At 42.7% G+C, this 71,938-nt stretch overlaps 3 protein-coding genes across 6 annotated transcripts; 1 reads left to right on the top strand and 2 right to left on the bottom strand.

The window, feature by feature from the left end:
* Window positions 1-1,070: 1,070 nt before the first annotated feature.
* On the bottom strand, window positions 1,071-28,758 carry LOC311126942 (OTU domain-containing protein 7B-like). 3 transcript variants are annotated; one of them, XM_084158659.1, is made up of 12 exons: window positions 28,557-28,758; window positions 12,550-12,771; window positions 11,937-12,119; window positions 11,452-11,679; window positions 11,159-11,260; window positions 10,612-10,739; window positions 10,395-10,501; window positions 9,747-9,874; window positions 9,466-9,615; window positions 8,495-8,609; window positions 7,547-7,625; window positions 1,071-6,273 (listed from the first exon to the last, which is right to left on the bottom strand). In XM_084158659.1, the coding sequence occupies exons 2-12, from the start codon at window positions 12,632-12,634 to the stop codon at window positions 4,786-4,788; spliced, it is 2,793 nt and encodes a 930-aa protein (XP_084014785.1). In that variant the 5' UTR covers window positions 12,635-12,771; window positions 28,557-28,758; the 3' UTR covers window positions 1,071-4,785. The 3 variants fall into 3 exon arrangements, with proteins under 3 accessions (XP_084014785.1, XP_084014787.1, XP_084014786.1); XM_084158661.1 differs by having other exon boundaries at window positions 11,949-12,119; window positions 28,557-28,752; XM_084158660.1 differs by having other exon boundaries at window positions 1,071-6,270; window positions 28,557-28,752.
* A 16,765-nt stretch (window positions 28,759-45,523) lies between these two features.
* Window positions 45,524-49,237, bottom strand: LOC311115858 (RNA-binding protein 8A). Of its 2 annotated transcripts, none has more exons than XM_084157349.1 (6): window positions 49,123-49,237; window positions 48,228-48,287; window positions 48,027-48,104; window positions 47,706-47,842; window positions 46,272-46,408; window positions 45,524-46,023 (listed from the first exon to the last, which is right to left on the bottom strand). In XM_084157349.1, exons 1-6 carry the CDS (start codon window positions 49,181-49,183, stop codon window positions 45,975-45,977), a joined length of 522 nt encoding a protein of 173 aa, XP_084013475.1. In that variant the 5' UTR covers window positions 49,184-49,237; the 3' UTR covers window positions 45,524-45,974. The 2 variants fall into 2 exon arrangements, with proteins under 2 accessions (XP_084013475.1, XP_084013474.1); XM_084157348.1 differs by having other exon boundaries at window positions 49,117-49,223.
* Window positions 49,238-51,799: 2,562 nt separating this feature from the next.
* Window positions 51,800-53,662, top strand: LOC311116825 (type-4 ice-structuring protein-like). Its single transcript, XM_084157454.1, has 4 exons — window positions 51,800-51,834; window positions 52,402-52,470; window positions 52,754-52,871; window positions 53,216-53,662. Exons 2-4 carry the CDS (start codon window positions 52,425-52,427, stop codon window positions 53,487-53,489), a joined length of 438 nt encoding a protein of 145 aa, XP_084013580.1. The 5' UTR covers window positions 51,800-51,834; window positions 52,402-52,424; the 3' UTR covers window positions 53,490-53,662.
* The last annotated feature ends 18,276 nt before the right edge of the window (window positions 53,663-71,938 follow it).

The following is a 71,938-nucleotide window of genomic DNA, read 5'->3' on the forward strand; positions in this document are numbered from 1 at the left end:
GAATGGAAGCAACGATGTAAACATAAGAAAATGCAATGAGGATGACTAGGCTTAAAGAGCACAGATGCGATAAAAAAAAAATACTATTTCGAAATCTACATAAATTACCAGTAGTTTCAACCAGCATACAACTACCTACAAAATAAAAGGCCTAAACAGCATACATTTGTAGGCGTTAGTCTTATTACAGTCTTAATACAGGCAAGTGATGGATATGAGTGATATACAGTACCTGCAGTTGATCCTTTGATAAATGATGAGCGTCTGAGGTACGGCTGCTCTGTCATCTGAACTGACAATGTAGAAAGGTAGTACTGCAGTAATGCAGACAGATGCTATTGGAAGAATATTCCAGTTGGAATGCACTGCAGAAATTCTAAATGGATGAAGTACAGTCTGTCCGTCCTAACAGCCAGGTGGGGATACCGTGTCCTTGTGAACGAGCTATAAATCCAAACCTCTTTCTACCACATGGGACCCTATTCAATATTACATAAGGGTCTCCAATTTCTCTAATACATAGAACAGCCTCAGACACTGTCAGCTGCATCTGGGTGAAAGTTACTTCTAATGTGTAATGCTGTAATAAATTGTTTCAAATGTGTAAAAACAGCTTTTGCTGTTAAGTCTCTCTATCGCTTGGTTGATTAGAGTGTTTCAACACAATTGATTATTGGACAATATAATACAATATTTTTGAACATTTATATCCACTGGCTGGCATCAGATGTAGATGAATAGATGTACACATTGTTAGAATGAACGTAATCTCAGTTAACCCAGAACTAAAATCTTGTGTAATTTGGTCAGATGCTCGATAAAGGTACTGGACTACGGTACCATTTATGTTTACGTAGTCTAGCCACGAGAGATTAGAATCAATGGTATCACAATTATATCCTTACCTCAAGATAATACCAATTCTCACCTTTCATCCAACATTATTGTACATCCAACGAGTACATTTAAAAACAGACATAATCCCTTTTCTCTACATCTCCGGAATACCTTGTAACCCCCCAGAAACAGTCAGAAACAGAGTAAAACATTTGATCGCTACCATGTTGTTGAAATACAATGAGAATTTATTCAAACAGTGCAAAAAAATAATCAGATGTTCCTTCCATCCAGATTGCACTGTCACAGCCTCTCCTCTCCAAACATGAAAATATAATAAAATTAAAATAAAACAGGTCAGAAAACCAGGACAGTCCAAATCAGCTCAAAATGATGCACACATTTGGTTAAACGGATAGTCATTTTAACATGCAACAGTTCCAGTCCCATGCAACTACAGTATCCCATGTTCATGTTGCTGATGACTATTCTGTCCCATAGAAATTAGAGAAAATATACAATATAAAAATAATGGGTCAGTTACTTTGTAAAACAAATTCAAAGCCATCTCATTCCAATAGAGGGAACAGATTGCAGCAAGAGCATAGGTTGAAAACACCAACAATCAAGTATTGAATCATTACCATAATGTGTTAGCATTGCATGGATTGGTGGTGATAAAAACTAAACAAATTAACACACTTAAATTCAAATAAAACAAACAAATAAAAGCCAGTCTGCTTGACAATTAGCCATGTAAGTAAGAACATCCTAAAAGTCTCTCAACTAAACATTCCAAAAGGAAACTTCTGAAAAAAATCTTACTATAAATATATATTCTCAAATCATATTTTGTCAGGTCAGCAATGAGGAAACTAGTTTGCTAATGAGAAACCTTTGAGTTAGGAGGCTCTTTTGTGATCAACCTTGACAGCCAAAATGTCCATTCTGGTGAATACTGACTCTTATCTTCCACTCATTTTAGCATCCGTCAATATAGATTATCTTTAAAAACACTGTAAAACTTTGGGTTTACAAAAATAACATGAACATATACAACCTCACTGTCATTTTTTTATACAAAAATGTTTGTAAGTCAAATGTTCAAGATGTTTTCTGTAAGCCATCCATTCCTTTAAAAAAAATGGAGTTGTTGATGTAAGCTAATATTATTACTACATTGGAAAAGGAGAAAGCACACATACACCCAATTCTTAGTTAGCCATCATCTTTCCATTAAAGATTACCTCTTGTTTGTGCCTTACGAGCTGCAATTTTTTTGTTGCAAAATGGTTTCATACAGCGTAAGCGCACAATCAACACACGCGCGCACCACACGTCACACAGAAATATTGTTTGGGATATAGCATAATGGTATTGTGGGGAATGGTTGGTTCCAATTCAAGATGCACATGCCACCTCGAAGTCATGGAGCATCCCTTGAAGGGTGACTATATTTTGAGCCGCTTGTTTGAACTACCTCTCAAAAGACCAAAAAATAAAATTTAAATACATTTTAAAAAAGAGTCCCTCATACCCTTGGCAAAAGAAAATATACAAAATAAACTCTAATCTTTGTACCCTTGAACATTTTTTCTTCTGTAATTTTGGTTAAATAGGGCATAGAAACTTCCTGGAACATTGAATACAAATACAAGAGTGCCATCCATTGGGCAAGGCAGTGAATTGCATACTGATTCTATCGCCATTGTGCTTCAAGTGGAAAAAAATGAATGGCTGTTTATAAAGTCAGGAAGATTGGTCTCTCATCATTCTGCATGGCTCATTGGTAATAACACGGCTTGGATGAGAAAGTGTTTATACATTGGTGATGAGAAAAACAATCAATTCCTAACTGCAAATCATTGAGAGTAACACAAGACCAATACAGTATCTAAAAAATGTGATATGTTCCAATCTCCAGAATCTTTTTTTTATTTTTTACATTGGATCTCTAAATCGCTTTGTTATGATCTTCGAACAATGACTCCATGTCTGGGTGCAAAATGAAAATAATTAAAAACAGGGGCTTTACACTGAGTAGGGTACAAAAATACCAGAAGAGAAACTGCAGCAAAAACAAGTATTGTACACCTGATGCACATTTTGTAAAACATACAAACAAGATTGTAATGCCACAAGAACAAGAGACTGAAAAAGGCAACTAGGAAATAGAGTTAAACCGCAACAATGGCACCAAAAAGCTATACCCACGGTAACTGTATCCTTAGAGAAGGGGTTCTAGCCCATGCATCTGCCCTCCCGCAAGTAGAGGTGGCAGTGTCTACAGTTCTGACATGACCTAAGGACAACATAACAGTCAGATACCTTCAAAACGGTAATAAAATGTGTATGGACATTAGGAAAGTGCTTGAATTTGTGCAGAAAGAGGTTAAGCAACGGGGGTCAGTCACTTGTTTGGAATCAACACAATGCCCTAAATAGGACTTAAGGGGGGGTTGGGTTAAACAATCCAACTTCTTTTGAATCATATCAATGGGGTGTCCATGTCAGGAATTTGGGATTTGCCATAAGTAGGTATTCACGAAAAGTAACATGAATATTTAGACCAAAGTAACACAGCCCTATGGACGAGATTCCATAAAATACCTGTTACCTTTCTCAGCCACAAGAGAAGCAGAGACTAATTGACAGTTACAATGTCAGTGGACAATGTTCCAATGGACAGTGTCTTTTTCAAACAAAATGTGAACGTTCATCAGTTTAGCACGTACTGATTACCTTGAGGTCTTGAGCTGAAAATGCGAGGGGAGTTTGTGTTCTGAATGCCGGTTTAGTAATGTTGGATGACCCTAAATGTACCAGCATATTATTGAAATGCCACATTTTCATGATGAATATAGAAAGACGAAGACAAGTCAGGAACAGTAAGATTCTAGCAACCTTATTAAATACTGTATATTAGCCATTTGGAATATCTACCACAGTACTCCGCCATGTTTGTTCTATAATTGATACTGGGAGACGTCTAAAAAATGGTAGAAGTTTTAAAATGTACTTGACTGACATCTGGACACAATATGGTTTGGACACAATGGTGAATTTAGATTGGATGGCTACTTTGCCATAAAAGGCATCTTAACGGTGGATAGGGCTATCTGTTTTGCCTGTTTATATTTGAGATGAACTTGTATATAGGGGGTCTGTTGCATTCTGGAACGTTAGCAGCACCATAGCAGCCCACAGAACAGCAACTACTGTAACATAATACTGTAGTTTCAATTTGCATTACAAGAGCGAGGACCAACGCAAAATAAACCCAAGTACTCATCAGGAAAGAGCTCTGTTCATTCCCAAGTCAAACATGAGCAGCCGGTAACAGTAATGCCCTAGGCTAGTCCGTCTGCATACGTCTTTAACCCTCTGGTTGAATAGACTAACAAGACATTGAAGGGCTGACTCATATTTTAAAATACCACCAATTTAAGGGCCAAATATAGCTCATCTCCACATATGGAGTGGAGTGATAATCAAGAAGTTTCTGGTTGTGCTTGTGTAGTGTTAGTTTGTGTGTAATGTGAATGTAAGTGTGCGTGTATCGCCTGCCGTATACATTCTCTCCACCAGGAGGAGACAGATGCGAGGCGACGAGGGGACAAAGCGGAGGAGAGCCTGCAGTTCACACACACACACACACAAACACAGCGCCTGCATAAGAGCCACAGCAAATGTAACAGAAGTGCACAGTCCTATTGTCTAACGCTCGCCGCAGCGGCCTCCAGCCACAACCCCCTTCACTCCAGTCTCTGAAGTCACTGTACTGATCCTGTCCAGGACTCTCCACAAACAGTGTTGCCTTTAGAGAAAGAAGTGTTGCGATGAGAAGGAGGGAGAGGGCCAGGCTCTATCGTCCTATAGCAGGAAACCTCATCCATCAGTTTCCTTGTGGTTGGTGGCCACAAAGCCAGTTCTGGTCAGTCCGTCCGTTCAGAACCTGTGGATGGCCGGCTCCGTCTCCCTCCTCTTCAGCTCCTCACGGTAGCAGCAAGAGCAGTAGTTGCCCGTCTCGGGGTGTCCGTAGTAGTTGCAGCTGGGTGTCCGGCAGCGGCTGGACTGGAGGCTGGACAGGCCTCCGGCGCTGCCCAAGGAGTAGTGCCTGACCGGGAGAGGCCCGCTGCGAGGAACATCAAGGCCGGAGCGCACATCCCGGAATCCGTTAGTGTAGCACCCACCTACAGGCACCGAGGTGGGGTAGTCTGGAGGGTCGTGCTCGGGGAGGTACGAGGGGGAGAAAGAGGGGATGACGCGAGAGGGGCTGAGGGGTGCCGGTGCCTGCGGGGGGTGGAACTGGGGGTGAGGGGGGCCCTGCGCCATGGGGCAGTGGCGGGGGAGGGTGGCGTAGGAGGGCAGGCCGGGATAGGACAATGCTGGGGAGCCGCCTGCCAGCTGGCGCCGCGTCTCCATGTAGCCGTGCATGTGCGGGTGCTGAGTGACCGGGGCCGGGGCCGGGGAGGACGCCTGGTCCATGAAGGTTGGCCGGGAGATGGGCATCACGCCGGAGTAGAGCGAGGGGCTGAATGAGGACGACTTGAGGTGGCTGAAGGTGGGCGGTGAGCTCTCAGCCGGCTCCTCTTTCGGTTCATAGGTGCGGTAGCTCACCTCTGTGCCCGTCGATGCCTCCTTCTTGGGCTGCTGGATGCCGTTGGTGCTTCCTTTCCGCTCTGCCTCTCTCCGCTGCTGCTCCTGCTCGACCCGGAAGCGCTCCTCAGCATCAGACAGGTAGCGCTGGATCATCTCCTCCTGGAAGGGCTGGCGGTTGCTGGTGGTGAGCAGGCCAGCGAAGATGAACTTCCTCTCGCCCTGCATGGCCGCCCGCATGATGCCCAGGCTCGCCTTCACGTCAGCGCTGTACTTATACGGGTCACTCTCGCTGCTTCCGCCGCTGCTGCCGCCGCCCGTGCCATTCTGACGCTCGCTGCCCGATGACGGAGAGCCCTTCCCAGAGTCCTCGGAGGCGTGGGCCGAAGGCGAGCTGTCCTTGCTGCCCTTCCGCCCCCTCAGCGAACTTTTCTTCTTCTCTGTGCCCTCTTGCTTAGCCCCGCCTCCTCCTGCATTCTTCCCGGTCATCAGCCCGCCCACGTTCTTTTTCAGCTTGCTGCCCAGGCTCTTGCCGAAGCTGCCCAGCTTGTTGGCCACAGAGTCAGCCCTCTTCTTGTCTTTGTCTTTCTCCTTCTTGGTCTTCTCCTTTTCCCCCGTCGCCGCCGAGCTGTTACTGGACGAGCTGGAGGAGGAGGAGCTGTTCTTAGCCGACGCACCTCCACCTGCGCTGGCCGACCCTGCTGTCGTCATCGCATCACCGTTGCCATTGGAGCTGCTGCTGACCGACTCCTTGTCGGATTCTCCTGAGTCGGGAGGGGTGCGGGCGTCCTCTCCTGCAGAGGCGGTGGGGGACTCGGGCTGGGCCAAAGGTGCCTGCTGAAAGAACAGACACACCGATTATGAATTATAGGGAAGATAAATAAAGATGAGAAAAGGAGGGGGTGTGAGTGATGCAGAGAGCAACAGAGATTAAGCGCAGGAGAGAAACGTACAGATGATTCAGTTCAGAAAGCTTCTCTGTCATTTCTATCAATTCTATTGGAAAATATACATGCTATAATTGGAGATGGTGTGACCTAGAATGAAGACAATGATGATGCATCACTCTAGTTCACACAATGGACAGTTATAAAAACGGTCCTCTCTGCCAAGCCCCATAACTGTGACCACCGAAGAGCTAAAGGTAACACCAACGTCCTCGTATTTTTTTGGAAAGTCTTAGAAAACCTCACAGAACTCCAACAGAGATTCTTCTATTGCTACCTCTCACTAGAGGTTAACGGTGAAATTGCCATGAGCTTGATATCCTTTCTAACTCCCCGGCATTAGATTGGAACGCACAAAAAGGCCATTCAAACCATTTAGTGTGACGTCATTTTATGTGTGGTTTGTTTTCACATGGGGTTTGTGCAGCAGGAAGGGAATAATTACCGACCGGATCAAAACAGAAAAATACGACCCACCTAATTACAGAAACCCACACAGTTATGTAACACTTAACACTGTATATAGCTTATCTACATTTAACATCTCTCAAATAATCTGTGTTCATTTCAATTTAACCATCCATTACAACTACCGAGTGGCGCAGTGGTCTAAGGCACTGCATCGCAGTGCCACTAGAGATTCTGGTTCGAATCCAGGCTCTGTCGTAGCCGGCCGCGACAGGGAGACCCATGGGGCGGCACACAATTGGCACAATGTCGTCCAGGGTAGGGGAGGGAATGGCCGGCAGGGATGTAGCTCAGTTGGTAGAGCATGGCGTTTGCAACGCCAGGGTTGTGGGTTCGATTCCCACAGGGGGCCAGTATGAAAAAAACATTTAGGCACTCAATAACTGTAAGTCGCTCTGGATAAGAGCGTCTGCTAAATGACTAAAACGTAAATGTAAACATGCTAAAAACATAACCAAGTAGTTGCATTTGATCTAAGCTTTACATTCAGAAACAATTTGGAGGGGGTGTTCAGGTATGCTACTGTTACAAAATGATCTGCAACGAGGGCTGAATCCAAACCGCCACTTAACTCAAATGTTCACTTAGTCTCCCATTGACATCAATGCATGACTTAGTGAAAATGTGTTAGGAGTTAGGATTCACCCTTAGTGAATGAGAACATAAAAGATGATAGTAAGGAGGTTAACCTGTACCTCACAGGGCAGGGGCAGCCAGGTGACAGTCATGTAGCTGTGTAGCAGCTGGAGTTTCGCCTCCAGGGACAGGGTCACACTGAGGGAGGGAGACAGACAGGTCAAAGTTCAACGGAGGGTGAAATCGCATCTTGTCATGCCCATGTTGGGTGAAACGTTTAGAGAAAAGGCTGCTTCCCAGAATATTACATGCATCATTTAGAGAAGGGGAAATAAGAACTAGGCTACCTACGTTTCGTTTCCCACGTGGGGCCAGTATGAAAAATTTTTGCACTCAATAACTGTAAGTCGCTCTGGATAAGAGCGTCTGCTAAATGACTAAAATGTAAATGTAATTTAAATATAAGTGATGTCTGGTAACATGACGGTTATTCAAACTAGGCTAATGGAGTGTCATCTGTTCCAAGTCTTGAGCCCCAAATGGCTAACTTGAAACTATGTAACCTTTAATAATGCATAAATGATTTACTGTGCCAGAAATGTAGCCAACATGAATGCATAGTTGTGTAGAGCTGAAACTCAAATTCTCCCATACAAATGTTTCTATAATCAATTTTCCCACCAACTACGTAGAGTGCCTTCCGAAAAAAGTCAAGGGGTGTGAATACTTTCTGAAGGCACTGTATTTATTCCATAAAAAAGTTATTTTTGTACACCATTCCAGTTGAAACACAACAGCAAATCTTAATCCAGTGGAATACATATCCAGTTATATTTATTTCAGGCTATTTCTGTATTCTCCTCTATTCCAATTATAGAAGGCATTTAGTGCTAATCTCACTCTCACTGATAAGCGTTTCTCTAATCTGGAGCAGGGGTCAATCCCTAACCACCACGGATACTAGGTCCTACGAGGCCATAGTGACTGTGTGTGTGTGTGTGTGTGTGTTTTTGGAGGGGGTAATGCAGACTCAATTTGATGTTCAAGCGCAATGATTCAGGTCATACCTTGCCAACATGACATTGTCCATGTCATCCTTGCCCCATTCCCAGTCCTTCCCAGGGTCCACTGCAAAGTGTACAGGCAGCATTTTGTGTTCCGAGTCAGTGAGAGGGATCACAACTGTGGGGGAGAGGGAGCAAATACGTTCAAAGTAAAATTAATGGAATGTTTTCATCCAGCAATTGTCATTCGACTGATGCAAAGTACTAATTAAAGAGGGACTGTAACGGCCAATTTCGCCTCGGTTTTCCTATGCCTCATTAAGAAATGCAACTGAAAAGACTAGATGTGTCTTGGAGGCGTACTTTGATGTAGGTGATTATTGTGTGTGTTGTCGCACATGGGGTGAGTTCGTAAACACTGGCAATCTACTCTGATATTAGTACTCTGGTTTGAGAGTCCCAGAGTGCAGAATAATTGATGAATTTACAAATGACGTACACCCAGTTTTTACATGTTTCAGTAAAGATTGGCTAAAGAACGTAATTCAATTGTTGCCAGTAGGACAGTTAGTCACTAACCATTCTAGATAAGAGAACAGTCTAACTAGCTCTTCTAGGGTTAGTAAAATGGTAAAAAGGGAGGTATTCTTTCTTTTGTGTCTGGAAGTAGCTAGCAAGCTAGCCAACTTTAGCTTCAGTGTTTGACTGATGTTGTGAGATCAGAATACTACTCTTCAGTAGGAGCGTCAAGTGAGTGTTATTTTACGAACAAACACCCGTGTCAGTCAAGCGAATTACTTGAAATCAAAACCCAACCAAGAAATCTGAGATGTCACAGGTACCCCTAATCTCAGACTTTTTTGTTGTAGAAAAATACTGACTGTCGAAAATAATCGTTTTTGGTGAGGTCTAGTCTCCACTTTGGTGAGGTCTAGTCTATGCAAGTGTTCCACTTCACTATGAGACGTGTCGGCGTGTTGTAATAGGTAGTTAAGAGGATGATGATGATGATGATGATTGATGCGTAACATTACCTTGCTCTTTGGAGCCGTCCTTCTGCTCCATGGAGACGAGGGCAGAGAAGTGGGCCTGGTCGTACGCCAGTACTAAGGGCGAGCGATGGCACTTGGCAGCTGGCACCTCCAGGGGCAGATAGATCCCTCCGAATGGGATGGGGGCAAAAGCTGGTGAGGGAAGGAGGAGGAGAATACCGTTTAGCATAAAACATCACAATCCATTACAACACTGAAGTTCATAAAACACAGCTTATGGATGTAAGGCAGCCAAATGGTAATATCAAAATGTGCTGTCTTACCCTCTCCTCCAGAGTCTCTGAGCATGGTGTCTGCCACCACTACTATGGGCCTCCTCAGGACATGGGCCAGGACGAACACGTGAAACTCCTCCAGACTCTCGTACACAGGCTCCTCTGATGACTCCGTCCTGCACATAAGAAACAATCCGGGTCAGACCAGGAAACACGCAGGAAGTGACACAGGTAGCCACTATCTAACATTTTCCTCTTGCTATCTTAATAGTCTTTGTTCCAAAACAGAGGTTGTGAAGGGCCTGCATGTGGCATGCATCAAACTTAATATAATAGTATACATACTTAACATAAATAATGCGTCAAATTTCTGTCTCTGCGTGCAGTTTGAAGGAAGTCGCTAACTAGCGATAGCGCAACTGCTAACTAGCGTTAGCGCAATTACTGGAAGTCTATGGGAACAGTAAGCATGCTAGCTGTTCCGGTCAACTTTCAATCACTGTACTGACGCTAGTTAGCATTGGCTCACACAACTACCTCTAACTTCCGTCATACTGGAAGCAGAGATAACAATGGTATCGACAAGTTAATCTGGCTCTGGGAAGTAGATAAATGGCTTCATTGCCAAAATCCCTTTAATAGCAGTTAATTGCTAGTCAACAGTCCCCGTTTTGTCCCGTCCCAGGCAGGTCTTACCCATTGCTGCCATTGGTGCTGTAGTGTATCCTAGGTTCACTGGAGGCCAGTTTTAGCAGCTCATTCCACTCCTTCTGCCACTCCTCTTCCGTGTACACCAGACCAGACTGTGGAGAGACACACACACACACAATTCAATGCACTGAAATGGAAGTTTGGGCCGTAAACAATCCCTTGGACTAAGTTTCACATGGATCCATCCTAGTGAATCCCCCACCTCTTTGTTCTGCAGGGTCTGCTGCCACCTCCACCTGCGTCTCAGCGACTCCCTCTCCTGGCCGTGGTCCATCAGTGCATACAGAGACTTCCGCAGCATCAGGTCACGGTCATGAAAGCCCCACATACCTGCAAGGCCATACAGGCACATAGTATTAACACCACCATCCCAAAGAAAGAAAAACCAGTGGTTACATACAAACCTTACTCTAGGCACAAAGGCAAGTTGTTTGATGTGTGAGTTATGTTCCTAATTAGCCTACGGTGCCATTATGGGCCTCAGCTTCAGGAATATCACTAATAAAGCCCCATTTCTAAGGATGGATTACAAGGCATTTTAGCTACAATGCTCACACATCATTTGGCTCCTAGTTAATTGCTCTGGGCTAAGCCTCTTCAGCAGGACACTGCCGCTTAGCTATAATGTGTACCGCAATTAGTCAAGGGCTTACTTTAGCTAACAATGAAGCTCTCATCATTGATTGATATAGCAGAGTATGACCTTACACGTTAGATTTGGATCTTGTTTGAAAGGCTATGACACTCACCCAATGATGCTGCATGTAACAGGCAGTTTCCGTCCCCACTCGTCGCCAGTGGCAATAGACTCTGACAGTTAGGTCCCACCCGTGTCCACCAATTGAGTCGGCCTTAACGTAAACAGAACAGTCACTCGCGGTTTCATTCACACTAAAAACAATTCAGCCCGCACGTGTCGTACTGAGAAACTATGGTGTAGACGGTCATCTACAGAACACAATTAACAAGATTGCCTCAGAAGTGAATAAAGACATGTATTTGTAATTGGTGGCAGCAGTGGGATCCGTGCAGTTAAACTCACCAGCGTGCTCTAAGGCCACCATCATAGATTGCTCGATGAGGTCCCTCTCGATGAAGCCGCGGAAGTCGTCCCGGTACACGGTGAGGTCCGGCAGCTGGAACGTGCACAGAGGCGTGTCCAGAAGGGGCTCACTACTACTGCTGCCCGTACTGGAGACGTGTGACCGCGCCAGGGACACAATGGTAGAGCTGGCATGGGAGATACCTCTCGATAGACGCTTCTCTGTGGCTGCGGAGGGAGGTATCACAAAAGAGAAAGATGAGTTTAGGTTAGTTGTGTGAAGGGGTGGGAAAGAGAAATTGGACAAGGGAAAAAATAAACAAGGAAGGCTGACTTGAGAGAATTGACAAAAAAAGACATGGTGCACTAACAAAACAAAAAAAGGAGAGAGTGTTCTAGTTTATCACAATGAGGAGAACAAGAGGACAACAACAGATAAGTGGTTGTGAGTAAGTGACGTTATGCCAAAAATATGTTTTACTTGCCATTGTTCTCACCTTGCAGCACCTCATCTTGACGGTGAAGAAGGGGCCTCCCCACCCTGGCCATCTCCTTCTCCGGGGCTGGGTACGTCCTCCCCTCAGCAAAAGAGTACGACAGGTTCCCAGCGTGCACTTGTCGCAGCTGTTCAAAGTCACTGAGGGCGGCGGTGAGATCCCAGTTCTTCCCTGCAAACGGGAGGACAACAAGTCAAACCTGACCAAAAAAGCCAACTGATTCTATAACATTCAGATCCGCTCAACACTCATGACTTTAAATAGTTACCATATGTCAACAGAACCATAGTGACTGTTATCTTATGTAAAGGCCACTGACACATTCTGTTGCTTGAGTAAATATTAGAATGTTGAGCACGTCTTGTCTCTGACTGCCATACTGCAGTGCATTACATTTTTAACCCATATTCTTATCTGCAACTTGTGCTGCTGCTAGGCAACAAGAGTTCAGTCTCTTCTGGATTTATCTTCTATATGATGGCTTACCTAACCAACAGCTACTAACAGCTCTAACTGGAGAGGTGCACTGCTCAATTCATGCATCTCACTATCAGTTGACAATAAAACAATCTATTCGATCCCAGAATGCCTTGCAACTCACCCTCTAGCAGGTCTCTGGCTAGTCCTGGTTCGGCTCCAGTGGAACGGACAAAGTCGGACAGGACTGCGTCCATATCCAAGGTCATGTGATCATGAATTTACAGGGCGGCGGGGGGCGTCAGGGCAGAAAAAACACAGGGGATCCACCCTCCCCGACAAGACCACTGGACCAAGGGGAAGGGGGAGAGGGGCTCTTCAACTTGCCTTACACGTCCAGACACACCTAAAGAGAGTCAGAAAGAAGCAAAACGGATGGAAATGTAAACTGGCATCAAACTATGATCCGTTTGTACAGCAGGCAGGTACTGTGGAATGTAACGTTATAGGTCCAGGAAAAAAGATTACATTTAACACACTTGAATCCTAACAACTAACACACACGAAAAAGACGGAACACAATAACCCCATTGACCCTTCCATAGTACCCATGTGTAAGCCTGTTTTGGTAAAGGGCAACATCTCTGTGGAAAATAATTTTCTTGTTGACCCCTCTGCCTGGTCACGTCTCACTCACCCATGACCACTGTTGTGGTAGGCTACTCACACAGCCGTTGAGCAAATTAAACAAAGGTGTTCTAAATTTGCATTGAATTCCAGCAGAAAGATAACATGTTGGGATGATGCAGATGGGCCTCTAGGGTGTTCTCTACCTAGACAGCACACTCCTAATAGCAAATCTTTACTGGTGCTATTGTGCACAGCCGCAGATTCATTTAACTGGCTGTCACTCCTATCACGATGGACAAATAAAGAATGCTTTACAAAAACCACCACAGAAAAATGTTCATTACAAAAAGTAAAGTATTGAATTAGGGAAACTTGACCGCTCAATTATAAAGTTGACAAACATTTAAAGCCAGACATAATAAGACAAAAAAGCTCTACACAAGGACATTATTGAACTCCCCTTCAGTTGGAGCCAAGCCTTCCATTCAAGAAACCATTCCATTCTGACTTCAAACATGACTCAGTCAGTGCAGTCCCAAACTACAGTGCACAAAGCCTCATTTAGAGAGTCAGCACACGAAGGGTCTGGTGGACTCAAACAATGACCGGGGTTTAGAAAAAGTCTAAAACTACAGCAATCCACGGGCAACAGAAAGCACATAATTGAAAAGAGGCATAGCTGGATCAGGCAAAATGTCATGTTACTATGGTAACAGTGATAGGTTTTCAGTGTAGCAAATAGCAATGATGACCCCCATCGAGACTAGGGAACAATACATTTTCTACAGATGGGCTATTGAAAGGAGAGATGCAGAGGGCAATCGATGCAAGTGCAAGGATGACCGGAAATATCCCTGACAGAAATAAGATAGGCTTCTAGTGTCAATATCTCAGTCCATAAGGTAGCCTAGTGTTTGGCTGTAGCACTGTGCAAATATGTGACCTACAGTGAGGGAAAAAAGTATTTCATCCACTGCTGATTTTGTACGTTTGCCCACTGACAAAGAAATGATCAGTCTATAATTTTAATGGTAGGTTTATTTGAACAGTGAGAGACAGAATAACAACAAAGAAATCCAGAAAAATGCATGTCAAAAATGTTATACATTTATTTGCATTTTAATGAGGGAAATAAGTATTTGACCCCCTCTCAATCAGAAAGATTTTTGGCTCCCAGGTGTCTTTTATACAGTTATTGAGCTGAGATTAGGAGCACACTCTTAAAGGGAGTGCTCCTAATCTCAGCTTGTTACCTGTATAAAAGACCTGTCCACAGAAGCAATCAATCAATCAGATTCCAAACTCTCCACCATGGCCAAGACCAAAGAGCTCTCCAAGGATGTCAGGGACAAGATTGTAGACCTACACAAGGCTGGAATGGGCTACAAGACCATCGCCAAGCAGCTTGGTGAGAAGGTGACAACAGTTGGTGCGATTATTCGCAAATGGAAGAAACACAAAAGAACTGTCAATCTCCCTCGGCCTGGGGCTCCATGCAAGATCTCACCTCGTGGAGTTGCAATGATCATGAGAACGGTGAGGAATCAGCCCAGAACTACACAGGAGGATCTTGTCAATGATCTCAAGGCAGCTGGGACCATAGTCACCAAGAAAACAATTGTGAACACACTACTCCGTGAAGGACTGAAATCCTGCAGCGCCCGCAAGGTCCCCCTGCTCAAGAAAGCACATATACAGGCCCGTCTGAAGTTTGCCAATGAACATCTGAATGATTCAGAGGAGAACTGGGTGAAAGTGTTGTGGTCAGATGAGACCAAAATCGAGCTCTTTGGCATCAACTCAACTCGCCGTGTTTGGAGGAGGAGGAATGCTGCCTATGACCCCAAGAACACCATCCCCACCGTCAAACATGGATGTGGAAACATTATGCTTTGGGGGTGTTTTTCTGCTAAGGGGACAGGACAACTTCACCGCATCAAAGGGACGATGGACGGGGCCATGTATCGTCAAATATTGGGTGAGAACCTCCTTCCCTCAGCCAGGGCATTGAAAATGGGTCGTGGATGGGTATTCCAGCATGACAATGACCCAAAACACACGGCCAAGGCAACAAAGGAGTGGCTCAAGAAGAAGCACATTAAGGTCCTGGAGTGGCCTAGCCAGTCTCCAGACCTTAATCCCATAGAAAATCTGTGGAGGGAGCTGAAAGTTCGAGTTGCCAAACGTCAGCCTCAAAACCTTAATGACTTGGAGAAGATCTGCAAAGAGGAGTGGGACAAAATCCCTCCTGAGATGTGTGCAAACCTGGTGGCAAACTACAAGAAACGTCTGACCTCTGTGATTGCCAACAAGGGTTTTGCCACCAAGTACTAAGTCATGTTTTGCAGAGGGGTCAAATACTTATTTCCCTCATTAAAATGCAAATCAATTTATAACATTTTTGACATGCGTTTTTCTGGATTTTTTTGTTGTTATTCTGTCTCTCACTGTTCAAATAAACCTACCATTAAAATTATAGACTGATCATTTCTTTGTCAGTGGGCAAACATACAAAATCAGCAGGGGATCAAATACTTTTTTCCCTCACTGTATAATACACTGAACAAAAATATAAATGCAACATGTAAACTGTTGGTCCCATGTTTCATGAGCTGAAATAAAAAAATCCCATAAATGTTCCATACAAAAACCTTATTTCTCTCAGATTTTGTGCACAAATTTGTTTAAATCCCTCTGTGAGCATTTTTCCTTAGCCAAGATAATCCATCCACCTGACAGGTGTGGCATATCAAGAACAACATAATGCCACAGATGTCTCAAGTTTTGAGGGAGCGTGCAATTGGCATGCTGACTGCAGGAATGTCCACCAGAGCTGTTGCCAGATAATTGAATATTAATTTCTCTACCATAAGGTGCCTCCAATGTTGTTTTAGAGAATTTGGCAGTACGTCCAACCGGCCTCACAACCGCAGACCACATGTAACCACGTCAGCCCAGGACCTCCACATTCGGCTTCTTCACCTGCGGGATCGTCGGAGGGTGGGTAGGGGTGGGAGGGTGTGCTGAGGAGTATTTCTGTCTGTAATAATGCCATTTTGTGGGGAAAAACTCATTCTGATTGGCTGGGCCTAGCGCCCCAGTGGGTGGGCCTATGCCCTCCAAGGAACACCCATGGCTGCACCCCTGCCCAGTCATGTGAAATCCATAGATTAGGGCCAAATGAATTTATTTAAATTAACTGATTTCCTTATATGAACTGTAACTCAGTAAAATCTTTGAAATTGTTCCATGTTGCGTTTATATTTTTGTTCAGTGTAGATATCTGAATTGAGATTATGCTCTTTTTGCGCATACACTGCCTATAGCGGTTCGTCAAAATCCTTTGGTAACCTAGCGTACATCTTAGTCAGAGTCTAAATCCCCATTTCCCTTCCATCCTCCTATATGGTCAAATGTTCCAAGCCTCATCTTATGTTATGACTTTGAGGTACTGAAGTTTTGATATTAAAAAGGTACTTCAAGCTGTGACTGGACTACAATCCTTGTTACCTGCAGTTATCTAGCCCCACCCATGCCTCAGCTTATCCACCCTCTGTTCCTGCCTCAGCTCTGACTGGTGAACTCTTCACCACCGCACCGGATGAATCATGAGTTGTCTTTTTTTACACCCATCCATCCATCCCTCTCTCGCTCTCTTGACCCACCCTCACCCTCACTCCCTCTCTCCTTCCAACAACACACCGGCAGACAAGAGAAGAAAGGCAAAAGGACAAAAGGTATTTCTAAACCAGAGTATTACCAGAGCCCTCGTTCCCAAGTCGGCCATAAAAAAGCCTTCTCTCTGCAGGGTCTCCAACACATTTGCTGTGTAGCAATTCACTGATGTTCACATCTACACATCAAGGCTATGTTCATATCTCTTGTACTAGTCTTTTCCCCAAAGCTGCTGTAACACACACAGCTAGGAGCTGTGGATAGGGGCCAGCCTACCATTCAACAAAACTATACATCTGTTGGCAAGGGGCGCTGTGTGTATTCTCAACATTCAAAACAGACAGGTGTTGAGTTGAGTGGACAAGTACTTCTGGCTCTGGTGGTAGGTTTGTGTTTACACTAGTAAAAGAAGCAGAAGCCAGCCACACAATATCTCCCTAGGCCCTGGCTTCAATGCAAAGCCTCTTGTTGTGTTGACTTTACTGTGTCTCATGAAGATTACTTTATGACCTGATTAGTGTGAGAAACACTATTACACCTACTGCTGGGAGTTAAGTGAACTAAGTCCTGCAAATAATGACGTATCAACGGACAAGCTAGTGCCAACGCCTGCTGATAATGTGTCGCTCTGTGGACAGAATGTACCCAAACAGACCAGTGAAAGGAATGTTATTCCCAGCCTCTAACATCAGCCATTCCTGTGGACGCACTCAGCTTCTGACGCATCAACCAGCAGGGGTTTCTGACAATGGGGTGAGGTGAGGACCACAAAACTAGGGAAGGGTCCAACTCAAGTTTTTTGGTAAATGGTTAGTTAATTGCTGCTAGGGGTGGTGATAAATCGACAAAGACAACAACAAATTAAGCGATCCGGGGTTTAAACTAATCTCCCGAAAATAGTTTCCATCATGTTTAGTCAGTGATTTGTGCTCAGGCCGGCCAGGCTTTTGTCTGAGAGGTTACATAATGGGAGCTGCTGCTAGCACGGGGGTGCCGAGCCTGGATCACTGAAGTAGACATGGAGAGGTCACCACGGTCTGCTGCAGCCATTGTGTGGGCCCGTGGAAGATTCATGGAGGTAAACAAGGGATGGACAGACAGAGCCTCCATTACAGTATAGGCTTCCATCAGTGAAACAACTGCAGGCTAACCAAAACAGAGACTTCCACGAGACTGTGAGAGAAGTCTAATTTAAGCATGTGAGGATTAGGCCTACTGCAAGTGATTTAGGGGAAACGAGAGATGCGTTAGTAGAACGCTAATGTCAGCAACCCAGAACCAGATCTCGCGTGAGTGCTGGCCTCTGGCCAGCTACTCGATTAGGTTCTGGGTGGAGGACGGTGAGATGTTGGACTAGTGAGAGTAGTCTCTCTCTCACTCTCACCTCACTGGGTCTCTCTCTCTCACTCACTGGGTCTCTCTCTCGAAAGTCTATGGGCCAAATATCCCCTCCAGTTCAGAAATTCAAAAGAATGCATGGTCAGGTGTAGGTGCACCCCCTAAAAAATTGTGATTCGTCCAAATAAACAAACAGTGACACAAAACCAGCGCACCGGAATTATTGTTCCACACTATCCGTCATATCGCAGTCTCCTAACAGACATTTTAACGTTTTTTTGTTGTCACAAGAGACTAGTAGAAACCTAAAAATCAAACACTGAATCAATTGAAGATTGAAAAAAAGGATAGTGCTGCGGAGGAAAGCTGTTCCACTGAATACAAAGACACACTGCTCATGCGCTAACCGAAATAGAGAGAGCTGATGTCAGAGATTCCATGGGATGACCACCCTCCGAGAGGGCATGTTGCTGGAGCCAGGGCTCAGAGCTGTCTAGTCATCACCCAAAAATCTGCCCCCTTTCACCCTTCCTCTCGCTATCACACACACACACACACACACACACACACACACACAATTGGCTCAGGAACATCCAGAGCTCAACCTGTGTGCACCAACTATTTTTCACTACTCTTCCGCTCCCAAAATGCCTCAGCTAAAACTAGGCAATTAAGCAATATTAGCCTACATCCTATAGTCCCCTGTAGCTCAGTTGTTAGAGCATGGCGCTTGCAACGCCAGGGTTGTGGGTTCGTTTCCCACGGGCGGCCAGTATGAAAAATGTATGCACTCTAACTGTAAGTCGCTCTGGATAAGAGCGTCTGCTAAATGACTAAAATGTAAATGTAATTTAAATATAAGTGATGTCTGGTAACATGACGGTTATTCAAACTAGGCTAATGGAGTGTCATCTGTTCCAAGTCTTGAGCCCCAAATGGCTAACTTGAAACTATGTAACCTTTAATAATGCATAAATGATTTCACTAGAAGTAACTAGAAAAAAGTACCTAGAAGTTCACATCAACAACATCCCATCTGAAGGAGCCTATAAAACAAAGTGGCATCAAACATTGAATGGCCTAAGGGGATCTCACGTTGTCTAAGCCTGCTGTAAGCATTCAGTGATGCTTGTTCCCAGTCTTCCCTCACTCCTTAAAATACTCAACCTTCTCATTCCATGTGATAGCTAACTATCGACCCTGTATGTTCTACTGTGAAAAAAAGGAGACTTTACGTTTGTACGGTCTGTTACCACAGCTAGCAATGCATACAGAAAGCCAGCACCTTATCTGCAAGGTGCCAAAATTAGAACTGACTTCTCACAATCTAAAAATACCCCTCCATAATCATAAACCAAATATAGCACCTCCCCTCAGCGCAAAGTTCTTAAACAGCAGACAACTGAAAGAAAACAGAGGCGGGGAAACAGGAAAAAAGTTCTGGCGAGCAAACAAGACAGCCATGTCTGCAAGTGTCATGGCTCTGAAGCTTGTCTACAAGAAACACAAAACATCCCTGATAGGATACTGCTCGTTCTCTCCGGTGTATGTGCTCAACTTCAATGGGTAAATGGGTTATGCCCCCAGTAAGGTGTGCAGTGTTCTCTGACAGTGCAGGACTAGCTACTGCAGGCTTTTCAGTAGCAACTGGCAGTGTAGGCTAACTCCAGTAGGGTACAGAAGGGTTGGGGGCCTGGTAGTCAGTCACTCTCTTCCTGGCAGACAGTGGCCCGATTTCCTCTTGTTGACATGCACGGTGGCATGGCGGTAACAGCCAAGTTCAGACAGTTCAAATGGGCAGAGTAATAGCTTTCCAGAGAAACTGTTTATCAAAGTGTCTGAGAGCTGATGTCATGGCTAAGCCAAGCATTTTGAGGCCGAGGTCTCAACGAAGTTTCACTTACCCACAAACTATCTTTCTCAAGTGAGGAAAAGGATGGCTCAACTCCACACACACACAACACACTTTGGTGGTGGGGGTCATGTGCATGGCATGAGCATGGGGTATTTCAGAACAGCCTGTTCCCTCCTCTCCTGCCACCATGCTTTATCAGGCACTTTATTAGAGCTGCACAGTGCCTGGCTTCAGAGGTCCCTGCCCTGTGCCCAGGGCCCGTCACTGTAGTCAGACCCAGTCATCACCAGTAAAGCCGTGCTAATTAACAGCCACTCAAAGCAGACGGCTTCAGATGGGGATGTGGGGTGCCGAGGCAGCAGCCAACAGCACTGACGCCCCTGACATATCCTCCGAGCAGTGCTGTGTGCCATGCTGTGTCATGTCACACCGTGCCATGCTTTGAACTGTGGTGCTGACCCATGCCATATTGTGCCATGGTGTGCCTTGCTGTGCCATGTAGCTCAGTTGGTTGAGCATGGAGCTTGCAACGCCAGGGTTGTGGGTTCGATTCCCACAGGGGGCCAGTATGAAAAAATGTATGCACTCACTAACTGTAAGTCGCTCTGGATAAGAGCGTCTGCTAAATGACTAAAATGTAAAATGTAATGTAGCAATGTGAGGACACACGGTAGTTCAGAGAATGGTTGCAGAAAGGGAGTAACAGGACAATTTACGAGGGCATGTTTGATTTGTGTGTGTTGTAATGAGACTAGGCCTACACTTTGTGCCCATCTGCTTACATGTCAATGCTCCGCAGTGCTGTGGATAAACAAAATAATAGAGCTTGATTCTGTCAGCTGCAGAGTGTGAGCAGAGAGCTGCTATGCCACTGAAGGACTGCAGCACAGAGATATGCAGCAGAACTGTTTTCGTTGGACTCAGGGAACAATCTGCCCTGGTTTCAGTATTCCCGGAGAACTGCCAACCTAAACTCAGCACACCGTGGGCAGGAACTCCTCATACGGCACTAGCTGCTTTTTATTGATGTCTTGTCTTTGTGCAGAAATGCACAAAGACAAGAATGCCAGCTTCTGCCAGCTTCGGCACAGCTTGCATATTTGGATGAAATGTGAAATTAAACCCTATGGACAGTCAAACCTGAGGGCAGTAAGAGGCATGAGACTGATTTCAAACATTCGTACCAACATTTGCTTTCCCCAGTAGCTCAATATGCAAAGGCCATCAATGTCTTGTGGATGCCAATGAGACTTCACAAAAACATGGTTTGTTCAGTGTATAAAACAATGAGCTAGGGCTTACATAACTCACATTCAGAAGAAGGGTAGGAGTTGGCTTTTGCTGTAATTTATGCATTACTCCTTCACGCATGTCAAACATTTCTTAGAAGCAAACCTGCATCTTTGGCTGCACTGCTCTGTGGAAACATCTAAGACTAAGCAATAACAGTACAAATCCTGACCATATTACAAAATCTGTAAATGAAGTAAAAGTAAAAATCCTATAAAAGATTTATGTTATGCATATATATTTTTAAGAGGCAACAATAGCCTTCTTGTAGAAGAAACACTGAAAACAAAGTCTTGATATTTGTAATTGTTCAAAGATCTACCATTATGATAAGAATGGGCAATATCGGACTTGATATCTTGAATTTTAAGTCTCCCATTGACATTAGCCTAAATGAATTATGATTAATGCTGAGGTGCACCTGTGGATCTCAAGTCAGAATAAGGTCTGCCCAAAATAAATTGTAAATTATCTGTTTTGCTGTGATATAATTAGTCTTGCTCTCCAAAAACACACATTAAATAACTTATTTTCAACATCAGGTAAGCCATCCTATCAGAGAATATGAGCGGAGTGGAGCGGGAGCGGACGGATTTTGAACAGAGCGCAGAGCGGCATTTTTAAAAGGACGGAGCGTCGCCCTATGTCCCGCTCCAATTTCGCTCGCTCACACCACGAGTCTGAAGCATGCTCAAGCCTGACCCAGAATCCATCTGTTTAATTTAATTTGTGTCGTCCATGAATTTGTATTTTATAGAGCGAGAGGAGCAGCAACAAGAGAAAAGGGTTGAGGAATTCAAAAGTGTATTCACTGCACGCAAAGGCCCAACCATAACAAGGGAGAGAAAAAGAGAGCTGGATGTAGCATTTTTTGAAATGATTTTCATGGACTATGAACCGCTGAGTAAAGGAGAACGCGAAGGGATGCAACACTTCGCCAGCGCAGCTCAACCGGGCTACACCCCCCCAAGAAACTATGATAAATCAGTACTTTACTTTGTCAAATTTACATCTGAGATGCCCCATTCACATGCTTCAGCTGGCGATCAAAAACGTCGTTAACGAGCACGACAACATTAATAGGCTGTTAGTGAAAGTCGGGCACCTGGTGAAAAGTGTACGCAAGAGCACAGAGGAAACCGACCAATTAGGTGTCCGCCCCACAAATGCCTGCGCCATTCGATGGAGCAGCCAGCTGCGGATGATTCAGTCGTTCATCCGGTTGTTCCAAAAAGACCCGTTATGGCAAAACAAACTCAAGTCTAATGTTGCTAACATCACCCTGAATCAAGTACGGCAGCTGACGCACCTTGTCAGTGTGCTGACACCACTAGCAGACCTCACAGACAAAATGCAGAAGGAGCTGGGGAACCTGGGGATGATCCTCCCTGCTGTCACAGAAATCAAATCCCTGCTCACCGATTACACTCACGCTGCACTTACAATGGGCATCGCTGCTTTTGCAGAAACATTGGCAAACAACGTGTCAATTCGCTATGGAATATACTATACTGATTAACATCTCATTTTAGCGTCAGTGTTAGATCCCCGTTTCAAGACAGAATGGATAATCCGAGATGAGTCTGTATGCAACAAATTCGGGGAGATAAAGTAAGGCTGTGGTTTAAGCTAAAAGTGAAATACATGCAGATTTTGTTCCTTTTTTGGAGTGAGCGGGGGCGATTTGAGTGGAGCGCGATGCAAACTGCGTTGAGCGCTGAGCGATAATGAGCGGACTGGCCTGATGTGGTTTTGAGCGGGGGGAGCGGAGGGGTGAACAGCTACGTGAGCGAGGAGCTGAGATTCTCACCGCTCCACTCCGCTCATCTGCTCTGCATCCTATGTATGTGCAAGGCCAACCGAACCTGTAAGCAGTCCGTGGCTAGGCTAACGGCAGTGATTAAACAAGCATTAGCAGCAACAGGCCTGGGCACTAATGCTCATGTGAATCCCCACGTGGTGCTGGCTTGGCAGTCAACGCAGTAGAGTGGCTTTACGTCACCTTGGACATGAGGCTCCACTCCTGCTCCTGTTTACTTCTGCCCTGTCCTGGATCTAGAGTAGAGAGAAGAGTGGGAAGGACTGCTGTTGTATAGTAGCGGCAGGGTGAGGAGCCAGCAGCCCTGTGATCTTACCATGGCTTTCTTCCGGGTAGAGGACCCAGTCATGAGGATTGTGGATCTTTTTTATGTGGGCAAAAGTATAGCCTCTGTCCCCATTCACCCCTCTATTTGGCTATACCCATCAACCTTTTGACCAGGGTGGCCCATCTGTAGAGCAATGCTGAGATAATATTGTGGATGCTTCAGAAAAGCAAAATCGGGGGCAAGGGGGTATGTGTCCCATTGTTTTATATCAGTAGAACTCAATGTATTCAACATCTTACAATCATACCACAGTGACGCCTCTGTGAAAAGTGTTGGCCTAGCAATTTGAGTAAAACAAAACATAAAATGACATGGTAAAAGAACCAGTCAGAGTATCCCAGAGCATAGGGCACAGTCACCCAGTCTCTGGTTGAACACAAAGGAGGTAGGTACTAGGTAGGGACGCAGGGAGAGGCAGGGGTGTGATTGCTGATGCTTGGTTTTGTAGGCCTCGCCAACCTGACACAAACAGCCCTGGGCCCTGGCTGCTGTGTCACAAGGCTGGCAGGCATCCAGGCACACAGGGGAGGGTGGGGCTGAACAGGGTTTTATGAGTCGCTGTCTGGGTGCACAGGCTCTCAGACACAAGCTTCCTATTGATCACCCCTCTGCTGAGGAATCATGGGGATGTTTTTTCTTCCAAAGCACATCTGGTACAGTCTTGTTTGGGCCATGCTGTGTGCTAGGCAAACAAGGATGCATGGGTGCATGGCGGTGGAATTCTAGATGTCTCACATGTCATGATTATAAAGTCTTACAAAAATGTATGGAGTAGACTATATATGTGCTGTGTAAAGCAGTAATTGTGACCTCTTTGCCTAGTTAGAGAATTTCTTCACGAAGGCTAGAAGGATGTGTCCATTCATGTTAACATTTACATTACATTTGAGTAATTTAGCAGACACTCTTATCCAGAGCGACTTAAAGTTAGTGCATTCATCTTACGGTAGCTAAGTGAGACAACCACATACAGTATCACAGTCATAGTAAGAAACTAGGCCTACGTAATCTGGGAACTAAAGTCTTGTGAAATTGGTCAGCCGCTCAATTAAGTTTCCCCAAAATGATGAAATGCCCATGTAGGCCACCTCTACCCTGTTATTTTCTGGAGTCCAGTTTAACTTTGGTAACCCAAGGTCTGACCTTCCTGATGAAAGCAATGAAATGCCTCTATCGGCTGGAACATTAAGCTGGCAACAACCAGGGTTGAAAGGGTGATTCCTGCATGCATGGGCCTACTAAAAGCCTAGATATGCATTGCATTCCCTGTAGCATTTGGTCGTGGTAGGACAAATTACAATCCTTAAACACAGACTAGTTAGAGGCAATAAGAGACGCATAGTCATGCAGTTGTCCCACTAACCTGGAGAAGCACTCAACTATTTACTTATTAATCTGACCTTGTTTGTGGGGGTAGAGGGAGCCTATGGGAATAGTTTTACTCTAAATGGGCCTGGCACTGAAGCTGACACTGGATCCTTGAAACACACTCTTATTGAACAGCTGTTTGGGGGAGCCCGGCAAGAGACCACTTTAAAATTGTATCTCTAGTCTAGGCATTGCTGAGGCAGCAGGGTTCCACACTGAAATACAATATTCAGTCTCTCCTACCACACAGAGACAGTCATGATGGCTAGAGCCAACCAATACGATGGTAGGCTAAATGCCTCTGTGTGTGGGAGATAGAGATGAAGAGAGGGTTTAGGCTTAACTCATAACTTCACATAGGTAGCGCTTCTGAGCATTTATAAACAGTACACTGGCAAACCATTCCTCCCGGGGAAGGACTGCCCGTTCCATGATCTCGCCATCACGGTTGACAACTCCGTTGTGTCCTCCTCCCAGAGTGCGAAGAGCCTTGGCGTGACCCTGGACAACACCCTGTCGTTCTCCGCTAACATCAAGGCGGTGACCCGATCCTGTAGGTTCATGCTCTACAACATTCGGAGAGTACGACCCTGCCTTACACAGGAAGCAGCACAGGTCCTAATCCAGGCACTTGTCATCTCCCGTCTGGATTACTGCAACTCGCTGTTGGCTGGGCTCCCTGCCTGTGCCATTAAACCCCTACAACTCATCCAGAATGACGCAGCCCGTCTGGTGTTCAACCTTCCCAAGTTCTCTCACGTCACCCCGCTCCTCCGCACACTCCACTGGCTTCCAGTTGAAGCTCGCATCCGTTACAAGACCATGGTGCTTGCCTATGGAGCTGTGAGGGGAACGGCACCTCCGTACCTTCAGGCTCTGATCAGTCCCTACACCCAAACGAGGGCATTGCGTTCATCCACCTCTGGCCTGCTGGATCCCCTTCCTCTGCGGAAGCATAGTTCCCGCTCAGCCCAGTCAAAACTGTTCGCTGCTCTGGCACCCCAATGGTGGAACAAGCTCCCTCACGACGCCAGGACAGCGGAGTCACTCACCACCTTCCGGAGACATTTGAAACCCCACCTCTTTAAGGAATACCTGGGATAGGATAAAGTAATCCTTCTACCCCCCCCCCCCCCCCAAAAAAAAATATATAAGGTGAATGCACCAATTTGTAAGTCGCTCTGGATAAGAGCGTCTGCTAAATGATGTAAATGTAAATGTAAATGTAGAGCTTTGAGAAAGTGCTAGCTAAGGAGAGTGGAAAGGGGAAAGAATCCTAAAGGACAAATCGATGGACAGTTTGTTTTTAGTTTTTCACAGAACTGTCCGAATAGGACATGAGTGCTCACAAGGGAACTGCACACAGATCAGTCATGTGTGGATGACTTCACTGTGTCACACATAGGCTAAAGGACAGCAATAATCTAGCCATGCACACCCTGAAAACTTTCACAATGCTCAACTGGTGATAAAAAATAGATGCGAATTATGACGTCACCAGGTCAATAGGATGATCCCTTCCCCTGATGGATTATGGTGATAAACGCTCTCTGTCATCAGTGTCATGTTTCTCCCACCTGTGATTCAGCCAGCCATCCAGTTCGACACAGTGTAGTGTTTATAAATCTCGGGGCAATTTAGAGGCACAAAAACAATTCATTTGAATGTTGGTGGAGAGGCATAAAAAGTTGCAAATTAGGCTATGAACCACAGGTTTTCCATGTTTCATTGTCAAGATTCAAATGGCTCTACGCAAAACAATTAGTGATCACTGTCAAACAAATGCCTTCAAAACACCATATTGTTCTATGTAATGCTGTCATTTTTAATAGTTTTTTTTTGGTGTAACGTATTAGACATTTACTGCTGGATTTCACAGTGTCTTAGTTGTACTAGAGAATCTCAATATCATAGATGGATACTATACAGTCTCCCTAAAAGACGGCCTCAGGTGTTCTGTGCGCCGCTGTATGGATCAACACATTCCTTTAAAAAGTGAAGACTTGCGTAACGAAGCCTGATGGTGCAAACTTGCACTCACACCCTAGCAGTCTGCTCACTGGGGAACACTCCTCTTGCCAGTTAGCCCTTCAAGCATCCCCCTGCATTGCCATTGGAATGAGTAGAGGTGGGAGGGCTAGATGCATTTCTTCCTCCCACTGCAATAATAGGTCCCTCAGAATTCCACTGTGCTTGTGTGCTCCCTCTGAATTCTACTTGTACTAATATAAGGCTTTTGTCCCTTTTGTTTTCTTTCTTTTCTCAAGCTGTACGCTCCATCGACTAGTGTTTTAATGCAAATGGTCACAACTTGAATGACAACCACAATCACATGGTCTTGAGTGCGAATTTCCTTGAGCATCCTGCCAAATCACAGGTTGGTACAGATTCAAATTAGGCATCATAACAACTCCCAAAAGTATGCTTCATCTGGCAATGATCATGTTATAATGCATAGCGTACTTGTAGTGGGTGCAAGACAAGCGTGGGTTCAGTCCAAGTGCATACAAACAGCAGTCAGAAAGCTGCAGGGAAGGTAGAAGAGTTGATAAAGGTTAGTCTATCCTCATTTCTTCTAACAATGTACCTTCTTTACATAATGACACAGAGAGAAGGCCTTGAAGGCCTAAGCAGTAAAGAGCCTGATTCTCTGTCCTACTTGTATGTTGCAGGTTGGCTGCCTATAGTAGACTACAAGCTAACAAAATAAATTGTAAATAAAGAGCTGAATAATTCAAGTCAAAGTAATGCTACCCTCTCATTGTAGTGGTGTTGGCAATGGCGCAATGCATAGTTTACAGGGAACACAATGATGAGAGGTCTTTACATAAACACATACACTGTGAAGCTGTCAAAGCCTATGTCACTGGTTTCAATCATCCAGGAAAGAATATCAGTGAGCTAAGAGTGGTATTTACAATTAACTAAGCAATAGCCTAAATACAGGCCAGTATTAAACTCTCTGGGGTAAGTAGCTATAAAGCAGGAGTCCCTTGCATTGATATAACATTTGACACTCTCTGCATGTCTATGGGTTTACTTTAAACGTTAATTATAGCAAACAGGGCTACGACTTGCTGAATATTTGACCAACAATTGACTGACAGACGCCTCCGGTCTGAAGTTGCTCATTCCTCAAATGGATTCATAGGCCTAACGTTAGATGGGGAGAGGAGGATACAAGGAGAGAGTACAATGGCTAACTAATTAGCTAACCCAACTTAGCGTTAGTTAGCCGAAGAATGTACTAAACAAGGAGCCGACTAGTATGTGTATATCGTCTATGAATGGGTTACGCGTTAGTTAACTAAATTGGTTAACGAAACTAGGTGGCTAACTAAGCATAGTACATTTTCGTCCTATCATTTCCTGGCTAACTAGGCAGATGGGCAAGAAATTAAACTAGCCAGTTGGATAATGTTAGCAAAGTTATCCTAAACGGAGTTAACTAGCTATCAAGACACAGTAACCAAAGCGACATAGCTAACGGGACTTGAATTCAATTGGAAACTAACGTTATAGCTAGCTAGCCCGTTACTAACGCACGTTACGTCAACAAGTCTAGCTAGCTTGCTAGCTAGCTAGAGTGTAGCTAAATTAGTTAGCTAGCTGGGCTGACTAGCTAACATTAGCTAGGTAGTTAGCTAGTTGGTCAATCAAACCCGCTCAGTTTCATGTTTTAGCCGTCTAGAAGTCTCCCACTTAAAACTTCCCATTGAATGAATTAGCAGCTAGTTCCTTCCAACTCATTAAAATGTTTCATACAAAGCCAGCTACGGGTCGTCCTGACCAAAATGTTGCCAGCTAGCTATAATGTTACAAGCTAAAGTCGTTAGCAAGCCAAGCCAGCTATCTAGCAGTTGAGTGTCCCTTGCCTTGTCTGCTTACCTTGAGCGGCCTCGCAGATATATCTTTCATCGTCCCATAATGGTCCTCCCTCTTGACAAATATTGTGAAAACCTCCACGTTTATTAGACCAGTTGTTCCTGACTTTGAGCTAATCCAGAGGTTGCAGTCTACACTAAATCCAAAACAGGACTCAACGACAAAGTAATTTCTTACTTACAACAACAACAATGTCAACCAAGGCGCTTCTGAGTCAGCCCAGCTGAGGTAGCCAAATTGTCGCCTGCCAATCGCAAAACAGACTGAAGTTGACTGACAATCCAAAACACCAATGACCACACGATACTTTTTTGACTGAAATGTCCCAGTGTAGCTAACGTCAAATGGAAAAGGGAGAGTGGGAGAACCTTCATACGCCGATTGGCTGCAGAGAAAGTAGAGGTAGGCAATCGATTCAAGGCTAGGGATGGGGCGGGAACTATTCCTACGGTGAGGTCATCTGGGTGATGTAGCTGATGTGCAAATTTGTGCCTTCAGAAAGTATTCATACCCCTTGACCTATTCCACTTTTGTTTTGTTACAGCCTGAATTTTAAATGGGTAAAATATGGGTTTTTTTCTCACCCATCTACACACAATACCCCATAATGACAAAGTGAAAACATGTTTTTAGAAATGTTTGCAAATGTATTGAAAATGAAATACAATAATATTCATTTACATAAGTATTCACACCCCTTTGCTATGCCACTCCAAATTGAGCTCAGGTGCATCCAATTTCCTTTGATCATCCTTGAGATATCACTACAACTTGATTGGAGTCTACCTGTGGCCAATTCAATTGTTTGGACATGATTCAGAAAGAAACACCCCTGTCTATATAAGGTCTCACAGTTGACAGTGCATGTCAGAGGCAGACTACGGGAAGGCGATAAGGGGACTGAAAAAGATGGCGGAAGCGGAAGCGGATGATGATGATGATGAAGAAGAATCTAATGGCGGTAGAATCAAGGAGAATTGGAATGTTGTCCAAAAGAATGGAAAACGGAGCAACGTAGTGTACAGTGTTGAGACTGTCACTTTGTATCTAGTAGGAGTACGGTTTGTAAATGAGGAGCAGCTGATCGAATTACCAATCTTGAGGAATCAATTTGAGATATCCAAACTGGTGGAGAGAGTGCTGGGTAAAGTGAAGGCTGTGAGGATACGAGAGGCGGGCTTGTTTTGATTTTTTGTGCTTCTTCTGATCAGAAGAAACGCGTGTTGCGTCTCACCCGATTTGATAAGGTTGAAGTGTTGTGTGTGTCTCTTAGGAACAGGGCACCCCTCAAGGGGTTTATATCTGGCGTCTCGTGGGAAGTCGATGTTGAAGAGATGAAAAATATTCCTGGAGTGAATGATGCACGTCGGATGAATCTTGTGGTGAATGAAGAAAAAGTGAAGAGTCTGTCTGTTCTTTTGTTTTTTGATATGGATTCTCTCCCTACTCAAGTGCAGTTAGGGTATATTAACTACAGAGTCAGAGCATTTATCCCAAGACCAATGCAATCTGATCATTGTAAAGCTTTTGGTCATGTTTCAAGTTTTTGCAGAAGGGAGAAGCCGAGATGTCCGAGTTGTGGAAAAGATCATATCATGTGTTATAAAAGTGATGAACATGTGACATGTTGCAATTGTGGTGGGAACCATGAAGCCACGTCTTTCGATTGCCCCACAAGGGTGAAAGAGAATGAGGTGGCCAATGTCAGGGCTGTCCAGAGCATTTCATATGAAGCATCTGTTTGGATTAAGTTAGTTTCCCTATCACGTATGGATTTTATTTGTACCTTGTTTTGGTTTCAACCCGTCCAGTTGGGGGCAGCAATACACCTTTTTGGGTTGTAGTCCGCCATAAAATCCACAGAAGAAGAAAAAGACGACGACCTGCTTGTCAGAGGATTTTCGAGACAAGACAAGGGTTTCCACCGGGCACCGAGTCGAGATGGCCTGTAAGATGGTGGACAGGAAAAAAGGAGGAAAGTGGAACATATGAGTAAATATGGAGTGGGGGATTTCACAAGCCTTCTGGAAGACCTGATGAAGGAGAAGATGGCGGGCGGACAAGGAAAAAAATTAGAAAAGTGTAACACCTAAAACCCTCACAAACTTTTACAGATACACAATTGAGAGCATCCTGTCGGGCTATATCACCGCCTGGTAAGGCAACTGCACCGCCCGCAACCGCAAGGCTCTCCAGAGGGTGGTGCTGTCTGCCCAACGCATTACCGGGTGCAAACTACCCGCCCTCCAGGACACCTACAGCACCCGATGTCACAGGAAGGCCAAAAAGATCATCAAGGACATCAATCATCCAAGCCACTGCCCGCTATCATCCGGAAGGCGAGGTCAGTACAGGTGCATCAAAGCTGGGACCGAGACACTGAAAAACAGCTTCTATCTCAAGGCCATCAGACTGTTAAACAGCCATCACTAGCATATTAGAGGCTACTGCCTATAGACATAGACTAGAAATCACTGGCCACTTTAAGAAATGGAACATTAGCCACTTTAAATGTTTACATATCTTGCATTACTCATCTCATATGTATATACAGTATTCTATACTATTCTACTGTATCTTAGTCCATGCCGCTCTGACATCGCTCATCCATATATGTATATATTCTTAATTAATTCCTTACTTAGATTTGTGTACATTGAGTATATGTTGTGAAATTGTTAGATATTACTTGTTAGATATTACTGCACTGTCGGAGCTAGAAGCACAAGCATTTCACTACACCCATAATAACATCTGCTAAGCACGTAGAAGATGGCTGCCGTTTTACAGCCCTCTAACCAATTGTACTATTATGTGTGTTTTTCCGCGTTATTTGTAATTTATTTTGTACATAATGTTTCTGCCATCGTCTCTTATAACCAAAAAGAGCTTCTGGATATCAGGACAGCGATTACTCACCTCGTATTGGACGAATATTTTTTCTTCAACGAGGCGGCCGCGAAGGATATCATACAGACACCCGACAAGGCCCAAATCCCCGTCATTCGCGTGAGGAAGAGACGGAGATATCGTGGACGTAGATCGGGGTGCCTTGTAAGGATCCGACGGCGAGCGAGTAAACTGCCTCTTCCATCAATCCTATTAGCCAACGTTCAATCATTTGAAAATAAATTGGATGACTTAAGATTACGGTTATCCTACCAACGGGACATTAAAAACTGTAATATCTTATGTTTCACCGAGTCGTGGCTGAACGACGACATGGATTTCATACAGCTAGCGGGCTATACGCTGCATCGGCAGGATAGAACGGCTGACTCCGGTAAGACAAGGGGTGGCGGTCTGTGTATATTTGTAAACAACAGCTGGTGCACAAAATCAAATACTAAGGAAGTCTCGAGGTTTTGCTCGCCTGAGGTAGAGTATCTTATGATAAGCTGTAGACCACACTATTTACCAAGAGAGTTTTCATCTATATTTTTCATAGCTGTCTATTTACCACCACAAACCAATGCTGGCATTAAGATTGCACTGAATGAGTTGTACAAGGCCATAAATCAACAGGAAAACGCTCATCCAGATGCAGCGCTCCTAGTGGCCGGGGACTTTAATGCAGGGAAACTTAAATCCGTTCTACCTAATTTCTACCAGCATGTTAAATGTGCAACCAGAGGAAAAAAAACTCTAGACCACCTTTACTCCACACACAGAGACGCATACAAAGCTCTCCCTCGCCCTCCATTTGGCAAATCTGACCATAACTCTATCCTCCTGATTCCTGCTTATAAGCAAAAACTAAAGCAGGAAGCACCAGTGACTCGGTTAATAAAAAAGTGGTCAGATGACGCAGATGCTAAGCTACAGGACTGTTTTGCTAGCACAGACTGGAACATGTTCCGGGATTCTTCAGACAGCATTGAGGAGTACACCACATCAGTCACTGGCTTCATCAATAAGTGCATCGATGATGTCGTCCCCACAGTGACCGTACGTACATACCCCAACCAGAAGCCATGGATTACAGGAAACATCCGCACTGAGCTAAAGGGTAGAGCTGCCGCTTTCAAGGAACGGGACTCTAACCCGGACGCTTATAAGAAATCCCTCTATGACCTCCGACGAACCATCAAACAGGCAAAGAGTCAATACAGGACTAAGATTGAATCGTACTACACTGGCTCTGACGCTCGTCGGATGTGGCAGGGCTTGAAAACTATTACAGACTACAAAGGGAAGCACAGCCGCGAGCTGCCCAGTGACACAAGCCTTCCAGACGAGCTAAACCACTTCTATGCTCGCTTCGAGGCAAGCAACACTGAAGCATGCATGAGAGCACCAGCTGTTCCGGATGACTATGTGATCACGCTCTCCGTAGCCGATGTGAGTAAGACTTTTAAGCAGGTCAACATTCACAAGGCCGCAGGGCCAGACGGATTACCAGGACGTGTACTCCGAGCATGTGCTGACCAACTGGCAAGTGTCTTCACTGACATTTTCAACATGTCCCTGACTGGGTCTGTAATACCAACATGTTTCAAGCAGACCACCATAGTCCCCGTGCCCAAGGACTCTAAGATAACCTGCCTAAATGACTACCGACCCGTAGCACTGACGTCTGTAGCCATGAAGTGCTTTGAAAGGCTGGTCATGGCTCACATCAACAGCATTATCCCAGAAACCCTAGACCCACTCCAATTTGCATACCGCCCCAACAGATCCACAGATGATGCAATCTCTATTGCACTCCACACTGCCCTTTCCCACCTGGACAAGAGGAACACCTACGTGAGAATGCTATTCATTGACTACAGCTCAGCATTCAACACCATAGTGCCCTCTAAGCTCATCACTAAGCTAAGGATCCTGGGACTAAACACCTCCCTCTGCAACTGGATCCTGGACATCCTGACGGGCCGCCCCCAGGTGGTAAGGGTAGGTAACAACACATCTGCCACACTGATCCTCAACACGGGGGCCCCTCAGGGGTGCGTGCTCAGTCCCCTCCGGTACTCTCTGTTCACCCATGACTGCATGGCCAGGCACGACTCCAACACCATCATTAAGTTTGCCGACGACACAACAGTGGTAGGCCTGATCACCGACAACGATGAGACAGCCTATAGGGAGGAGGTCAGAGACCTGGCCGTGTGGTGCCAGGACAACAACCTCTCCCTCAACGTGACCAAGACAAAGGAGATGATTGTGGACTACAGGAAAAAAAAGAGGACTGAGCACGCCCCCATTCTCATCGACGGGGCTGTAGTGGAACAGGTTGAGAGCTTCAAGTTCCTTGGTGTCCACATCACCAACGAACTATCATGGTCCAAACACACCAAGACAGTCGTGAAGAGGGCACGACAAAGCCTATTCCCCCTCAGGAGACTGAAAAGATTTGGCATGGGTCCTCAGATCCTCAAAAAATTATACAGCTGCACCATCGAGAGCATCCTGACTGGTTGCATCACCGCCTGGTATGGCAACTGCTTGGCCTCCGACCGCAAGGCACTACAGAGGGTAGTGCGTACGGCCCAGTACATCACTGGGGCCAAGCTTCCTGCCATCCAGGACCTCTATACCAGGCGGTGTCAGAGGAAGGCCCTCAAAATTGTCAAAGACTCCAGCCACCCTAGTCATAGACTGTTCTCTCTGCTACCGCACGGCAAGCGGTACCGGAGTGCCAAGTCTAGGTCCAAAAGACTTCTCAACAGCTTCTACCCCCAAGCCATAAGACTCCTGAACAGCTAATCATGGCTACCCGGACTATTTGCACTGCCCCCCCACCCCATCCTTTTTACGCTGCTGCTACTCTGTTAATTATTTATGCATAGTCACTTTAACTCTACCCACATGTACATATTACCTCAACTACCTCAACTAGCCGGTGCCCCCGCACATTGACTCTGCAACGGTACCCCCCTGTATATATAGCCTCCCTACTGTCACTTTATTTTACTTCTGCTCTTTTTTTTTTCAACACTTTTTTTGTTGTTGTTTTATTTTTCCTTTTTTTGTTAAAAATAAATGCACTGTTGGTTAAGGGCTGTAAGTAAGCATTTCACTGTAATGTCTGCACCTGTTCTATTCGGCGCATGTGACCAATAAAATGTGATTTGATTTGATTTGACGTACAGTGGGGAAAAAAAGTATTTAGTCAGCCACCAATTGTGCAAGTTCTCCCACTTAAAAAGATGAGAGAGGCCTGTAATTTTCATCATAGGTACACGTCAACTATGACAGACAAATTGAGAATTTTTTTTCCAAAAAATCACATTGTAGGATTTTTAATGAATTTATTTGCAAATTATGGTGGAAAATAAGTATTTGGTCACCTACAAACAAGCAAGATTTCTGGCTCTCACAGACCTGTAACTTCTTCTTTAAGAGGCTCCTCTGTCCTCCACTCGTTACCTGTATTAATGGCACCTGTTTGAACTTGTTATCAGTATAAAAGACACCTGTCCACAACCTCAAACAGTCACACTCCAAACTCCACTATGGCCAAGACCAAAGAGCTGTCAAAGGACACCAGAAACAAAATTGTAGACCTGCACCAGGCTGGGAAGACTGAATCTGCAATAGGTAAGCAGCTTGGTTTGAATAAATCAACTGTGGGAGCAATTATTAGGAAATGGAAGACATACAAGACCACTGATAATCTCCCTCGATCTGGGGCTCCACGCAAGATCTCACCCCGTGGGGTCAAAATGATCACAAGAACGGTGAGCAAAAATCCCAGAACCACACGGGGGGACCTAGTGAATGACCTGCAGAGAGCTGGGACCAAAGTAACAAAGCCTACCATCAGTAACACACTACGCCGCCAGGGACTCAAATCCTGCAGTGCGAGACGTGTCCCCCTGCTTAAGCCAGTACATGTCCAGCCCCGTCTGAAGTTTGCTAGAGTGCATTTGGATGATCCAGAAGAGGATTGGGAGAATGTCATATGGTCAGATTAAACCAAAATAGAACTTTTTGGTAAAAACTCAACTCGTCGTGTTTGGAGGACAAAGAATGCTGAGTTGCATCCAAAGAACACCATACCTACTGTGAAGCATGGGGGTGGAAACATCATGCTTTGGGGCTGTTTTTCTGCAAAGGGACCAGGACGACTGATCCGTGTAAAGGAAAGAATGAATGGGGCCATGTATCGTGAGATTTTGAGTGAAAACCTCCTTCCATCAGCAAGGGCATTGAAGATGAAACGTGGCTGGGTCTTTCAGCATGACAATGATCCCAAACACACCGCCCGGGCAACGAAGGAGTGGCTTCGTAAGAAGCATTTCAAGGTCCTGGAGTGGCCTAGCCAGTCTCCAGATCTCAACCCCATAGAAAATCTTTGGAGGGAGTTGAAAGTCCGTGTTGCCAGCGACAGCCCCAAAACATCACTGCTCTAGAGGAGATCTGCATGGAGGAATGGGCCAAAATACCAGCAACAGTGTGTGAAAACCTTGTGAAGACTTACAGAAAACGTTTGACCTGTGTCATTGCCAACAAAGGGTATATAACAAAGTATTGAGAAACTTTTGTTATTGACCAAATACTTATTTTCCACCATAATTAGCAAATAAATTCATTAAAAATCCTACAATGTGATTTTCTGGATTTTTTTTTTTTTCATTTTGTCTGTCATAGTTGACGTGTACCTATGATGAAAATTACAGGCCTCTCTCATCTTTTTAAGTGGGAGAACTTGCACAATTGGTGGCTGACTAAATACTTTTTTCCCCCACTGTATGTGACCAATCAAATTTGATTTGATTTGACATGTTTTGAGTGAATATGGAATAGAGGATCACACAGAACTTTTAGAAGAGCTACAGAAGGAAATTGAACGTGACGAGAGTGAGGATGAATTAAATGTGGTGGCAGGTGCAGTGGTGACCGCTGAAAAGGAACTGAGTGTAGAGGGAAGCGGTGTGGTGAGGAAGGTTGGCATCAAGTGGAAAAAGAGGGATACGTGCTCCAGTAGCTCAGAGATGAAACCTGACAAGAGTGAGGGTGAAGCACCTGTGGTGAGGAACGCCGAGTTTGTGCCTCGTCCCGATTATGACAAGGATGATTCTGTCCCAGTGGGAGTGAGATTTGTGGAGAGAATGGATCCTTGTTTTCTGGCTGATCCATATGTGGTGTCAGGTTGGGTGGAGGAGAGGTTGGAGACTGTTGAGTTGGTGAAAGTATCTCGAAGTGGACTTTGTGTTTCTTCCATCCAGAGGGAGCGGGCGCTACAGACTATGTTACTAGGGACAAGAACTGTGACTTGCTTTGCTCTTCAGAGCAGGGCACCGTTGAAAGGAGTGATAACGGGGGTGGCATTAAGTGTTGAGGAAAATCAGCTTTAATGGAAGATTCCTAGTGTCTGTGACACCTGTCGTTTGGTGCGACGCAGACCCGGTGAAGACCATGATGAAACAGAAGACAATGTCTGACCTGCTGAATTTTGAGGCAGAGTCTTTGCCCGACAAGGTCAAGTTAGGATGTGTTAGTTATCCCGTGAGAGCTTTTGTTCCAAAAATACGACAGTGTTTTAGGTGCCAAGCTTATGGTCATGTTGCAGCAGTGTGTAGGAGGGAGATTCCTAGATGTGAGAAGTGTGCAGGAGGGCGTGAGATGAAGGAATGTGTAGTATCGGTGGAGAAAGTTATGTGCGTAAGCTGTGGGGGTGCCCATGGGGCTGGAGATCGGAGGTGTCCGGTGAGAGAAAGATAGGTTGAGGTTGCCAGGGTCAGAGTAGTACAGAAAGTGTGTGTGTGTGTGTGTGTGTGTGTGTGTGTGTGTATGCTGAAGCAGTGAAAAGAGTGGTAGAGGAAGATGGGTACAGGGTGAGGGATCCTAAATGGATTCCTATGAATAGGCAGAGACCAATAGAGAGGGCTGGGAATAATATGTGCTTCAGTAAGGTGGGTTTCTTAGCATTCATAGCAATGGTTGTCAACTGTACTGCATAAATGGAACGTAAGTCACAGAAAATAGAGGTTGTGTGGTGGCAGCTGCAGAGAAGTACTTTGGGATTGCGAGGTTTTACTGCAGAAGTTTTGCAGGGGGTGTTGAGTGGTAGTGTTCTGTTCTCCCAGACTGTTGGCCTCTAGTAGGATCAGATATGGTTAAGTAGTGGAATAGGGTGGTGTTCCTTTTTGTGAGGGCTAATAGTTGGCAGGGTAATTTTCCTTTTCTCCCAATTTTGTATTACCGAAAGTTAATGTAGGTAGGCCGTGACTGGCCTCACACTCCAGTACAGTAGGTGGCGGTGTATGCACCTAAAAGTTGGATGCGACCTGCCAACCCAATCCCAAAGAAGAAGAAGCCCACATCAGAGAAGAAACTATACCATGAAGTTCAAGGAACTGGCCGTAGATGTCCGACATAGAATTGTGATGAGGCCAGTGGCGACCCGTCATTCAGGGCAGGTGAGTTAGTAAAGCCGCATACAAACATGGTCTCTTTTTTGCTTTCTTGAAGAAGGCAGCTCCAAAATGCAGGTGTTTCAGCCTAGCTCAGTGCTTTCTGTTTTGGTGGGGCAGCCAGCAGAAAATATGGAGCGTAGGGGTTGGTAATGTTCTCTAGTTGCGCCGTGATTGGCTCAGTGTTCTGTCACTCATGGGGACACCATGTCACCGCAAAATCTACGGGTAGAGCTTGAAAATTCAAGCCCCTTGGGTGCTGCCATAGAGTTACATTAGAAGTGCCCATCCAAGAAGGCTCAAGGTAATTGGTCACAGATAAAATGTCAAATCACGTTATATCTACCGTAGCTTTGACTGGACTGATCATGTCAACGTCATACTTTCAAAATCTTAGCTAACAAGCTAGCAGACGTCATCATGAATTAATGTTGACAATCTACTGGCAAATCCTTTTCAATCCTTGTCATATGAAGATAAAAAATGAAGAGAAATTATAGATAAAATGTATCGGTGCTCATCGGCCAGTTGACATAAACATTACACAAGTTGGAAATCGCAAATTCAACAATGAGTGGTTTGGAAGGAATCAGTGGCTAACTGCAAGCATTGCAAAGCAATCACTAGCTTGATATTCAGGGGAGTGGGTGTGTGGTCCAAGTCTGGGTTTAAGGGTCTCCAAGCTTAAAATGATAAACATTCAACATTGGCCATGCTTGACTTCTACCGCGCTCAAAACAACTGGAAACTCGGAACTGGGAAATCTCAGACTTCAGTGAGTTCAAGACAACTGGGAACTCGGAAGAAAACGATCTCCAACTGGGAAAATATGTTTTGAAAGGTCATCCAACTCGGAATTGCAAGTCGGGAACTCGGGCCTCTTTCTAGAGCTCTGATCTGAAGGTCACTGACCTCATCATGATTCGACCTTGTTTTTTTCAGAGTTCCCAGTTGTCTTGAATGCATCATCAATTCAGAGAATGCCAGAATTTGATGACAAAGTTTGATGACAAAATTTCCCCACGAAAGACCGCCACGCCATCTTCCTGTTTGTGAGCACAGCACAACAAGGTGAGTCCAAAAATGTATTGTATGCTGCTGCATAAATAATGTAATATGCCAGGGAGATATGTATACTGTAGCTAAGAAAGTAATACTAAGTGTATGTTGTGTAGTAAGCTGTTAGTAGCCCATGTGCCTCACCCTAATAATTTGGTCCCTTTTCCACTCAACTTAGCCTACTGTTCTGACTTGGTGGTACACATGTAGCCTATAGCCTGTTTTAGAGAAATGTCATAATTGAATATTGTAAGAGCTTTCATTGTCTGCTTATATGCCCCCTTTTATTTATCCTACGGTTCTGACTTGGTTTACAGGGAGAATACTGTAAGAAAGGCCTATGTTATGAATTCTGTCGCTGTACATTTCATAAGTGCTGAACAATGATTCAGTTTTTCACAATTTCTGACATTTAATCCAAGTAAAAAGTCCCTGTCTTAGGTCAGTTAGGATCACCACTTTATTTTAAGAATATGAAATGTCAGAATAATTGTAGAGAGAATGATTTCTTTCACCTTTTATTTATTTCATCACATTCCCAGTGGGTCAGAAGTTTACATAGACTCAATTAGTATTTTGTAACATTGCCTTTAAATTGTTTAATTTGGGTCAAACGTTTCGGGTAGCCTTCTACAAGCTTCCCACAATAATTTTGGCCCATTCCTCATGACAGAGCTGGTGTAACTAAGTCAGGTTTGTAGGCCTCCTTGCTCGCACACGCTTTTTCAGTTCTGCCCACACATTTTCTATAGGATTGAGGTCAGGGCTTTGTGATGGCCACTCCAATACCTTGACTTTGTTGTCCTTAAGCCATTTTGCCACAACTTTGGAAGTATGCTTGGGGTCATTGTCCATTTGGAAGACCCATTTGCGACCAAGCTTTAACTTCCTGACTGATGTCTTGAGATGTTGCTTCAATATATCCACATAATTTTCCTTCCTCATGATGCCATCTATTTTGTGAAGTGCACCAGTCCCTCCTGCAGCAAAGCAAAGAGGCACTGAGTTTGAAGGTAGGCCTTGAAATACATCCACAGGTACACCTCCAATTGACTCAAATTATGTAAATTAGCCTATCAGAAGCTTCTAAAGCAATCATTTTCTGGAATTTTCCAAGCTGTTTAAAGGCACAGTCAACTTAGTGTATGTAAACTTCTGACCCACTGGAATTGTGATACAGTGAATTATAAGTGAAATTATCTGTCTGTAAACAATTGTTGGAAAAATTACTTGTGTCATGCATAAAGTAGACTATAGTTTGCTAACAAGAAACTTGTGGAGTGGTTGAAAAACAAGTTTTAATGACTCCAACCTAAGTGTATGTAAACTTCCAACTTCAACTGTAGTTATATTGACTACGTCAGTCCTAGCTTGCTCATTAATGTCTTAATCGAAATTACGGATTGCCTCTTATCCGCTCGTCGTCCCCTTATGCCATAGTTTGTACATCTCAATTGTCAGTAGAAACCACATTTGTTTAAGCAAGTCAGCCATGTTTTTTTCAAAGGCAGTAAATGACGCTGAATGAACTGTTTCGCTGCCAGACAAGGCTCAGCTGATAGCCAGGTGTAGCAGTGGTAAGGTTTTAGGACTGCTGTTGGGACAGCTTTATGTAGGCCCTAACAGTTTGTGGGCACCGTTTGTCACCGTTATAGTGCAATTAATATATTGTTTAGTGTTGTGTAGTGGCTTTGCTGGCATACATCTAAAACATTTGTTTGTTTGCCCTACCAAGATTTACATGCTAAAATCGCCACTGGATGAGGCATATAACTGGGGAAGGGTATAAAACAATTTCTAGAGTGTTTCATGTTTGCAAGAGCACAGTGGTCTCCATCATTGGGAAATTAAAAAAAATATGGAACTACCCAGACTCTGCCTAGAGCTGGCCATCGAACCCAACTGAGCAACCAGGCAAGAAGGACCTTGGTCAGGGAGGTGACCAAGAAGGACAACCATCTCTACAGCACTTCACCAATCTAGGCTTTATGGCAGAGTGGCCAGATTGAAAGCACTCCAGAGAAAAAGGCACATGACAGCACGCCAGGGGCCTCATTTATAAACCGTGCATATGTACAAAATATACACCAAAATGTGCATGCGCCAGTTCCCGCAAAAGTTGACATTTATACAAATGTACCTCCATGCAAACTTTAGACTATGCCTACGCACATCTGCTAGTTGTTAACATATTGTATTGAAAGCTGGCAAGTAAGTATTTAATGCAAATAGGGGATATGATAAAGCTTATTAATACAATACTAAAAACAGGAAAACAGATTATTCTTGCAACTATTCTTGTTTTAGATTTTATTTTTAGAATCTAAAATGATTAGACATAGGAATCTTATAATTAGACAGCAATATTTTCCCTATTTATTAAATTTTTCATAACCATTGCAAAAATATATTCCTCACTTTTTCTGGCCATGATGGGTTCATATTCCCGAAGGAGCCATACAACAAATTACCATGCGCATCTCTCATTTAATTTGACCAAGTAGCCTAGTAAATACAGCTGTGGAAAAAATTAAGAGACCACTGCAAATGTTTCTTAAATCAGCATCTCTACATGTATGACAGCCATTCCATTCCAGTGTCTGTTGAATTCCAACACAGGCACACCTCATTCTACTGAATTAGGTACTGATTAGGTGATCACATGAACCAAATCTTATTTAACGAGGAAAAGTATAAAAACCACTGCTGTGGTCATCACTATCCTCTTGCAATAGGACCAGCTGGATGGCAAAAACAGTGCTAATAGTACCTCAAAAGTAATATTAATAAAAAAAAATAACTATTGACCATGCCAAAAGAGTTGAAAAGGAAAGTTTTGAAAGGAAAAGAAGGGTTCAATTCTGGCTTTACTGGCAGAGGGATACAGTGAGCATCATGTTGCTTCCATCCTTAAAATTTCAAAGATGGCGGTTCATAAGAACAAGGTCAAGCAGCAGACATTGGGGACAACAAAGCTACAGACCGGCAGAGGGCGAAAACGACTCTACTGACCGGGATGACCGCCAACTAATTCGAATGTCACTCAACAACCGTAGGATGACATCAAGTGACCTACAAAAAGAATGGCAAACGGCAGCTGGGGTGAAGTGCACGGCAAGGACGGTTCGAAACAGGCTCCTAGGGGCAGGGCTGAAGTCGTGCAAAGCTAGAAAAAAGCCCTTCATCAATGAAAAGCAAAGAAGAGCTAGGCTGAAGTTTGCAAAAGACCATAAGGATTGGACCGTAGAGGACTGGAGTAAGGTCATCTTCTCTGATGAATCCAATTTTCAGCTTTGCCCAACACCTGGTCGTCTAATGGTTAGACGGAGACCTGGAGAGGCCTACAAGCCACAGTGTCTCGCACCCACTGTGAAATTTGGTGGAGGATCGGTGATGATCTGGGGGTGCTTCAGCAAGGCTGGAATTGGGCAGATTTGTCTTTGTGAAGGACACATGAATCAAGCCACGTACAAGGTTGTCCTGGAAAAAAACGTGCTTCCTTTTGCTCTGACATTGTTCCCCAACTCTGAGGATTGGTTTTTCCAGCAGGACAATGCGCCATGCCACACAGCCAGGTCAATCAAGTTGTGGATGGAGGACCACCAGATCAAGACCCTGTCATGGCCAGCCCAATCTCCAGACCTGAACCCCAATGAAAACTTCTGGAATGTGACCAAGAGGAAGATGGATGGTCACAAGCCATCAAACAAAGCCGAGCTGCTTGAATTTTGGCGCCAGGAGTGGCATAAAGTCACCCAACATCAATGTGAAAGACTGGTGGAGAGCTATTCCACCAAATATTGATTTCTGAACTCTTCCTAAGTTAAAACATTACTATTGTGTTGTTTAAAAATGAACATGAACTTATTTTCTTTGCATTATTCGAGGTCTGACAACATTGCATCTTTGTTATTTTTACCAGTTGTCATTTACTGCAAATAAATGCTCTAAATGACAATATTTTTATTTGGAATTTGGGAGAAATGTGGTCAGTAGTTTATAGAATAAAACAAATGTTATTTTTACCCAAACACATACCTATAAAAAGTAAAACCGGAGAAACTGATAATTTTGCAGTGGTCTCTTAATTTTTTCTGCAGGCTGTTTTTTTCAAGTTTTGTAATATCATAGGCAGCGCGGTTTATAATGCCTGTATACAGTCGAATTTAACAGCTGATATTTTACTTGGAGAAGATCTGCAAAGAGTGGGACAAAATCCCTCCTGAGATGTGTGCAAACCTGGTGGCCAACTACAAGAAACGTCTGACCTCTGTGATTGCCAACAAGGGTTTTGCCACCAAGTACTAAGTCATGTTTTGCAGAGGGGTCAAATACTTATTTCCTTCATTAAAATGCAAATCAATTTATAACATTTTTGACATGCGTTTTTCTGGATTTTTTTGTTGTTATTATGTCTCTCACTGTTCAAATAAACCTACCATTAAAATTATAGACTGATCATGTCTTTGTCAGTGGGCAAACGTACAAAATCAGCAGGGGATCAAATACTTTTTTCCCCTCACTGTACATTAGTGTCTCGTTTGAGAAACAGACACCTCACAGGTCCTCAACTGGTAGCTTCATTAAATAGTACCCGCAAAACACCAGTCTCAACGTCAACAGTGAAGAGGCAACTCCGGGATGCTGACCTTCTAGGCAGAGTTGCAAAGAAAAAGCCCAGTTGCAAAGAAAAATCTCAGACTGGCCAATAAAAAGAAAAGGTTAAGATGGGCAAAAGAACGCAGACACTGGACAGAGGAAGATTGGGAAAAAGTGTTATGAACAGATGAATCGAAGTTTGAGGTGTTCGGATCACAAAGAAGAACATTTGTGAAACGCAGACCAGATGAAAAGATGCTGGAGGAGTGCTTGATGCCATCTGTCAAGCATGGTGGAGGCAATGTGATGGTCTGGGGGTGCTTTGGTGGTGGTAAAGTGGGAGATTTGTACAGGGTAAAAGGGATCTTGAAGAAGGAAGGCTATCACTCCATTTTGCAACGCCATGCCATACCCTGTGGACGGCGCTTGATTGGAGCCAATTTCCTCCTACAACAGGACAATGACCCAAAGCACAGCTCCAAACTATGCAATAACTATTTAGGGAAGAAGCAGTCAGCTGGTATTCTGTCTATAATGGAGTGGCTAGCACAGTCACCGGATCTCAAACCTATTGAGCTGTTGTGGGAGCACCTTGACCGTATGGCACGTAAGAAGTGCCCATCAAGCAAATCCAACTTGTGGGAGGTGCTTCAGGAAGCATGTGGTGAAATTTCTTCAGATTACCTCAACAAATTGACAACTAGAATGCCAAAGGTCTGCAAGGCTGTAATTGCTGCAAATTGAGGATTCTTTGACGAAAGCAAAGTTTGAAGGACACCATTATTATTTCAATTAAAAATCATTATTTCTAACCTTGTCAATGACTACAGTTCCTATTCAAACTCATTTCATGTATGTTTTCATGGAAAACAAGGAAATTTCAAAGTGACCCCAAACATTTGAACGGTAGTGTACATATACTGTACATACATACATAACTGGAGGCTGCTGGGGAGAGAACGGCTCATAATAATGGCCAGAACGGAGCAAATTGAATGACATGAAACACCTGGAAACCATGTTTGATACCATTCCACCAATTCCGCTCCAGTAATTCCCACGAGCCCACTCCAGTCATTACCAGGAGTGCCACCAAAAACCTGTGATATGTATATATACTGAACAAAAATATAAACCCAACGAGTTACAGTTCATATAAGGAAATCATTAAATTGAAATAAATAAATTAGGGCCAAATCTATGAATTTCACAACTGGGAATACATATGCATCGGTTGGTCAGATACCGTGAAAAAAAAAAAATGGGCCTCAGGATCTCGTCACGGTATTTCTGTGCATCCAAATTGCCATCGATAAATTGCAATTGTGTTCGTTGTCCGTAGCTTATGCCTGCCCATACCATAACCCTACCGCCACCATTGGGCAATCTGTTCACAACGTTGACGTCAGCAAACCGCTCACCCACACGACGCCACACACGTGGTCTGCGGTTGTGGTCGGTTGGACATACTGCCAAATCTCAAAAACAATGTTTGAGGGTGGCTTATGGTAGAGAAATTAACATTAAATTATCCGGCAACTGCTCTGGTGGACATTCCCGCTCCCTCAACTTAAGACATCTGTGGCATTGTGTTGTGACAAAACTGCATATTTTAGAGTGGCCTTTTATACCCAGCAGAAGGTGCACCTGTATAATGATCATGCTGTTTAATCAGCTTCTTGATATGCCACACCTGTCAGGTGGATGGATTATCTTGGCAAAGGAGAAATGCTCACCAACTGGGATGTAAACAAATGTGTGCACAACACTTGAGAGAAATAAGCTTTTTGTGCAAATGGACAATTTCTGGGATCTTTTCATTCAGATCATGAAACATGGGACCAACACTTTACATGTAGCGTTTATACTTTTGTTCAGTGTATAAACACGCACACAAAAAAAATAACCATTTGTAACATCCTAACAAAACATAAAAATGATCATGGCACACGATTCACTTAAAATGTTTTATTCCCATGTAATACATTTAAAAAAAGCTGCACAAATGCCCAGTTTCCCAAAAGTATCTTAAGGCTAAGTTCATCATTAAAACCAAGGATCCTATGATTCTAACAATGAACTTAGCTTTAAGATGCTTTTGGGAAACAGGGCCCAGAACATAACCAAATTAAACCTTGAAACAGAATAGAGGGATCCATAAGAAAACATATCACTACTTTAAAACAGTTTTTTTAAGCAAACAAAGTTTCACTGATCATAGTGTATTTGGTGTTCTTTGTTTTAGTAATTTAAAAAAAAATTATGGCAACCCTGACATTTTGCTGAAACTACTAATAATTGACTCTAAAGCACACTTGTCAGGGCCATTTGCAATTAAACAGTTGATTACCATAGAGCCATCAGAGAAGTTAACGCTATTACATATCACAAATGTGGGAAGGGATCAACGTCGTCGCCTGTCTGGACTCCTGCTACGTCTACGTCCACCACCCCTGTGGGGAACAGCGGAAAGGTTTAACGCAACAAAACCATTTACAACACACTTCAAATTTACACACGTAAATCTACACTTGAATCAGATCTTTTTTTTATTTTTTTTATTCAAGTCACACCCCTGCACCCATTCTGTTCCCCTCTTCATATAGACTCAAACGGGTCACATCTTGTTTCAAGTGTTCTCGCATCTCCAAACCCCTACAATCACCCTCCACAGCAGACTACTGCTCACTATGACACTCACCTCCTCTTGCTCTTGGGAGGTCCTCTGACGAAGCCCCAGTCCACACTGATAGGCTGGCCCATCATGTCCTGGCCATTCAGCCCTTCCATGGCTGCCTGGGCTTCTTTGTACGTCTCATACTCCACCAGCGCATAACCCTGTGAAAAGGATTGATGTGCAAATCCATGAGTCAGTGATGAGAAAGTCCAATTCTAGCCTTAAATATTATGACGAGAAGGGCTTCCCCTTCTTGTCGTAACAGTCACAGGTCAATATGAGTACCTCTGTGAACCCAGACTAAAAAGGACAGGAAAACATACTGCAATACAGACATGGTAGGTGTCGCTGTATTCCTAATTATCCCACAACGTAAAATGGCAGATCGAGGTGAACGAAATGCGGCTAGTTCTTAATTTGCGTCGCCATGCTAGGTAGTTAATGGTAAAGCAGCCCACTGGATTCCCTGAACGTGTGACGCCTTGAGGTTGAGATGAGCAGCTGCAGGAAGTGTTGTGGAATTCAATGCCCTGCTATAGTCCAACCACACTGTACTTACTAACCATTTAATGATTGTACAGATATTGTTGGAATGCCAAAAATGGGTGAGGAGAATGCTTGTCGAATCCTCATCAATCTCATTTAAACTGTGCTGCAATTGACTAATAATGACAATAACAATTTTAGTGGTGGGAAAAGTACTCAATTGTCATACTTGGGTAAAAGTAAAGATACCTTTAATAGAAAATGACTAAAGTAAAAGTCACCCAGTAAAATACTACTTCAGTAAAAGTATCTTGTTTTAAATGTACAGGGGTGGGAAAAGTATTCAATTATCATACTTGAAGTAAAAGTAAATGCTATACTTCAAATTCCTTATAAAGAAAACAAGACTGCACGATAATTTTTTTGTAGACAGCCAGGGGCACACTCCAACACTCAGACTTAATTTACAAATGCAGTATTTGTGTTTAGTTAGTTCGCCAGATCAGAGGCAGTAGGGATGACAACGCGTTATTATTGATAGCTGCGTGAATTTGACCATAATTCTGTCCTGCTTGAGTATTCGAAATGTAACAAATACTTTTTGGTGTCAGGGAAAATGTTTGGGAGTAAAAAGTAAATATTTTCTTTAAGAACGTAGTGGAGTAAAAGTTGTCAAATATATAAATAGTTAAGATACCCCCCAAAAATACTTTAAAGTACTTTACACCACCGCATAATTTTCATGTCTGCTCTGCTGTAAAGCAAGTCACAATTTCAAACAAAAAGCACATTGTCATTTGTCCATGTTCAGTGTAATGCTGCCACCTTGTGTGGCTTAAAAGAGCATTGTACAACAAATTACGTAATTATGAAACTCACTATATTAACCAGGCAAATGAATCCTGCCAAAACAGGCCAAGCAACAAACCCTAATTTAAAATGTGCTGTGTAGATATGGGGATTCGGCCTAACCTTGAGGTAACCTGTTCTTCGGTCCAGGTTCAGATGTAGGTTCTTGATCTCTCCAAACTCCGCAAACTTGTCGTGGATGTCCTCCTCAGTGGCCTCCTCATGTACCCCAGTCACGAAAAGGATCCAACCCTCCACAGCTGAAAGAATCAAAAGACAAACATGTCTGTGTTAAATAACTGACTATGGTTAACTAGGGCTACCACCTGCTATAACACAATAAACTCATATTGGATGATGTACAAAACCACAGTTTCAAATCAACCCCCCATTCAGAAGTGACTGACAAAGGAATGTCCACCCTAGGTTGATCATGGCACTTACATCTCTGAGGGCCTGGCTCATCTCCATCCTGCTCCACTGTATCATAGTCCTCTCTCACTCTGGACCTCGCTCCCTCCTCTAGCACAGCAGAGAACAATGGGAAGAAATAGCATCATGCATCCTACCCAAAACATACAATTGGAAAAATTGGATTAGCAGAATACAGCCAGGTTAGGAGTCAGAACTGCAGTGGTAACTCACCTGAACCAAAACCTCGTCCCTTTCTCCTCTTTGCCTTCTCTTTTAACTTGTGGATGCTGTCTGGGGAATGAAAACATCAGAGACACACATTAGTCAACTGAAAGTGATAACTACTGATTTAACTACATTATAACTAACTAATAAATAGACTAACGCGTTGGTAAAAGACAGCTAGCTACAGTAGCTAACTCGACAGAAAAAAAAGTATAATAGCTAGTTGACAAGTTATTACCTTGACCTCACCTAGTGTAGTAGTTAAGTTAGCTAAATAGATTGGTCACATACAAGTTGAAAGGGTATTAGCTAGTAACGTATGATAACGTTGATCTTTGGATTGGTGTAGTTAGTAAATTAGCTAAACTAGTCATCTAGCTAACTAACGTTACCTTTCTAACGTTCGTTAGCTCACACGCTAATCACCATCTGTTTACAACAGTCGAACGAAGAAATGCTGATTCTGTAGTTGGCGAGTTATTAACATTGACCTCGCAGTTTCCAAACAAACTAACGTTAATTGCCCTACCTAGCTACCTTGGTGTTAGTTACGTTAGCCTGCTAACGCGTTAGCTCACAACCTAATCGCCATCTTTTAACAATGCCAAACGAAACTTTCTTTCAGTTCCTTTTACTCGTAACTTGAAAAGTGGCAACTATACACATTCGCTAGCTAACACCTATTTTCCTAAACGAAATAGGCACAATTCAAAAAGTTATTACCAACACTACATTAGCCAACCAGCGTGTTTGAATGGTTGCGAGGCCCAACAGGCATCCACGATTTGCCGATACTATTCACTCAGTTAGCCGAAAACTCCCCAAAAACGCACTATTAGCGAGTCCATGGTAAGCAACAAAAAAAAACTGAGAACTACTATTTCATAAATTTTACCATCACCATCCTCATCCATAGCAAAGTCCTCGCCTCCCGCTTCATGAAGATCTAATACGTCCGCCATGTTGTTAGCTGCAGTTTTTGCGCTGATGCGCGTGAACGTTGATAATATCCGGGAAGTATCCATGCCTGGGGACTATTCATTAGTCGGATTCCGATTTCAAAACGTTTTGTCTGTTGCTAAACGTTTAGCAACGGAAACAGTTTACTCCAAAACGAAAAACGTTTTGCAAAGCAAATTTGAGTTTCTATTAGACAAATTCAGGTATGTCTCTCCCCGTTTCGTTCTGTTTGCTCTGCTTGCTTCCATTTGGCTCCTAGAGTAAACAGTAAAGACAAAACGGTTTCTGTTGCAAAACGTTTTGCAACAGACGAAACGTTTTGCAATGGAATCTGACTAATGAATACACCCCTGTTATCAGAGACGGTAAAGAAATCATAGAAATATAATCCAATATATTATAATTAGAAATGTGAAATAATGAAAAACTGAATGAATAAATTAATACATGGGAATGGGCATGTATTGCTCCCACTGAATTATTTGTGTCAGTTAGTTTCTATTTATTAGTTGAATTTCACAGATTTAAATGGAAGGTAGCCTAGCGGTTAAGAGCATTGGACCAGTTAACGAGCTGACTAGCTGAAAAATATGTCGATGTGCCTTTAAGCAAGGCATTTAACGCTAATTGCTCATGTAAATCGCTCTGGATAAGAGCATCTGCTGAATGACTTAAATGTAAATGCTTTGACATTTAGGCCTGAGCAGGGACAGCACAGCACACATCACAACACCTAGGGAAAAGGTCAGCATAAAAATTCAAAATAACCTTGTGATGATAGGTTACTTGGCTAGAGATGAGTTATGCTGACTGCATCCATGATCCACCAAGCTGCCAGATGCCTAGAGAGAGAGAGAGATCTTCCTCAACAAAATAGGCTGTGCCTTCTGTAAGAAAGTTGCTGAAACTACCAATCTCAGCAAAATCTTTTCCCATTAGCCTATGCAGTGACTGCTGTCTTTTCTTTGCCTGCACTGTGCAGAATTTGCTAAACATTGCATTCCCTGTAGTGAATCATAGACTCCATACAAAGAAAGATGCAGAGATGGAACAAATAATGAAAGAACTTGGAAATACAAAAATGACTTTATCCATGAGTCGGAGGAGGGTGATATTTATGACAAATTGTTCAGTCAACATCTAGGGCACATGTGAACTATGTCACATTGGGATCTCTGGTCCAGCCAATCTAATTTACTGAGATAATTACATTCCTAGGAGAGATGCAAAATAATGAATAAAGTCATATTGCATTTTTTCTCTCTTAATGATGGGTCTGTCAGAGGATCATTCTTGCTGTATGTATGAATGATAATATGTATCATCATTACCTTAGATTACCCAGTAGAGAAAGATAATCCAACAGTACAGAAAACCCTGGACATTGACCACATTAATCTATATAGCATGCGACTATAGGAGCACATGCCAGTATCTCTGTTCTCAATCTACAAACTGAATAGGACATTTCTGCTCTTTTGCTGACTCCAACTGACCTAAACCAAACCATAAAACAATGCAATTACCATTAGTTGCACATCATTACTGAAATAGATGTCCTCAGCAATAACAAGTTCATATACAAACAATGTATCTACCATTCCCCTGATGTGATGGGTTTATCTGAGGCCCTCTGTGTTTCTGCCTGGTACTGTAACAGTAGTAATGTGCAGTGATGCAATGGCTGATATTACTGTTCTAAGGGAATGACCGACCTGGAAAGTAGAAAAGGTGTTGTCAGTCGTGTAACTATCAGCCTTTTTTAAGAAATGTGTGTTTAATGGCTGTGTATAAAGACTTGCTCTTTAGAAGGGTTGGGGTACATTCAAATTGAAGTCAGTCAATTCAGAAAGTGATTTGAATTTAAAATCCCCAAATCCCAAAACCTTTGACATAAATAGCATCCCATTTTCAGTTTATTGAGAAGTCATTGACAACAAGATGCCCTTTTTCAATTATTGAATTGGAATTTCAGTTTACTGGTATCAGCCAGACTAGAACTTACTGCCTTCAATTCGAATGGACCCCAAGCCTGGTTAACATGCACACTACCAAGCTTCTCTCATTTGTGTTGCTGGGAGTAACTGCCCCAAAATCAACGTTATTTTTCTATAAAAATGGTAGCTCTGCCAATCATTTAGAAAATGAGTTGATAATAAACCCCAAAACATTGGAAACAAATGAATGAGGGGAAAAAGGAAATGATCCATCTTCCAACTGCCATATATTTTAACCCAAATGAAAAGAGGGGGGTAACCTAAAATGTATACCCAAATAGTTAAAAAAAAATATTCAAGAAATAATTAATCTATTAATGATTGCATTAAGCCTACACAATGAAGGGATGACGGGATAGGTTGGATTGAATGCCACTTTTTGATTCAATCAGTAATACGTGTTTTAACTGTGGTGCAAGCATCTTATCTCAGACCCAATCAACACACACACTTGGACTTTGTGTCATTATTGTGACAGGCAACACATCAAGGTTCATCAGCCAACACTACGCATTTGCACATTCCACCTGAGGTCACTCTCTTACATGGAGTAGCCAATAAGATTTGGGCCAGACCCCTTTTGTCCAGCAGGAGCTATAAAACCCCTTGGCCCCAGACACAACGTACCATTAGGTCCAAGAACCCCAGAAGTAAAGGTAAGTCTTCCATGGTTTTCTCTGTCTGATTCCCAATGTATCAGTATATTGGTTTAACACTTAAAGTTTAGGCTCATAGCTCTTGTATGTATACAGAGTGTCGAGTGTGTCTTTTTTAGAACTATTTATTAGTGTAGTAGCCTCAAGAGGGATACATCTAAGTACTGTAAAGTTTTCATTATGACTATATGGTTAAATATGATACCAATTTCTACTGAGATCTTAATGAGGTCAGAGTTGGTGGAAACCACATAACATGGATTTCATCACATTTAGCTGGTTTCACCTAGGATAAGTCCCCTAGTCCCCTGTAGCTCAGTTGGTAGAGCATGGCGCTTGCAACGCCAGGGTTGTGGGTTAGTTTCCCACGGGGGGCCAGTATGAAAACGTATGCACTCACTAACTGTAAGTCGCTCTGGATAAGAGTGTCTGCTAAATGACTAAAATGTAAATAAGTGCAACTGAAAGTGAATAGAATGTCTTTGAGTGTCAATCGTCATGTAGTGTACGATGTTGCATCTGAAACTCCCTGTAGTCGTCCTAATCCTCTTGTCTTCTCTCCTGTAGATCCACCTTGCCCAACAGCAATCATGAAATTCTCTCTCGTCGCCGCCCTTGTTGTTGTGCTGGCCATTGGTAAGAATTCATTACATAAATTGTTACGCAACAAATGTTTTTTTTAATGACTTTCTATCTTTCTATATACCTAATACTACTCATGAATAATAATTGAGTAACACATAACTGGTAAACAAAATAATTCAGAGGATAAATATTTATTTGAAAATCAAGACCTTCACTCCTCTGCTAATCTATAACCTATTTAATGATAACTACATCCATCCTTGTTTTCTGACTGAATTAATACTGTGTAGTGAGTGTGTGTAATAAGTGTGTTTTTTGTGTGTGTTTATGACAGGCTGTGAGTCCAGTTCCCTGGTGAAGCGTGACATCCCTGCTGAGATCGAGACTCTCACCAAGTACTTCCAGGACGCCATCGAGAAAGTGAAGTCTCATCAGCTGATCAGCCAGGCTCAGTACGTCACTGACCACCACACTCTTCCAATAGAATAAAATAGAATAGAATAGAATACTTCTCTTGAGGGGAGATTTTAATGCAGATCAACAAAATAAGTACCATCAACTCTGTATGGAGTTGAATCTCTTCACGTTTAAGATATCAAGTAATTCTAAATAGATCACTCATTCAAATTGTTACTATTCATTTTATTTATTTGTAACATTGTACTTGACAGGGATATTACATTTTAAACATGTCTGTTTTCACATCAATACCATAGAGTCAGCTTTAAAGCTAGCTTGCTCCCTGAGCCTACAGCTTTTGGAAAACATCTCTCTAAGTGTGTCTCTCTACCCATAGGGGTTACCTGGAGGAGGGTAAGACTCAGATCATGCCTCTGACCGACAAGATCCAGGAGCATGCTGAGAAGATCCAGGAGCACATGAAGCCCTTCGTCAGTGACATTGAGAAGCAGGTGCGTCCCATGGCTGATAACCTGCAGGCCCAGTTCATGCCCCTGGTCGACAAGATGCAGGCCCAGTTCAAGCCTCTGGCTGATGACTTGCAAGCCCAGATGGAGCAGCTCTTCCAGACCGTGGTTGACCAGACCAAGGCTCTACTCCCCACCCAGTAAAGCTAACGTAACATCCCCATAGCTTGGGTTCACTTTTTGTTCAGCCCAGACCGTAGAAAGGAAAAACCATCTCCCCTCTGTCTGTTTCACCTGTGTCAAGTCCACCTCAGTCCTTCTCTTGAAATCATCTTGAAATTATGCTGAAATTTCACCAATAAAGGGCTTGAAAAGTGGCCATTTAGTCTGTGATTGTTTTCTCTATGGTTCACCTGGATACATTTGCATTTAAGTCATTTAGCAGACGCTCTTATCCAGAACGACTTACAAATTGGTGCATTCAATTTATGATAGCCAGTGGGACAACCACCCATTTTTTAATTTTTTTTTTATAGAAGGATTACTTTTAAAGCACTGTGTACTGCTGTATAATTTATTGAAGGTTAAAGGTCAAATTATGGGGTTGAAATTAGATACATTTCTGGGCAGAATTGGATGGGAAGTGCTTATTGAAGTGCAAGTCAATATTTGTTTTGATATACTGACTCTATCATATAGCCTATAAGCAGAGTTGGGTAGGTTCCTTTCTAAATATAATCTGTTACAGTTACTAGTTACCTGTCCAAAATTGTAATCAGTAACGCAATTTTGGATTACCCATACTCAGTAACGTAATCTGATTACTTTCAGTGACTTCTTTGATTACTTTCCCCTTAAGAGGCATTAGAAGAAGACAAAAAGGATCCATCAAGCACATCTGGTGTGTCATCATAGTGGTCTCTGAATTGTGGTCAGACCAGCTCAGGTGGAGCAAACTACATTTGCGCCTTTTTTCAATTTTTGAATTGAATGTCATTGAGAAAACAGAAAGGTGTCATAATGTATTTTTTCGCAAGCATCCTTTTTGAATTCAAAAGTAATTCAAGAAGTAATCATCTAGTTTTTCAAACGTATCTGTAATCTGATTACACAATTTTTGCTGGAACTACTTTTTTGTAATCAGATTACATGTAATCAGTTACTCCCCAACCCTGCCTATAAACCCGAGTTGTTAATATTCATAAAATAGTCGTTTGCCTTGGATGGAGCTTTGCCTCAGCTAAATTGAGATTATTATATTAAGGTCATTGACTGTGACCTAGATCTACTACATTTTACATTTTAGTCATTTAGCAGATGCTCTTATCCAGAGCGACTTACAGTTAGTGCATACATAATTTTATTTTTTCCTACCCCCCATGGGAATCGAACACACAACCCTGGCGTTGCAAACGCCATGCTCTACCAACTGAGCTACATTCCTGCCGGCCAATCCCTCCCCTCCCCTGGACGACGCTGGGCCAATTGTGCGCCGCTCCATGGGTCTCCCGGTCGCGGCCGGCTACGACAGAGCCTGGATACACACACTCATTAATGCATAGAATGTCCAAAAGACGACAAGGAAAATCTGATCTGACTGACTAGATAAGTGGTGAAATATTATTGCTTGTCCTTTGTCTTGATGATACCATAGTTCTGTTGAATTGCCTTAGCAATAGGGACATGCGTGGACTACAAAGTGCATTGAAAAATAAAATGTTACAAAAACTCAGAAAAGGGCACTAATATGCAGTCACGGTTACACATTTATTAAGCTATAACTGATTTACACTGTGGACAGGGACTTGAGGCAAGCCCCTCGATGTCGCGGAAACCATCATCTATGAGCTGATCCATGCACTCACGGCAGAAGTGGTGACCGCAGGGATGCCGCCAAAGTCTCCAGTGTCGAAAGCGACCGCAACGCTGACAGTCGCGCAGCACAGTTGTGTATCGGAGAAGCCTGACATGAGTGACTTCAGAGGAATAGCCCACAACGTAACTGAAGGGGGTAAAAAAGTATATATATATATATTTTTTTTTATAGTGCAATTCATAGGCCTAATCATCATCACGACATCACCATCACATTCTTAAACCCTAATTCTACTGAGCTCGCCAGTTTGTAGTCCTAAAAACCGGAAATGATTTACCTCTGTTTCGTTCAGCCATTACTATGGGCAAAATAAATGAGGAAAGAATAAGGTTTTGGAATAAACGCCGAAAATAAGGTCCGAGGTTAAAATGAGATTTTACACGTTTGTTCTATAAGATATCAGTCAGTTAACGTGAACTTTATGAATTCTAACGCCTGTATGTGCGTTATGTTTTTTTAAATTACATTAATGCTTAAAATTATTCACAAAAAGTGATGTTAGCTGATGAAGATTACCTCAGAGAACAAAAATGTATAAACTCTCCTAAGCCTGTTTTTACCACAGACCTTTTTTTCGGTGTTTATCCAAAACCCCTACAAAAACTCCATTCATTTTCCCATAGGCTTTGTTCAACGAACCTTTTTTAATTTTATTTATTTATTTACATATATATAATTTCGTGATATCCAATTGGTAGTTACAGTCTTGTCCCATCGCTGCAACTCCCGTACGGATGGCAGAGTTAGTGCCTACAAAAAGACGTCATCACTATTGCGCTCTATATCATCACCACCACCACCACCACCAACATCATCATCATCATCATCATCATCAGCGTGCCCGAATGGGCATTCGGGACGCTGACCCCTCCCACTTCAGGTAGACTAGACACTAGACTAGAGTGTTGTCCGTGCATTCGCAATGTAAGTTCACGGCTTATAATCATCATTGATATAATATAATATGCCATTTAGCAGACGCTTTTATCCAAAGCGTCTTACAGTCATGCGTGCATACATTTTTAGGTATGTGTGGTCCCAGGGATCAAACCCACTACCCTGGCGTTGCAAGCGCCATGCTCTACCAATTGAGCTACAGAGGAAATACAAATGCATTGCAGTTTTAAATGGAAAGTTTATTTAAGTTTTGACAGACCTAAGTTGACCTATTTTAAATTTGGTGTAGGCTTACCTGTCTTTCGAATTTTGTCCTCAACGGGCAGCAAGGGAAGATGGAAAACATCACTCTCCAAAATCTCTGCAGTCCCTTCCATACTCTCATTGCTTTGGAAAGTCAATGGAAAAGGGTGAAGGGGTCTGCAACTGAACGAGACAAAGAGTTAAGGAATGAGGCAGTGGTGTTTGCTTAGCCTAGGCTACAACTCCCCAGATATTGTAACTTTAATTTAGGCCTGCCTACCTACAGATATCTCTATTTTAAATAACAAAAAAAACTACTCTACATCATAATGGAGAGATGGTTGCAAGTTATACATCCTTTAAAAAGATGTATACACATGTTGATATGGGACCTGTATATTAGGGCTTTTTGTCTCAAAGCAATGAGGTAGACCATGACTTGTTGTCAATTTTGACACATAACAACAAAATCACTAGTCTTCCACACAGCTATGGACCCTTTAGATGAAAGGATGCATGCTTCATTGGTTTTATAAGATGACATTCACATAGAGGCACATTGTGTGTGCTGTAGCAACCCAAACAATCAAATAATAATTAATCAAGTCAATATTGTGTCTGATTTGGGGGAAAATAATGTGTGTACTTCATCTCCTTACACTCTCATTATTAGCATGATGGCAGTGCATCTAAGTGTAAACAATAAGTAGGCCTATACCCCCCTTGAATACACCATGCTCAGTAATTTGATAGCATGATCCCATCTAGCTTCACTTTACTTTACCCTTGCCTATTCAGTTGCCAGGCTACAATATGTACTCAAGGTGGCCTCCTTTAGCTAATGTTTAAAGGACTGAAGGATATTTTACGGGGAACATCAGTCTCCTTCCAGCTGAACTTATCTCTATACATCACAACAACCCTCAGACCTTCAGGCTGAAGGCTAAAGGCATTTGAAAGAGGTAATGCCAGTTCTAAGTGGCCTTCTCCTTGTAATAGAAGATGTAATGAAGACAACTTATCAAGTGCCCTTACTTGCAATCAAAGAAACACATTACAGAAAGTTAAAATAAATCACATTTAAGTTTTATACCTCTTGCTCATTTTGATGTTTTGTCAGTTCTGCAACGTGCCTCCTTGAAGTGAACATAAAATAAAATAAAATAAAACATATTAACCATTTAAACCTGATTCAAATCTCGACTATGGGGTAACCAGGGATTGCCTCTAAGCTGTTTTTATAACATATTTCAACCATATGTCTGTCTGACTTCTGTACTCTTAACAAACGTATCAATCAACATCAGATGTCAGTGTATGACAAATTATCTAGCGACCACTGTTACGAAGCAGTAGCAGCAGTATAGATATTTATCAGACCATTAACTAATGACTGCATGTCTCATCCCGGTGCATCAGATCCCTTTTTCATGAACTCACAGAACATTTTATAACTGCTCAATACATTTGGTAAAACAGGCTTCATACCAGAGGGTTATGAAGGCGTATGAGAGTTATGAGCCTTAACAGATGCTATTTCCATTGTGTTAAAGAGAGTGGTGGTGGTGCCTTGTTCTACAGCCTCTCAGACCCTGGGGTGGTAGTGGAAGGACAAGGCCAGGGTGATTTAGATGGGCACACCAGCTGGATGGAGAGCCAGTGATAAGCCCCAGAGATAACTGGGTGTCTGGGCACACTGTGTGCCACAAAGGTTGGCACATGCAATTACTGCCATGTAGTTAAGCATAGCGAGAACCCCCAAAGATAAGCTGTGTCTTTGAGGTTCCCTTGGAATAAAAAAAAAAGTGGGTTATCTGTTTCAATAATGTGTGCATAAAGTTGGGTTTGATTTGTACTTAATAGCTCCAATTAACTTTTTTATACTGGAAAAATAGCAAATGGTTATGTTTGTGCATGATATGATGATCAATCCATTTATTTGACTATGTTCTGTAAATTGTTAATAGCATTATTATTAGAATCACAACAACATGTATTTTCTTCCCTTAAATGTTGATGTTGCCCACTGAATATGTGGAACATCAAGGTAGTATGTAGTATGTACATACTGTTTTATTCCAGTTTTTTTTTCTCTGTTACTGTAGGCTGGTGAGTGATTTGGGAAAAGACTTCTTGCGGTGCCACATCAATTTCCGGAATGTCGAGGCTATTTGTAATCACGCAGCTGACCAAATTATACAAGATTTTAGTTCTTGGTTAACCCTGATAAATGTTTTTGGCATCTGAGGTCTGTTTGCGAGGTATGAAATATTGTATGACATTTCTAGCTGGCATGTGGCCATTATGTTACTGTTTGGACTCCTATAACACATGTATTGAAATTTACACATTAGACACATGTAGTTAATGCCTAAAAACTATTTCAGCTATTTCAAGATTATTTCCTATTCTAAACTGGTATAGGCTCTAATCTAATGCATATTATCCTTTGCATATTGAAGGCTACACTGCATGTGCCTTAGATTTATAGGGGTTTGTACAGGTCCTGTATGGTTAGTTGTGTATTTCGATTGTCGCAGATATGACAGAAAACACATTTACAATCAATGTTGTGCAGATTGTAGCCAACACAGTTTGAGCCTGTATGGCAAAATAAGTAGATTGATATAATTTCACTACACAAGGAGTGCTGTGTGTGTGTGCCTTCGATAACATGCTCTTTGTGTCTATAGTCTTGCACATGATGTCCATGCACTCTTCCTTAATCAAAGGAGAGCTAGTTAGACATGCAGAATTTTTAAAAATCTAACAAATCAGATGAGTATGAGCTGAAGGATACTAGATAACCCAGGAGCATATAGTGTATAGAGATATATGACACTGGCTCAGAGACAAACCATAATTGATTTAGATTATGCAGATAAAAAAAGAGTAGGTTAACATGATCAAATGTACCATTTAAAATCATGACATGTCAAGATCAAAAATCATCCGTACATCCGTATGTACCCACATAATGACAGGACTACATTCTGCCCATTAGCAAAATGGATGGTACTCACCATATTTCAATTTAGGCACCTAGAAGGGTCATCCAGAAGGGCTTGAACTGCGCGTGGAAAACGGCAAACCCTGACAGAAAAGAAACGGTGGCCTATTATGGGAACCTGAAAAGCACTTAAGAATTCAACAAAAATTTGACAAAAGAGAGGAAAATAATAAAGCACTACATGGAAGCCACACTTCAAGATGGTTTTGGGCTGTAAAAAGTGGGGCCAATCCAATATCTACAGTTCCAAACGCCTTGTCTTTAAGAAGAGTGCTGTATGCTTTGGTCTCTAAGGAGTAGGGGACACAGACTGTCTCAATGGGCAGTGGGGAATACTGATGGATATGTTTTTGCTGGCATGGGTTATGTTTTTTACTCAAAGCTGACAGACAGACAACCCCCATGCACACAGGTGCTAGCCTATTCAAGGGAATAGTGTAAAAATGACGTCACTGAAAATCTGCTTTGGAAGCCTTTCAACATAAAAGTCCTTCCTTCCTGCTCTACAGTTGCTCTACAGTACTTTCTTTCTTTCTTTCTTTCTTTCTTTCTTTCTTTCTTTCTTTCTTTCTTTCTTTCTTTCTTTCTTTCTTTCTTTCTTTCTTTCTTTCTTTCTTTCTTTCTTTCTTTCTTTCTTTCTTTCTTTCTTTCTTTCTTGTGTCCTTACAGAATAATTTAAAGCAATACTATACAGTACATATGCAGCAGCATATATTCACACGTACTGTATATAGTCACCGTACAAAAAAGCAGAATATTTGTCTTCACAGTTGCCATTTTCTGTGAATTTCTTCAAAAACAAATGACCAAATGAAACATATTTTTCCCAATTGTCTGGTGCTCCTGTTTCTTTTCTCTCTCCAATGCTGAAATACCACTTTGTGAAATTACAGTACAATTTTCAAAAGTAGACACAGGCAGTCAGCAATATAGAAATAGAATGAATAGAACGGGCTTGGAAGCTCTAACCCTGGTAAACTCAAGGGTACACTCGCAATGGCTGTCTGGTATTGTGATGCAATCATTTCCATGGGGATTTGGAATGCTCTATCAACTGATGCTGGATTGCCATAGTAATCTAGAATGTTCATTTAAATGATGCTAACTGATGTGGCTCATGAAATGGAATGTATTTGTTGTAATGTCAGTTGAGTTGACTCAACATATCACAGCACAGATTGAAGTGAAGGGTACACTTCCTGCTTTTACTTCCTGGCATGAGTCTAGGTTGAAGGAGACAAAGGTTAAGACAAGAGGGTTCTAATATCCCTTTGCAACAATGGGGCCAGCTACTGTATGCTAGTAAACAACGGCTCTGGTAGCCTAGCGGTTAGCGCGTTGGGCCAGTAACCGAAAGGTGAAAAAGGTGAAAAATCTGTTAATGTGCCCTTGAGCAAGGCATTTAACCGTAGTTTGGTCCAGATGTGCCATACTACTATGGCTGATCCTGTAAAACTGTAAAAAATAAAATAAAATCATAACTTGTCCTAACCTTTTATCTTCAACCTAGGCATGGGTACACTCAAAATGGCTGCCAGTCCACCCGTAATGCCATAATTGACTTGAATAGGGACGTCCGTTCATTCTATTTCTATGATTGGCGATGCATGTGCATAGCCTCAGCAACAATGGAGTGCTGGCCTTGGTGATGGTTGCTAGGCAATGGAGGAAATACAATGGCCTCCTTGGAAACCAAAGGCCCTTAAGTGGACTAAAAGGAAAGAAATCACACAAAAAATGTATTGATGAGAAAAACAGTGATGCTGTGCACCTTAGAGTAGACATAGAACAACATATTGCTGTGTTGTAGCACATGGGGGAGACAGGAAAGAGTAGGTACCCGTGCAACATAAGTTGGAATTCTAGTTCCACACAGAGCCTTATGGCTTTGGTTCCATGTTGGCTAGACTTATTAATCAATCAATCAATCAATCAAACATACTAATCAATCTAATAATCATTAAATGTCTGGCTGGCTTTTGCGTTCTGTCTGTCTGTGATTCATGTTAGATGTCTCTTGATTGACTAACATTTCTTAGTCTAGATGTGTTTATTGCAATAACAACAATCACAGTACAAATAGGGGCTACCAGTGTAAATGTCAGTTGTTTGAAGAAAATAAAAATATGGAGTTGGTTGTCACTGTTGTGTAATCAGTTACTTCCTCTAGAACTGGATGAACCAATTGATCCACACACAAGACATTTAATGATCCTTGTGTATTTTAGACAGGCATTGACGATGTGTACATGTGAAGGGGCTGAGGCTAGTGTGTAGCAGGCTTTATACATATAGATGTTGGGTTTGGCTACAAAATGGAAGCAAATTAGAGAGCGGTCTTAAAAACAGCAGCAGTCCACTTGGGCTTGACAATAGTGCTTCTGCTGTAAAATATTGTTCTTTTGTGCGTCTAGATGAAACAGGTGCACTTTGCAAGTGGTTGACAGCGGGAAAAGCGTATTCATAGCACAGCATGTCTTTTTAGGAGATAGTTTGTTGTCCCCTAATGAAAATATGAAGAGTTCTCTCATTTAATGAAGTTGTATGCAACTGCAAAATAACCCCATTTATGTCCATTGTCATGAATATATCGAATTGCCTCAATTGCAATCAAACATCCATTATTATCACACAACAAAGCCTACAGGGTTTTTTTCTAGATAAAAAAGGAGCTTAGGTGGTGAGCGTGGCAGGAAGTGTGGCAATGGGTGTGGTCGGCCCGTCGGCGCGGCTGAATTCAGTCCGGTCCCTGGGCAAGAACATTTTAGAGGCCCCATAAAGCAAATTTCCTGCAATTCTACAAATTTTGCCATGGAGCTAAGAGAAAATGTTGCAGTTTTAAAGCTAATTTCCTGCGATTAAACATATTCTGCACTGGAGCTGAAAGTATTTCGCTGTTTTAAATCTAATTTCCTGCAATTCAATGCATTTTGCCATGGCTAATGCTGTGTTCTAATGCTCAAACATAATACAAAAATCTATACTCCTGAATTCATAGTTTTGGGTATTTTCAATTCTCCCTGACTGTCTAGCTTTCATTTTGGTGAGTTAGCTCTCCGTTATATTATGCAAAAATATATAGGTCCATTATCTTTTCTACATAGTTTATACCTGGTTTTCGTCGCTTAAGTTTACACTGAAAGCGTTTTTCCATCCGGAAAATGTATTTCTAAAAACAGTGTTTGGCCGGTATGAAAAAAGTAAAATAAGTAAAATTTGATTTTAAGTTACAATGAATAAATTGTTTTTCAATCCACAACCAGACTGCATTATATGCACTGCACATTCGACATCATAACATGATACATTGTGGACGTCTGTAGGCGTAAACTAGGGGAAAACACACTAAAATGAAGGAACACACTGACCTTCTATGACCAAACCATAAACTCAACTCAAAGATTCTAAGAACTATAATGTACTATTTCTCTGAAAATGCTCCTCCTCCTCGCAAATTAAATTTAATCTCTCTCCCATCTCTGTGCAGTCTGTTGTGGAGAAACTGAAGCACCCACTCCAAAACAACACTGTTATTTGCTCCTCCCGGGGCCCGACCCCTGAAGTGTTCTACTCAGTTAGAGCTCCTAATGCAGATTCCATTTCAGTAGCTATTAGGCATCCTCTCTCTCTACCAGACCTATCTATTGGATATACATTCTGCTGCCCTCCTCCATCCCCCCCCCCCATCCCTCCATCCCACCCCATCCCTCCATCCCACCCCTGGGAAGCCCTGCAAACTGCTTATTCAACAATCGCTTACCATAAATATATGTAATGACATTTCGGAGGCAAAGAGGCCTGTGTGGTTTTTAATTCATATTTAATGGCTGTCAGGCTAAATAGCTAACCCACTATCCTAAATGGGAGCTGCTCTGCCACTCCCCTCCACTCAGGACTGATAGCTGTCTGCACTGCTGCTCCTCATGGCGCTCTCTCTTCCATCCTTGTTCTCTAGTCGAAACAGAGTAGTACACTCTTAGAAAAAAGGATTCCAAAAGGGTTCTTCGGCTGTCCCCATAGGAGAACCCTTTTTGGTTCCAGGTAGAACCCTTTTCGGTTCCAGGTAAAACTCTTTTGGGTTCCATGTAGAACCCTCTGTGTAAGGTTTCTAAATGGAAATCAAAAGGGTTCTACCTGGAACCAAAATGGTTCTACCTGGAACCAAAAAGGGTTCTTCATAGGGTTCTCCTATGGGGACAGCCGAAGAACCCTTTTAGGTTCTAGATAGCACCTTTTTTTCTAAGAGTGTAGCTTGATCCCTTACTTAGGTTGTGTTAAAAACAGCCATCTGAGTAGATCAGCCTAAGCAGCGATGATGCTACAAATGACCATTGTAACAGTTCAAATTAGTAGGACTGATTCTATACTACAGATAGAACAGTTGAATAAATGTGACCATCCTCAGACAATAGATACAATATTAATTCAATCTGCAGACAGTCTGTGACAGAAAAACAGACAAACATCCCCCCAAAATACGAGACAGCAGGAAATAATCGGTAGCACATTTTTAGATGTCCAGATATTTGATCTAATCTGACGATATTGACAAACAGAAGTAGGCCTACATTGCTTTGCCCAGACCTCTGAGGACAGCCAATGACCGATCAGTGCAACAATACACACTGTGATATAAAACGGTATCCTAAAGCCAAGAAGAGCGGTAAGTCATCACAAACAAAGAGCAGGGGTGGGTTAAAAAAAACATAATCATAATCATTACTACAAATATTGATGCATGCCCAGCTTCTTCTTTTTTTTCAGAGTTGGGCTCAGGCGCTGAAATGTAAATACATCTACAAGGGCAAGGAGCTGGAGGCTTGTGTTACCACTACTAACAGTCAAGAGCCTTTTCATGCTGCCCAGGAGGGCCATTCCTGTAACGCTAGCACACTAGAGAGGCCCACAAATCATCTCTCCCTCTCTCTTTCTCTCTCTCTCTCTCTCACTCTCTCTCTCTCTCTCTCTCTCTCTCTCTCTCTCTCTCTCTCTCTCTCTCTCTCTCTCTCTCTCTCTCTCTCTCCCCCTCCTCATTCTCTCGCTCTATCCTCTGTCTCTTGCTTTCTCACTTTCCATTTCTCTCGCTCTCCTCTTTCATCCCTTTTCTTTTTTGTTTCTATTCAGTTCTTTTTTTAAATGAATCTTCACCCACCCCCTGCCCATGCCCCTTCTACTATCTGATTCTCCTCCTCTTCTTCACCCTCTCTTTATACGCTCCACAGTTGTTTACTTGCCTGAGAATAACACATTAGACGAAAGACAACCATAATAAATGTAGTATTGTGTAGTACACATGCATGTAGAAAGAAGGGGGTGGGGCTGTGCTCTGTCCCTCATCATACACTATCCTCTTGTCATCTTATCTCCAGTAGTTAGACAAACAGGTTGAAGCTGCTCATTGATGAGCGATGATACTATCTCTGTCCCTGATCAATGCTGGGCTCAGCCTCTATCGATCTGTCTGCATGGCGGGATAGAGCCTTTCTAGTTCTTCCCCACACAGGCCAAGTGGGTCACATGGGTCGAGACCACTGTTTGGACAGATCCTAGGAGAGGTTCATAACCATGGCAGAACAACAAACACACAATAGGGAAGGGTTATATCAATGTTCATTCAATATGTTTCTTCTTTATTTCTTCAGCAGATGGTGAAATATAATTTTATTTTACATTGACCTACAAACTGAAGAGCTTTGAGAAAACATCAAGACCGTGTGATAATAGTTCACATTTTACAAGAAATTGTGCAAAATATGACTTTATCTGATTTCATTCATGTGGAGCAGTCAGTCCTCAGCTTTATACAGTAGCAGTGTCCTAAGTACTCATAGATGAGGGGTAGCGCTTCCCTTTTCTGGAACCATTCCAAACCACCCCCTAGACCCTATCCCAGATCCTTGGTAATACCCTCCTGTCAGATCCATGAGAGTGAATCAACATAGGGCCCTAAGGGCATGGGGCTGGAGATTGGTTTGGTACTGGGCCTTTATCTCTGACATCTCCTGTCCCAGGATGAGTTGGTAGCGCACTCAACAGTCATACACTCGCTGTTCCCATTATCAAGTCCAAGTGCCTTTTTCTGTATCGCTTTTTTTCTATGGTTGGCTTTGTTTTTCACTGTGGCAGATCTCTATCTGATGTTTGGAGTTGATTTAGCTCCTGAATCAGAGCATCAATCAACAGTAATTACTGTCAGGCTTCCGGTGGGCCAACCCTCACACCCATATGGACCCGGCCCATCCATCCTGGCCAATTGGCAGCTTTATAGCCCCATATAAGACCCTCTCTGTCACCCAGTGGGCTGGGGCCTGTGTGAAAGTGGGACTCTAACAATGAAATGCATTTGACATGTGATTGAGGCATTGAGCCCCAGGGTTGGGCACTCTATTCAACGCCTCACTGCCAGCGCCAATTTACAGTATTCATAGTCTGCCAGTCATTTTGTCTACTGTGGGTTATCTGCTGTCTGCTTCTTTCTCTATTATGGTGTCATCACTATCAGAGTGTATGAGTGATCCCATAGATAGAACCATTCATATTGAATCAATGATAATGCAAAAGCGAGTTTGTACAGGTGCGAGATTTGATGCTTTACAATAGACATCATGCTGAATGATTCATCAATATTCTCCATTCTTATGTTGATCAGAAGTCTCATTGTATCGTAATGGGGTTAATGGAACTACACTAGCGCATGGGATGTGTGTGTTTGTCAAGACCAGGAGAGAGCAATGTGAAGCCTCAGTGGGCGTCCGTCCCAGGTGACTCCAGTCTGTTCCTGCCAGTTCCATAAAGATGCTTGGTGCGTGACTTGAAATGAGCTGCAGTGGCTCCCCCTGGGCCCTGTAATGACAGCTGACCCATTCTGATCACACTGCTCAGCTCAGGCCGGCCAGTTCTTACATAGACTGACCTCCTATTCGATTGCTCGGAAAATGCATGCTTATTTCCACCCTTACTTGAAGTAATCACTGAGCTGACATGTCTGGATTGGGTGAAAGCAATGCAATGGGAGCCTTGCTCTCACCTATCCAATCATGTTAGATAAATCATTGCGTCAGAGAACATCAAGAGGAAGTCTATGCTAAAGACATTGTTGCAAACTTATAGAGTATCCAACATACAGAATATCAAAAATGTGCAGTGAAAGACCGATTACAGTACGAAATCTGTTGCTTCAGTTACATGGTTCATATTCAGGTTATGAAATTCTTACCTCAAAAATAAATCATGAAATGAATCAATATATGATTTAATCAATGTTATCCGTAGGTTAGTAATTACTTATCCCATTGATAAATGAAACTACTCTGACACTGAATAATCAATATGGTACATGCTTGTAATTTTCCCTCAATATGTTTCTCTGAAATATGGACCTTTCCTATAACTATTTATGAGTGTTGTGTGCTTTGCTGTACTGCCCTGCTTAAACCAATTGCACTATGTTTGTGTGTGTGTGTTCATGTGCAGTCATGAGTGCTGTAGGTCTCTCCTTGTGTCTAATTCAGTTATAGAGTGTGCTGCTGCTCACCCCAGGGCACAATTCTCCAGCTAAAATACATTAGTAATGACGCTTCCAAAGAGAGATCTGGAGATCTGGGCCAAGGAATCAATAGAATGAGGGGAAAATATATAACAAACTGTAAGGAGAGCACTTCTATCTTATTGAATATATACAGTAACTATCAGAGGGGTCCGGTGGGTTGGGATTTTGATAGGTTAAAAAAGATTAGGGAATAGGTTAAACGTGTATATATAGCAGTACAATAACACAATATTGGATTGAGATGCAAATGCTTTAGATGGTAAGATTAGAAGTGTTTGATTACTGCGTTTTGGGACATAACAGGTGTCTCTTGTAAAATCAATTTTCAATGTGAAATGGATCATCTCAATGAATAAATGATAAATGATTTGGTTCTTAGCTAAATGTATTTTCAGAATAGATTAGAATGGGTTGAAAACATCTCTGTTTATTTGAAAGCAGCACCAAGGTTAATCAGTGAGAGAACATATTGTCTGTCGATGGGAGGCAACTGGCCTTGGACCTAAAATGTGAGTTCAAATCAAATTTTATTTGTCACATGCTTCGTAAACAACCAGTGAAATGCTTACTTACGGGTCCTTCCCAACAATGCAGAGAGAAAGAAAACAGATAAATAATAGAAAAGTAAAACATGTAATAATATATACACAGTGAGTAATGATAACTTGGCTATATACACAGGGTACTAGTACCGAGTCAATGTGTAGTAGTACGAGGTAATTTAAGTAGATATATACATATAACTAGGATTATTACCTAATCATCTACTTACACTCAAAGCCCATCCAAATCTGTTATCTTCCATTTATTAAATTTGGTGACAGCTACCAACTTTGTGTCAATACATAATACATGTTTTCAATGCAAATTGACTTTACAATTGGTAGAGGTTTTTTTCTATTCACATTGGCTTATTGGTTGCTATTGCCTATTCAAGTGTTACAGGAGGGGGTCGCAGTTCCGGAGCCACCCACTAGGTGTCATCCTCCGACAACCTTAGGCACCTCCTCACTCACAGTCGGGACTAATCATCATCCTATTGGTGTCACCTGTGTCTATCAGATCACCTGTGTATTTATGCCCTCACTTCCCTGTGTTCCCTTGCTCAGTTTTCTCTGCTGGTTTCTCTATGTCCAGCAGTACTACTCAAGTCGGAAGTTTACATACACTTAGGTTGGAGTCATTAAAACTCGTTTTTTCAACCACTCCACAAATGTCTTGTTACCAAACTATAGTTTTGGCAAGTCGGTTAGGACATCTACTTTGTGCATGACACAAGTCATTTTTCCAACAATTGTTTACAGAGATTATTTCACTTATAATTCACTGTATCACAATTCCAGTGGGTCAGAAGTTTACATACACTAAGTTGACTGTGCCTTTAAACAGCTTGGAAAATTCCATAAAATGATGTCATGGCTTTAGAAGCTTATGATAGGCTAATTAACATCATTTGAGTCAATTGGAGGTGTACCTGTGGATGTATTTCAAGGCCTACCTTCAAACTCAGTGCCTCTTTGCTTGACATCATGGGAAAATCAAAAGAAATCAGCCAAGACCTCAGAAAAACAATTGTAGACCTCCACAAGTCTGGTTCATCCTTGGGAGCAATTTCCAAACACCTGAAGGTACCACGTTCATCTGTACAAACAATAGTACGCAAGTATAAACACCATGGGACCACGCAGCCGTCATACCGCTCAGGAAGGAGACGCGTTCTGTCTCCTAGAGATGAATGTACTTTGGTGCGAAAAGTGCAAATCAATCCCACCGCAAAGGACCTTGTGAAGATGCTGGAGGAAACGTACAAAAGTATCTATATCCACAGTAAAACAAGTCCTATATTGACATAACCTGAAAGGCCGCTCAGCAAGGAAGAAGCCACTGCTCCAAAACCGCCATAAAAAAGCCAGACTATGGTTTGCAACTGCACATGGGGACAAAGATTGTACTTTTTGGAGAAATGTCCTCTGGTCTGATAAAACAAAAATATAACTGTTTGGCCATAATGACCATCGTTATGTTTGGAGGAAAAAGGGGAAGGCTTGCAAGCCGAAGAACACCATCCCAACCGTGATGCACGGGGGTGGCAGCATCATGCTGTGGGGGTGCTTTGCTGCAGGAGGGACTGGTGCACTTCAGAAAATAGATGGCATCATGAGGAAGGAAAATTATGTGGATATATTGAAGCAACATCTCAAGACATCAGTCAGGAAGTTAAAGCTTGGTCGCAAATGGGTCTTCCAAATGGACAATGACCCCAAGCATACTTCCAAAGTTGTGGCAAAATGGCTTAAGGACAACAAAGTCAAGGTATTGGAGTGGCCATCACAAAGCCCTGACCTCAATCCAATAGAACATTTGTGGGCATAACTGAAAAAGCGTGTGCGAGCAAGGAGGCCTACAAACCTAACACAGTTACACCAGCTCTGTCAGGAGGAATGGGCCAAAATTCACCCAACTTATTGTGGGAAGCTTGTGGAAGGCTACCCGAAACGTTTGACCCAAGTTAAACAATTTAAAGGCAATGCTACCAAATACTAATTGAGTGTATGTAAACTTCTGACCCACTGGGAATGTGATGAAAGAAATAAAAGCTGAAATAAATAATTCTCTCTACTATTATTCTGACATTTCAAATTCTTAAAATTAAGTGGTGATCCTAACTGACCTAAGACAGGGAATTTTTACTAGGATTAAATGTCAGGAATTGTGAAAAACTGAGTTTAAATGTATTTGGCTAAGGTGTATGTAAACTTCCGACTTCAACTGTTTGTACAGTTATTTGTTTCAGTGTTAGGTAGTATTTCGTATTTTGGCTGTCAGCCAGTTTTTGGAGACTTATTCTCCGCCTTTCTTTTATCGTGATAAGTCTGTTATTTTGTATTCTGGCTTCGGGACCACCAGTAAAGATCCTTGTTTCACCATCTCTGTCTACTGCCTACTGTATAACCTGCACCGCACCTGGGTCACACCTCACACCAACCCTTACATTCAAGTATGACTGACTAGTGTTTCCTCATATGATCCCTTATCTCCCTCGGTCCTTGTACTGATGTACACTACCGGTCAAAAGTTTTAGAACACCTACTCATTCTAGGATTTTTTCTTTATTTTTACTATTTTCTACATTATAGAATAGTAGTGAAGACATCAAAACTATGAAATAACACATATGGAATCATGTAGTAACCAAAAATCAAAATATATCAAAATATATTTTATATTTGAGATTCTTCAAATAGTCACCCTTTGCCTTGATGACAGCTTTGGACGCTCTTGGCATTCTCTCAACCAGCTTCACCTGGAATGCTTTTCCAACAGTCTTGAAGGAGTTTCCACATTTGCTGAGCACTTGTTGGCTGCTTTTCCTTCCCTCTGCAGTCCGACTCTTCCCAAACCAATTAAATTTGGTTGAGGTCGGGGGATTGTGGAGGCCAGGTCATCTGATGCAGTACTCCATCACTCTCCTTCTTGGTAATATAGCCCTTACACAGCCTGGAGGTGTGTTGGGTCATTGTCCTGTTGAAAAACAAATGATAGTCCCACTAAGCGCAAACCAGATGGTATGGCGTATCGCTGCAGAATGCTGTGGTAGCCATGCTGGTTAAGTGTGCCTTGAATTCTAAATAAATTACAGACAGTGTCACCAGCAAAGCACCCCCACACCATCACACCTCCTCCTCTATGCTATACGGTGGGAACTACACATGCGGAGATCATCCGTTCACCCACACCGCGTCTCACAAAGACACAGCGGTTGGAACCAAAAATCTCCAATTTGGACTCCAGACCAAAGGACACATTTCCGCCAGTCTAATGTCCATTGCTCGTGTTTCTTGGCACAAGCAGGTCTCTTCTTATTATTGGTGTCCTTTAGTAGTGGTTTCTTTGCAGCAATTCGACCATGAAGGGCTGATTCACAGTCTTCTCTGAACAGTTGATGTTGAGATGTGTCTGTTACTTGACCTCTGTGAAGAATTTATTTGGGCTGCAATTTCTGAGGCTGGTAACTAATGAACTTATCCTCTGCAGCAGAGGTAACTCTGGGTCTTCCATTCCTGTGGCGGTCCTCATGAGAGCCAGTTTCATCATAGTGCTTGATGGTTTTTGCGACTGCACTTGAAGAAACTTTAAAAGTTCTTGAAATGTTCCATATTGACTGACCTTCATGTCTTAAAGTAATGATGGACTGTCGTTTCTCTTTGCTTATTTGAGCTGTTCTTGCCATAATATGGACTTGGTCTTTTACCAAATAGGGCTATCTTCTGTATACCACCCCTACCTTGTCACAACCCAACTGATTGGCTCAAACACATTAAGAAGGAAAGAAATTCCACAAATTAACTTTTAAGAAGGCACACCTGTTAATTGAAATGCATTCCAGGTGACTACTTCTTGATTTGTATAACGCCTTTTTCGTTACTACATGATTCCACAATGCATATGTGTTATTTCATTGTTTTGAAGTCTTCACTATTATTCTACAATGTAGAAAATAGTAAAAAGAAGAAAAACACTTGAATGAGTAGGTGTTCTAAAACTTTTGACCGGTAGTGTATTTGAAATTAATAGAGGGACCAAGGCAACGACTTGTGCAGAGAATGTCCATTTATTCTCATTTTTCAATCTGCTAATAGAGTTACAGCCTTTTTTATATCCCTGTAAACATTTGTATATTAGCTGTGAATAACGTCATAGGGAAGAGAGAGAGAAAGAGGAGGTGGAGATGGGGCTGGAGAGAGTGAAAGTGAGAAAGAAAACAGAGAGGGATTTTGTTCTCAATGTTTTGATACACTGTATATTCCATCTATTGTACCTTAGTCCAACCATTAAACCTGGGCCAGTGCTGTATGTCCAAGAGGTGCCAGAGACAAAGAATGAATGATACAGAGCAACAAATGTGTAAAGCAGAGAGAGAGAGAAAACAGAATGAAAGCAAAAACTAGAAGAAGAGAGAGAGAGAGAGAGAGAGAGAGAGAGAGAGAGAGAGAGAGAGAGAGAGAGAGAGAGAGAGAGAGAGAAAGAGAAAGGGAAAGAGAGGGGGGAGAGTCAAAGAGAGGGAAGAAAGAGAGAAT

The sequence above is a fragment of the Coregonus lavaretus genome, assembly GCF_964263955.1.
Source record: "Coregonus lavaretus genome assembly, chromosome: 3".
NCBI lineage: Eukaryota > Metazoa > Chordata > Actinopteri > Salmoniformes > Salmonidae > Coregonus > Coregonus lavaretus.

Excerpts from the sequence above, each read along its gene's own strand:
- LOC311126942 (XM_084158659.1), bottom strand. The coding sequence starts at position 12,634 with ATGACCTTGGATATGGACGCAGTCCTGTCCGACTTTGTCCGTTCCACT. Across the intron at positions 10,502-10,611 it reads AGACCCTGCAGAACAAAGAG|TCTGGTCTGGTGTACACGGA; the intron begins GTGGGGGATTCA and ends GTCTCTCCACAG. Across the intron at positions 7,626-8,494 it reads GACAATGTCATGTTGGCAAG|TGTGACCCTGTCCCTGGAGG; the intron begins GTATGACCTGAA and ends TCCCTCCCTCAG.
- LOC311115858 (XM_084157348.1), bottom strand. The coding sequence starts at position 49,183 with ATGGCGGACGTATTAGATCTTCATGAAGCGGGAGGCGAGGACTTTGCT. Across the intron at positions 47,843-48,026 it reads TGAGCCAGGCCCTCAGAGAT|CTGTGGAGGGTTGGATCCTT; the intron begins GTAAGTGCCATG and ends TGATTCTTTCAG. Across the intron at positions 46,409-47,705 it reads GAAGAACAGGTTACCTCAAG|GGTTATGCGCTGGTGGAGTA; the intron begins GTTAGGCCGAAT and ends TCCTTTTCACAG.
- LOC311116825 (XM_084157454.1), top strand. The coding sequence starts at position 52,425 with ATGAAATTCTCTCTCGTCGCCGCCCTTGTTGTTGTGCTGGCCATTG. Across the intron at positions 52,471-52,753 it reads TGTTGTTGTGCTGGCCATTG|GCTGTGAGTCCAGTTCCCTG; the intron begins GTAAGAATTCAT and ends TGTTTATGACAG. Across the intron at positions 52,872-53,215 it reads CAGCTGATCAGCCAGGCTCA|GGGTTACCTGGAGGAGGGTA; the intron begins GTACGTCACTGA and ends CTCTACCCATAG.